The sequence below is a fragment of the Lytechinus variegatus genome, chromosome 2, assembly GCF_018143015.1.
Source record: "Lytechinus variegatus isolate NC3 chromosome 2, Lvar_3.0, whole genome shotgun sequence".
Lineage (NCBI taxonomy): Eukaryota > Metazoa > Echinodermata > Echinoidea > Temnopleuroida > Toxopneustidae > Lytechinus > Lytechinus variegatus.
Genome location: NC_054741.1, coordinates 49,475,422 through 49,547,510, shown reverse-complemented (window position 1 = coordinate 49,547,510; position 72,089 = coordinate 49,475,422). Strand labels below are relative to the sequence as shown.

General features: G+C 36.0%; 3 protein-coding genes across 7 annotated transcripts in view; all 3 read left to right on the top strand.

The window, feature by feature from the left end:
* The window catches only part of LOC121408255 (calcium-binding protein LPS1-beta-like), a 25,178-nt gene extending 15,153 nt beyond the window's left edge, over positions 1-10,025 (top strand). Inside the window, exons 10-11 of one of the 2 annotated variants that reach the window (XM_041599655.1) lie at positions 729-844; positions 8,986-10,025. In XM_041599655.1, coding sequence (XP_041455589.1) covers positions 729-844; positions 8,986-9,035 — 166 coding nt within the window. In that variant the 3' untranslated portion in view covers positions 9,036-10,025. Of the gene's footprint in view, positions 1-728; positions 880-8,985 lie in introns of those variants that run through there. The other variant, XM_041599656.1, reaches the window with a different exon arrangement.
* A 2,863-nt stretch (positions 10,026-12,888) lies between these two features.
* Positions 12,889-39,421, top strand: LOC121408254 (fibrillin-1-like). Of its 4 annotated transcripts, XM_041599651.1 has the most exons (22): positions 12,893-13,376; positions 15,688-15,967; positions 19,018-19,140; positions 20,198-20,323; positions 21,459-21,587; positions 22,307-22,441; positions 22,817-22,936; positions 23,504-23,623; positions 24,193-24,315; positions 26,303-26,428; positions 27,100-27,222; positions 28,345-28,470; positions 28,996-29,118; positions 29,719-29,844; positions 30,229-30,321; positions 30,910-31,005; positions 32,279-32,374; positions 33,313-33,408; positions 33,920-34,021; positions 34,889-34,994; positions 35,352-35,468; positions 36,436-39,421. In XM_041599651.1, the coding sequence occupies exons 1-22, from the start codon at positions 13,212-13,214 to the stop codon at positions 36,494-36,496; spliced, it is 2,712 nt and encodes a 903-aa protein (XP_041455585.1). In that variant the 5' UTR covers positions 12,893-13,211; the 3' UTR covers positions 36,497-39,421. The 4 variants fall into 4 exon arrangements, with proteins under 4 accessions (XP_041455587.1, XP_041455586.1, XP_041455585.1 ...); XM_041599653.1 differs by lacking the exon at positions 29,719-29,844 and having other exon boundaries at positions 12,889-13,376; XM_041599652.1 differs by lacking the exon at positions 30,229-30,321 and having other exon boundaries at positions 12,890-13,376.
* An 11,957-nt stretch (positions 39,422-51,378) lies between these two features.
* Positions 51,379-55,206, top strand: LOC121408253 (forkhead box protein Q1-like). Its single transcript, XM_041599649.1, has one exon. The coding sequence runs from the start codon at positions 51,961-51,963 to the stop codon at positions 53,401-53,403; it is 1,443 nt and encodes a 480-aa protein (XP_041455583.1). The 5' UTR covers positions 51,379-51,960; the 3' UTR covers positions 53,404-55,206.
* The last annotated feature ends 16,883 nt before the right edge of the window (positions 55,207-72,089 follow it).

Here is a 72,089-nt window from a genome sequence, read left to right as displayed (position 1 = left end):
TTTATTTTTGTCAGACTACGCCTCATGAATATTAACGGCACGAAACGTTGGGACATCAAGTGTAATTTCCGACTAATCGAACGGCTCGATTGATGCGGCTCAAATCCTGCAGTCGAGTTTACGGATACAGGTTCGAGTCTCGCCTAGAATGATTTTTCAAAGAAATAAAAAAGAAAAAAAATGAGGCAAGACACTGAAAAAATACATGTACACAAGATGTGTAGTCTGATTCAAATCCTCCAAAACAATCGGGTGCACAAGTACTGATGGAAAACATCCCAACCCCTATCTTTAGTGCTATCCTTAAGCGCATAAAGGCTCTCTGGATGTGAGTGATATGTGCTATTTCAGCTACGTTAACGTTAATTATTATTATCATTATTTCCATTGTCCACAACTTGATGTTCTGTTGGTATATCAAACAGCAACCGGACTTCTTCCAGAAATCTAGGGGTATTGTTCTATATTCTATCAAATAGGCCCTATTCTTATTGTTCACGTCTCTTCCCAATTCAAGACCTTCCGTAGGATATGAGCTGTTCCAATGTCTTGAATTGAGAAGAAAAGTTATTATTATTATCATCATTATTATTATCCTTATTATTATTATTATTATAATTATAACTAGTATTTAGTTATTACTATTATTATTACTTATTATTATTGTAGTTATTATCTTTGTATTTTTAAATCATTATGTTATCATTGTTTTATCACTTCCACTGTAGTCCTGAAGAGATGGTAAGCGGAATCAAAGAAATTTATGCTAGCATGGTCGACTCTGAGGTCGCTAAGTTAATCAAAGAAGCAGATTTTGATGGAGATGGCTGCGTCGATATTTGGGGTGAGTTTATTAAAAAGTAAAAGGTCAAAGAAATTGCGCTACTAAAATTCTCATTTTGATATCAAATTTGTATATGTATGTGTATATTTATGTTTTTTTAAAGTAATTTTCTTGTTTGCATGTCTATACCAAAATTAGCAACAATGACAATCTATTTTCAATTGTACGATACAAAAATTATGGGCGCCTCTTTTCATGTTCTGTTTTCGTGTCCACGATATTGATTTTGCTTATGCTTAATCTTGTTATTTTCCCACCTGTATGGAGTATCGTTATATTTCATCACTTGCATTTCTTATTATACTGATTTTTTTCTTTGGGCATCTCTCCAGTAATTATCAATGATGTATCTTCACTGTCTTTGCTCTCTGACGCGTTCGTCCGCTCTGCCTACGAAGATTTCTGCTAAATCATGTAAATGCTGCCCTCTCTCGAACCTTTATGAATTCGTTATTTGTTTTTACATGTATGTGTTTTTGTTTCTCTGTATGTCTGTTACTTATTTGTTCCCACACATGACCTTTTATCTAAAAGGGATGGTCCAGGCTGAAAGTATTTATAGCTAAATAAATAAAGTAGAATTCACTGAGCAAAATGCTGAAAATTTCGTCAAAATCGGACAACAAATAGCAAAGTTATTGAATTTCAAAGTTTAGTAATATTTTGTAAAAACAGTCGTCATGAATATTCATTAGGTGGGCTGATGATGTCACATCTCTACTTGTTCTTTTGTATTTTATTATATGAAATTAGGTTTATTCAAATTTTTTCCTCCAAGAACTAGAAAAATTGGATTGACAACTGATTATTGCATTAGACATGTTAGATATTTATTGCTGCAATTTATTTTATCATAAGGGAGACATATTATTCACATAAGTATGAAATAATGAAAAAAATATGATTTATGTAATAACATAAGAAAACGGAAAGTGGAGATGTGGTATCTTCAGCTCGCCTAATGAATATTCATGACGACTGTTTTCACAAAATATTGCTAAACTTTAAACTTCAATAACTTTATCATTTGTTATCCGATTTTGATGAATTTTCAGCGTTTTGCTCAGTGAATTCTACTCTATGTATTAAGATATGAATATTTTAAGCCTGGACCAAACCTTTAATTACTCTTCTTTCATTAACTCAATGCCGAAAGTAGTAGTGAATGTTGAGACGCTAACTATACTTCTGTGAATACCTACGCCGTTTTATTTGAGTAATGATGACCTCTCCATTAATTTAAATACGCCTAGTAATTCAAATGGCTACCCTCAGGTTAATTCGGCGTACAACCACTTTATAGCAAACAACATTAATGCATCATTAGAACTTCTTGATTTCCACACTGATCATGATTTAATTTAATCCTTCATCAGAATACATCACTGAACTTCAATTAAAAAAACACTACTAGACAATTCTCCAAAGATATTTTTAACTTAGTTAGAAATCCATTGTTGGTGTACAAATATGTTTTTACATTAGGGGATTTCAATATCGATATATTGAAGCATGACAGTAACAATACTGCCCATGAATTTCTTGAAACATTTTTGACTTCTTCATATTTGCCATTAATATTTGCCAAAAACTAAATACACCACATATAAGAATACTTTAACCAAAACAATACGTTTGGCAAAGAAAATATATTTTACTGATCAAATAATTCTGTATAATCACGACATTCAAAATACATGGAAAGTTCTTAAACAAGCCATGAATTTATTCAGTAACAAGCCCGATATAACTGAAATTAGGTCTAACGGTGATATTATAGGAGATCCTGAAAATATAGCTCATATTTTTAATGACTATTTTTCATTTACAGGAACTAAAGCAAGGTTTCCACTTTGGCGAGTTGGAGTTGCGAGTCATACGCGAGCTGCGTGAGCTCTAACTTGCCTTAACTCGCACAAGCTCGCGTGAAATTTACATTTTTTTCTGGAATTTGCTCGAGTGACAAAAGACTCAACATCGAGTTCACTACGCTCTCTGTACGAGTGAACCGAGCGCAAAACGAGTCAGACCGAGCTTAGTATGACGTTTATACGACTTAAAGCGAGCTATAAACGAGTTATCAAGATTTTGTTACGAGTGATAAGAGTTTCATACGACCAAGGGGCGGGACATGCACATTTTTGGCACTCAAAGATGGATGCCGGCGGCGGCGTCAACACCAAATCTTAACCGAAGGTTAAGTTTTTGAAATGACATCATAACTTAGAAAATATATAGACCTAGTTCACGAAATTTTGCCATAAGGTTAATCAAGCATTACTTAACATCCTGATTGAGTTTCAGGTCACAAGACTAAGGCCAGAAGTCATTTGGGGTCAATGAACTTTGACCATGTTGGGGGAATCGACATCAAAATCTTAACCTACGGTTAAGTTTTTGAAATGTCATCAGAACTTAGAAAATATATAAACCTAGTTCATGAAACTTGAATATAAGGTTATTAAAGTATTACTAAACACTTTGCTTGAGTTTCATGTCACATGACTAAGGTCAAAGGTCATATAGGGTCAATGGACTTTGGCCAATTTGGGGTATTTGTTAAATTACCATTATAACTTTGAAAGTTTATTAATCTGATTCATGAAACTTGAACATATAAGTCTCATTGAACATCCTGTGCGAATTTCAGGTCACATGTCCAAGGTCAAAGGTCAGTGAACTTTGGTGATCGATGTTTGGGTGATCTGTTGAATTACCATCATAACTTTGAATGTTTATAGATCTGATTCATGAAACTTGGACATAAGAGTAATCAAGTATCACTGACAAGTCTTAGGTCACATGATCAAGGTCAAATGTCATTTATTGTCAATGAACGTAGTATTGTATCATTACATGAATGATGTTTTGTGAATAATTTTATAGTAGTTTTCAAAGTCAGCACTGCTGCTATATTGAATCGCGTGATGTAGGTGAGATTGCTACAGGCGCTCCACTTGGTCCTGGTCTAGTTTGGTGTCTTGTTATTTTACCTGGCTCTGCTCGTCATTGGCCTCCTCTTCCGTTTCAATTGTCTCTTCCTCCACTTCTTCTACTTGTTTGAATTACACCTTGTTTGAATTACATCTTCTTTCGAAGTTTCCCGACCTGAATGGCCACAATTAACTCTTGGATCTTTTGGGTCGAGGCATATTTCTCTCCTTATTTGTTGGTAGTTGTAATAATGGAGTGACAACGGCCATTTTAAAAGTACGTGTACATGCGTGGGTCAGTTAAAATGTGCTCTCACTTTAAAATGAACTCCTCAAAAAAAGTTTGGAAATCTGACTTTGATCGAAAATCCCTCCTCGGTTTTAGTAAATATCAATAAGTAATCAATATCAATGAATAGATCATTAATCTCTTTTAAAATTGATACCCTACATGATATGATTATGGTTCACATGGAGGTGCAGTGCCTTTAAATGTGGGGAAAGGTCAAAATTCAAAAGTTGCAAAATGACACAATATTGAAAGTCACTGTTCTTTTCTTCCATGGTGATGAGTGAGTTTCCCAGCGGTTTCTTTTGTTTTCATGCACCTTAACCATGTTAACATCAACATTAAAATAGAATCAAACACACCGCTGCACAAGCAAACACAACAAACAAACCAACATAAACCATAACAAAACATAAGAAATGAAGAAGCAGGGGCTTGATTTGAATGGATTTTCATGACTATTCTGCTAGTTTTGCAGCTTTTTAATTCAGACTTTATCCAACACTTTTGAATTTTGCTCTTTTTTGATGGCATAATCTTAACAAGCATGTTATCATTTTAAAGAGAATCAACTGATCTTTTAAAAGATATCAAATATGCATTGTGTAAAATTTGGAATTGGGAGAAATTAATGGCAAAATTCAGATTTCCTAACTTTTTTGCTCGTTTTACAGCTTTTCAATTCAGACTTCATCTAGCACTTTTGAATACTACTCTTTTTGTAATGGCATGATCATAACAAGCATGGCATCATTGTAAAGAAAATTAAATGATCTTTCAAATGATGTCAAATATGCATTGTGTAAAATTGGGAGTTGGGAGAAATTAATGGTCAAACTCAGATTTTCAAAAAAAATTGAGGGGTTATTATATATAGCAAAATGGATATTTATCACTCAGCTGGCATGTAAATGAGCACTCGCAACGCACTCTGAATAAACTCATACGAAACTCGCTGTAACTCGGGGGTGCTCGAGCAAAAGTCGCGTTAATCTCGTGGGCACCTCCACTTGACTCGTAAAACGATCGCAATACTCGTATCTCGCTCTTGAGAACTCGGAACGCACTCGCGTATACTCAGATGTGGCGAGTCATTACGAGTAATTACGAGTTTATCTCGAGTTTTTTACGAGTAATTGCGAGTTCTGCGAGTATATAACGAGTTAAGGTGAGTTCAGCACGAGTTACAGCGAGTTAGCAAAATTTTTGAACATGTTCAAAAATTTTGAAACTGCTCACGACTTCAAGGAGAGTTGTCCCGAGCTTGAACGAGCTCCGCCGAGCCATGCCGAGTTGTCGCGAGTTATCCCGAGTTTCATGGAGAGCTTTATGCGAGTTATCGCGAGTGCCTCATTTTGGCAACTCGCTATAACTCGCCAAAGTGGAACATCCCCCTTCAACAAAACACTTTCATGATTACCTGGGTACACCTAATATAGTTCAATATTTTTCACTCCCGTAGTCAAAAAAGATATTACTGATATTGTATCTAATTTGAATAATAAAAAAGTCCTGGTTATGATGATGTCAATAACTTTATTTTAAAAGGTATAATATCTGAAATTGTCGATCCTTTGACATATATTTTTAACCTTTCTCTAACATGTCTAACCTCTGGTCAAGTCCCTGATCGCATGAAAATTGCTAAGGTCATTCCATTGTACAAAAAGGTGACAAGTTAAGTGTCAGTAATTATTGCCCAATATCTTTATTATCATCCTTGTCAAAAATTTTAGAAAAAGTGGTTTATAGCAAAACAATTTTTTTTAAATCTCACGATATTTTTTCTAACTTTCAGTTTGGATTTAGAGAAAAACACAACAAAGAACATGCATTATTGAATTTCGTTGATAAAGTGGCCCACGCTTTTGATAATTGCTCACATTTAGTCGGCATTTTTCTGGACTTCTCCATGGCCTTCGACACCATTAACCATGATATCTTATTACATAAACTTTCTCATTATGGTGTGCGCGGGAAGGCCTTGGAGTGGTTCAGAAGCTACTTGTCCGACAGACGTCAATTTGTATCTTTGAATGGTCATACATCCAACATGCAATACATTAATTGTGGAGTCCCGCAAGGCAGTCTGTTAGGCCCTTTATTATTTATTATTTATATTAATGACTTTTGTAAATCATCTGATATCCTTTCGTTCACTCTTTTTGCAGACGATTCTAATATATTTTATTCCCATAAAAATCCATATACCTTAGTAAATACTGTTAATAATGAACTTTTAAAAGTCACACAATGGATAAGATCCAACAAATGTGTCTCTTAATATACTTAAAACTAAATATATGCTATTTAGCGATTCCATTGATACACTTCCCATGGACATTGTTTTAGATGACTCTAATCTAGAAAGTGTCACATTCATTAAATTTCTCGGTGTTACAGTTGATAATAAGCTTTCCTGGAAATAGCACATAGATTGTATATGTAAGATTATTACGCGAAATATTGGCATTATCAGTAAACTGAAATATCATTTTTCGTCGTCATCACTTTTAATGCTATATTTTCCCTGATCTTGCCTTTCTTGAATAATGGGATACTTGCCTGGGACAGCACCCACCAAACCATTTTAGATAGACTGTTATTACTGCAAAAGAAGTCCCTTCGTGTTATTCATAATTCAGCTTTTCGTTCTCACACTGACCCACTATTTTTTGATAGCAAATTGCTGAAGATAAGCGACCTATACTTATTTCACTTAGGACAATTTATGTTTAAATTTGACAAAAACACACTTCCACGTGTATTTGATTCTATGTTTCCTCTTAATCGGTCTTTCCAAAATTACCCTACTAGGCAATCTAACGAATTTCATTTACCCCGTTTTAGAACTTTATTGGCAAAGAGTAGGGGAAGGCGGGGTAAGTTGAGCATAGGGGCAAGTTGAGCCACCAGCCCCAGGCCAATAATGAAGGAGTCAGACATTGTGGTGGTGTCATGTATTGATGACCCATAGCATAACCCCTAACCCCACCACATTGTTTCCAACTTTGAAACAAAAACTAGTTTTTTAGAGGGAAAAATATGAATATCAGCCAAAAAAGTAAAAAAGAGTGTGAAATAGATAAGTGCTTTATAAACACACACGTCTTTAAATATAATTAAGACATGATAACAACATTATTAGTCCAGGTATGGATCTTCATTCTTGTAATAGTCTTTTATATGATGGATGCATAATAAAATGTGTGGATACAAAATTATCGCACTAAGATCGGGGTGGGGTAAGTTGAGCCAAACAGCATGGGGCAAGTTGAGCCATGGTAATTCCTATGGTCATGTATCTTAAAAAACAAACAAACCATAAAAATCGATTGAAATGCAGGCTGAAAGGAGCAAATTTACATGACTGCTTTTTTCCTTTTACAGGATGTTAGTATTTATAGAGAATTAGCAAGTGAAAAGACTTTAAACAAAAAATTGACATGCTGGTTCTCCCCCCATACATTTTGTACATAGTTTTTGTGGCTCAACTTACCCCAGAAGGTGGCTCAAACTTACCCCATATATGGGGCAAGTTGAGCCATTTGACATCGTTTTTTTTCAAAGGTCACGATGACTTTCAGTGTGGGGATAGAAAGTTATTTATATGTGGAAAATATTTCAGAAGAATTAAATTTCAAGGCAAGGTACTTATTTCGACAAGATTATTAATCATATCAATTCTAACATGCAAAAAGCAAAAACTGTCACAACTTACCCCGCCTTCCCCTACATTTATGTTCGGTGGCCCTAGATTTTGAAACTCCCTCGACAATGACATAAAAAACGGCCCTTCCATACATTCTTTTAAAAGAAAACTGAAAAACTTCTTACATCCTACCAATTCAAATTCCCGCTCGTTATCATCTCCTCTCAGACTTCAAGTTATTCTTATTAGTCTTTATCATTTTGTTTTATCCTCTTTTCGGTCGTAATTTGTCCTGATTCTATTTTACGTTTATTTCTCCTTTTGTCGTCCTGTTTTGTTTTTTCCATTTTTATTATTTTTTTTTTTCGTTTTTTCTTCTGTGAGTTATCCTGTTCTTTTTAATGTATTCAGTAAATCTCCGTAGGCAAATAGCAACCATTGCGTCTCTCTTTCTCCCTCTCTCCTCTTTTCTCTTCCTTTAGGGGGTTCACATTATACAAGCTATGCCTTTGAGTGAATCCCCCATTTTCACAGATACTTTTCTTCTATCCAAACTATATATTATAATTTGTCTACAAAATATTTTGTATTATTTTTATATGTTATCATGATTATCATTAATGTATTGAAAATATTTGTTATATTTTCTGAAAATGGTTTGTATCTATATTTATGTTATTTCTGTTGGAAATAAATCTGAATCTGAATTTACTTGCACAATATGGTCTGGTATATAAGCGCTCATGAGCTGCGACACTGGTAGATGTTTGAGCTGTAAATATTGCCAATGCTTGCCAAATTGAAAGCTATGGTATGATTATGAAGAGAGGAGTAACGAGCCAATTTTGAAGGGGACCATGCTGATGACGGCGTATTGGGCAAAATTTCTAAAATGTAGCGAGAAAACGTAGCGAGCGAGCAAAAACTTTGACTCTCTTTGATACAAAAATCTAATTTTGTGATAGATTTTGACGCAATATTTAGTAAATAATATCACATTTCATCTTTTTCCTTTCTGTTTCCTTCTTTAGCTTCTCTTTTCCAATGGTCGTGAAAATATTTTGGGGTCCGTGGCAATAATGAAACGCTTTTATCTTTCAACTCGATCCACATGTTACAACTTTGTTTTGTTTTGTATAATTAGTTGGAGTCAAGCTGTCATTTTCATCTTGTCTTTTTTTTGACCGAATTATATTCATGTGAGGTTATGAAAATCAATCCACATTACGTTTCTATTTATTTATTATTTCATCTTTCTTCTATACAGAATTCCGCAGAAGGCTTCTTCTCCAATTGCCCTTTGAGAATTTTGAATAAAATCAACAGTCTTTACCGGCCCATTTACCTTGGATGTGCCGTCTTCTTATAGGAACAGCAAGACAAAATTAACTTCTTCTGGACAAGGGTGACAAGAATTAGAGATTCCTTACAACAACATGATAAGAAAACATCCAGAAATTATGTCTCAATGTCATCCTGAGTTGAATGATCGTGTTATCTTGTTGCTTTGTTGGAAAGAAACGGGGGGGGGGGGGGGAGGCTGTGAAATATCAGCTAAATTTGAATATTGTGACCGATTGATTTTTAAGAGACAAGTGTGAATAAGAGCATCTTCTTCACGCAATATTTTCGGATGATATTAGATTGTGTGGATACGATTATGCAAGGTGTTGCTATATAGCATCCGCCTCCGTTACCATGGTTGCGTTCAATTTATTCAAGTGGTATACATGCGACACAACAAATAGTTTGATTATACTAGTCATGTAATCAATTTTGTTTACACACGCACCGAACACATCGTTTGGACATCATGTACAAGACAAAAAGAACAAAGAGTGACTATTTTTAGCATTATATTATATACGCTATAGATTCTATTGATTATACGCAATTATATTAATTTGAATATTATATGTACCAGAGTTTATATCATAGAAGTATATGAGAGGTCCGTACGATTCTTTTAGACAAATGTTATGTACTATCGTGTTGCTGACTGAATTAAATAAAGAATGTTACAAGATAGAGATGATTATCGAAAATGCAACCCATTTTGCATTTAGGTTGATGCAAAAAAGGCATATATTATACATATTCAATGAACAGCACATTTTAACCCAAACATAACATTTTATATCTCACTTTCTTTAAAACTTCCCTTTTAATGACAGTACCAAGTTTAATAATCCCCAATGTTAGCTCTGCATTTAAGGAGTCGGGACATAGTATTGGGGCTGTTTAGGATGTGTATGTCATAAAAGTAATAGAGGGGGTGGTTGAATAAATTCATGGAGTATATTAAAACCTTTTGCTTGTAGCATTTTTTCTGTTAATAAAGAAAGTCTGTGTGGCATATTTTGGGCTGACATTGTGGTTTGGTGTTGCTGCTACTGCTGATGTTCATGATGCAAATGGTGGTGATGACGACGACGACGATGGAGATAATGATTGTGATGAGGGTGTTTTTTTATAATGTTGATGGTAATGTTTATGATGCAGGTACTGATTATGATTAAAGTGATGGTAGTGGTATTGGATGATGACGACGACAATGAAGATTATGATGATGATGATGAAGATGATGATTAGGATGAAGATGATGGAGATGATGAGGAACATGATTTTGATTAATATGAGGAAGAAGATGAAGATGATGATGATTATGAGGAAGATGACGAAGATGATGATGAAGAAGATGATGAAGATGATGATGATGAGGAAGAAAATGATGAAGATAATTCTAATTGTGATCATACTAATGACTACTATGATGGTGACGATAATGAAGACGTCGTGATCATTGTCATACCCTCTGTCGTGGAAATGGTGGTGATGATAATGTCATGAATATAAATATTCCGAAAAACGTATAATATTTGCTAAAGTTGCGAGAGAGCAACAATGATAATTTAAATATTTTGTCATGGATTTGAAATGTTAGTAATCATATCGACATGAGGTCATATCAATAAAACTTCAATTATGTTAGTAAGTACTAAAATAGACTGGATCCATGAGCTGGTAATGTAATCAGATTTCAAATCATTCGCAACAGCCTATTTTCCCATAATCAACCACCAATGACAGAAGCTCCCCAAAATTTATTGTATGTTTATTTATATGATTTTATATAATTTTATTTATACTCATTTATTCATTTATTTTTTCACTTTTAGACTATTTTCCATTTTTTAAATTGGTTTATCTAATTTCATTCATTTATTTAACATTTATTCGGCACTGAAAAAATCAATTCATAAACACAGAAAATCATATTGTATACATATGCAATATTTGGTAGCAGTCCATTCCAGGGGCCCGTTGCAGAAAGAGTTGCAATCAATCGCAACTCTAAAAATCATGCGCAAGTCCCGAATGCGCGTTGTTGATTGGTCGAAAATCAAATTGCGCGTGATTTTCAGAGTTGCGATTGATTGCAACTCTTTCTGCAATGGGCCCCAGTACATCATTTGGCAGTCAGGGTAGAGGGTAGGACCTGTGACCCGAAGGTCCTCCGCACAACTAACCGACGCACTATGAACACTAGTAAATTCATGTCAGCGCTTGGGCCCGTTGCAGAAAGAGTTGCGATCAAACGCAACTAAAGAAATCTTCGGCAACTTGATTTTCAGCCAATGAAGCACCCGTATTCGGGACTTGCGCTTGATATGGACTTGCGTTTAAACGCAACTCTTTCTGCAACAGGCCCCTGGACAAATAAAATGACATTCATTAAAAGGGAAAAGGGTAAAGATAAGGGACAAAATATATTTCACTTCATTTCATTGATTGGTTTTGCAACATTTTCTTAACAGAAATCTGGACGAGAAAATACATATATATCTAAAAATTTGACATCAAGATAATGAAGAAATATTTTTAAAATATAAATTATCATACAAAAATAAATATAGATAATCAATATAGAAAATCATAGATTCTAAGAAATCTATGTATTTAATTTATTTAATCTATATCAATCTGCTCACTCATCTGCATATCACAATAAAAATCAAGAAAAGTTGTTGATATAGGCCTGTTCATTCGATTTTTTTTTGCTGAATTTAAACTTTCACTGTTTTCCTCGTTCGAAATCTGTCATGAAATCAACTTGCCGTAATGGTGGAGTATAAGACCTTCACTACGGACATACCAACAAATCGGATCCAACCAGACTGATGGTATGCTATTGTCACCATTGTAAATAATGTCAAAACTTCAAATAAATACAAGTTCTTTGTTAATCTTATCTCAAGGAAGATGGCACGATTATTCCATCAATCAAAAGGGCCATGTCATTACCCCCTTTTTAAAATTTTGATTTATTGAAATACTCGACACTTTTTCTATCATTATTTTAATGTTTTTTTGGAAGTGATAGTTGGCCTGAGTAAACAAACAGAATTGTGGAAATAAGCATGATAAACGGTGAAATAAAATAGGAGCAACTCGATGGATGAACGTTTTCCAAACCCTACGTGAAGTTCATGTCAAAAGAAAGATTGTGAGGTCAGTCAAATTCTGATACCTTGCAGCTTCTGTACTGTGATCATTCCCAATTTAGTGATATATGATTTATTGACCTTCTGCTGGCAATTTTTTTTTCAGTTTCCAATAAAAAAATACAAAAATCATACATGTATAATAACTTTTAAGAATATAAATAAAAAGAGCAGGGACCATCTTGATAGGAGATGCACAAGGCTTCTTGTGAATTCTGTAATAGCAAAAGGATGACATACCTTTAAAATGCTTCGTATCTATAGTCATATTCACTTAACTGCTTCAGAATATGATATGAAAGTTGGTTATAAAAACACAAACACAACTGTCGGTTTATATATTAACATTTGATTAAAAAACTCTTTATACACAGCGTTGGTTTCGAAGAATTAACCGTGGTTTAGTAACATACCGACTGTAAATCATGTAAATGGTTCAAAATGACTCCTCCACACCCCCCCCCAAAAAAAAAAGAAAATAAAAAAGGGAAGGGGTAAGAAAAGGAGAGATTGTGGCTTTTCGCTAACATGTATTTTGACATAAGGTTTGTTTCTGTTTATGATTCTGTGTCATCCCCGACGTGCTAAAAAAGAAAAGGATGAGCTAGGACAGTGATAGCGGATATCAACATATCCGGCAATTTGACAGGCTTTATGGGCCATCAGATTACTTGAACACTCAGCCAACCGGCGGGGGTTTATCCGAATTGGAACGGTGGATTAAAGCATTAGGACCCGAGACATCAAATACTATGGACATGATGGACGTAGCCAATTAATCAACTCACATTTTGGAGCTTTGTCGAAGGTGGAATTGATTGCTATCGAGCTTGGATATCGTAGTAGCCTGTGTCGTCTGGTAGCAGAGTGTCGCAAACCTGAAAACTTTGCCAACAACCACCGGTGCCATTTACGTGGGTGGGATTATACAGTCAGACTATGATTAATAACATCTAGATTCTGCGACGTGAAAAGTGAACTTACAACGATGGATAAGTTATTCCGAATCTTGATATTTTCATTTTCGATGAACCATATCTTATGTCAGTCCGAGATGGCTGGGAATGGCACAATGAGTAACCAGCCAGTAGAAACATCAGCTACAACGCAGGATAGTCAACATATTAACCCGACAGATCCGTCTACAACCGCGGTAAGTTGTGTTATGATCGGTAATGCATTTTGTGAACAATTGCTTTAATTTTTGTTGCATTACATTAAAATGATAAGATGGTAATGGCTGTTGTTGGGATTTATTCAAATACATGTTATCATGGTCATGATTATTACGGTCACACTTCTTATGATATCGGCTCCAAACCCATGCACCGATGGTAAATTATGTCATTGAAAGTAGCGTATAGCTTGTATGGTTGGTCGGGCTGGACCCGCTTTCATTTGTATGTTTGCAGTGGCATATCTAAGAGGGGGAGGGGGGGGGGCAAGGGAGACCGTTTTCCCTTGCTACGTCACTTACTTACTTAATCGACTTATTCCCCTTCACACTTGACAGTGCTTGAGGGCTCTACAGCTGAACGCCAGTTTCCTCTTTACTGGGCAACTATCCCATTCCAGGGGCCCGTAACACAAAACTTAAAAATGATCGTATAACATTTTTCTACAATTGATTCCATGGACTACAATGTACAATCAATCGTAAAGATCAAGCGTATGATCAATGGCTAACCTTACGGGACCCTGGTTTGGTTAATTGGTTTCATTTTCCGTTCGATATTTCTCCTACACCAAATATGTCAAATTTTTGTTTACATTGCATGCTGCTCATTTTTACAGCGCTCTTTCCTAATTCTTTAATGGTGGAGACAACTATCTTATGCACCCTTCCAAGGCAATTCTAGGTGTTATTTGCGACTAAAATGAGCTGATACATTTAACCACTACTGTTAGAGAATTATGTCACAAAAATGACTTCCCATAATTAAACCACAACTTTAAACCTGACTTCAAAATACGGGCCTTTATGTCTGGACATAAATGTGTCTTCGATATTTTGAAATATTCTACACACTATAGGATGGAATTATGATGAATGACTTGAAATACATGAATATTAGGTAGCCTATTTGTCAGTTTGTGCCCGTCACCATATAGGGGTTCCATTTCCATATTAGATCATAGTGTCCATGAATCAGTCTGTAACATTTAGCTCTGAGTTTAGATGTAACACTTTTCGGCCATTGAAAGCAGAATGTGACCAATGTGACATTACAGTTCAGTGTTGCATTTTCATGCAGTTGTTTGTCATATACAAGCACATGCATTCATATTTTGCTGCCAAGATGACACGCTGCCACACAATACAACATCTTCCACAGATTCAGCTGAACTCCTTACACAACACGGCTCACGCCGTTTTGTCGGAAATGGCTTATTATCAAATAACTTCACAGTCGGCATTACATAAGGACCAATTATCAATCAATTATTTCGCAGTCAAAAATTACATAATATATTGTTTGTTAGCGGTTCTCATCACCTATCTCACGATGATGTCATTCACTTATTAGTATTTCCAGACATTAGCTAGTCTACCTATTCGTCTTGTCGTGACAATAAGCGACCAAGAAGTAAATCTTCCTATACATGTACTCAGAACGTCAGACTTTCTGACCATCTACATGTCTCAAGTAATATTTTCAGTCGAATCGAGGAGTATCTCCTTGTTCGAATGAAAATAGTAATGAAAATAGAGTAAGCATGTACAGGTTGAACTTGGAGCTCCAATCTCAAGGTCATGGGGATGGGATTATGTTTTACAGCGACAAACTAAATTGACTCTGACACGATGGTCGTGATGACAGGAGCATGTGCTTGTGATGAAAAGAGAGAGAGAGAGAAAGAGAGAGAGAGAGAGAGGGAGAGAGCAAGGGGAAGAGGCGAGGGAAATAGAGTGGAAGAGAGGGGATGAATGAGAAATGGAGAGAGAGAGGGAGATAGTGGGGTGATAGACAAGAAGAGAGAGAAAGAATGTAATTTATTATAAACCAGCTTGAATTATGGAATTATTCTTTACGGTTTTATGTTATGTATAAAAAAAATCTTCATTACATTTAATATTTTTTAAGGATTTGATTGCTTAATGAAAGTGAAAATTAAAAAAATCACATTCCTCTGAATTGCTTAGATTCGATCAAGAAATCCATTAAACGAATTCAAACTTAAAAATTGAAATATTTTATATTTTGTAATAATTTCATATTTTATAATACAAAATCAGTAAATATTGAGTGTATGATGTCAACGGCCCATTCGCACATCATTCTGTGTTGTGCATAAAACTGTTTTGTGACATTAAGCAAATATCTTTAACATGTTAAATGATTGTCAGAACTTTCTTACATCTGGTATTGGTGAATTTCCAGTTTTATGTACGCTGGTGCGACTGCATATTCTCTCCTCATGCGGAATTGTTCATGATATTTTGTTTGGTTACATTTTGACAGACGATTCCGAGTACGAGTACGAGCTTGATCAGTGGCATGAATACGACATCGAGACCGAGCTCGTCAAGGAACGTGCTCACGACGACAGGAAAAAGCCAAACGAAAGCAACTGGTACGACTATGAGTACCAGTACAAAGAATACGATTACGACATCAAGTAAAAGTACGACCAAAACTACGAGCACGGCTAAGATTACGACTCCTTCAGAAAGTGCTAGCTACTTAGGTCCATTATCATCATCGCATCCATTCAGTTCTAATTATCAAGCTGGAAGTTCAGGTAGGTGAAGCATGACCAAACTCCAATGTTGAGCGGTGTGTGTGTGTTGGGGGGGGGGGTTGGCTGTATACAACGATGACTCGAGAAGGGGGCCAGTAAATTTATACATGCTATAAAGAGTTTAGGCGATTTCTCATGGGCAAGAAATGACACCGACAAATATAGACAAGAACAACCCCCAACCCCCCCAAAAAAAATATGGTAGTTTTAAAATAAAATCACCCAGGAGCGGGGAATTGGTATGTCTAAAGGGGGGAAATTGCATGCTGGGAATTCTCTAAGACTATTTGATTTGATTTGATTTTATTGTTTACTTCTGCAATTACATCATTCGTATATAATACATTTTCCATAACATAACAAACATAGTATATTGAGAACTTTTTTTGGCATGAATCATAACTAAATGTACTAAAATTATCATTACAAACAAAACTGATCTCATACCAAATTAGTTAACATTTACAATTTACTATAACCCCAACACTTTAACACTACGATCATGAGTAGGTTATGTATTGAATACCGCTTGTGTGGTTTTGTTTTCAAGATGTCAGTCAATCTCGAAATGATCATTAAAGCCTACATCTGGGACTGACCTTTATCGTCACCATCCGACAGATCTGAGAGAGATCAACGTTAAAATACATTAATTCAATCAGTAATATTTAAGCTCATGAGTAGGCTGGCCCACTGGCGGATCCAGGGGGGGGGGGCAAAGCCGGCCCGTGCCGCCCCCTTTTGAGAGGCAAAATTAAAATTTGTAATGTAAAAATGCCGTTAAAACAGGGAAGTATGCCTCCCCTTTTGAAAGTGAAGACCTTTATGTCATTATTTTTGGTGAAAAACCTTTAAAAAAATTTGCTTGTCAATTCTTTCCTCGGGAAAATGTGCCCCCCCCCCTTTAGGAAAATCCTGGATCTGTCCCACGGCTGGCCACATGGGTTTGAATCCCGGACGTGTATATTCGAAAGCGATATTCATATTTTTCTTTGAAGCTATGGGATAAAATGAACAGTGGAGATTTAATCATAATTAGTTGAAATAAGAAAAAGAAATCAAAGCAAATAAATTTCCCCGTTCCTTCTTACAGTGCAACATGGTGCATGAAGGTGCTCTTTGACATCCCAGTTTGACATGATCAGGTGTTTGCAACAGATATTTGAAAAGTAAAGGCCGACAGTTTATGACGATTCAAGATGGCGGCTAATTCGACCAGTGATCTAGCCCTTGACCTTGTCCATATAGTTTGATACACACAGTAACTGTTATAAGCATGGGTTGTTTTTTTTATAAAGATGTTTGTTGCCTTACGCATGGCTTGATGAACAACTATCGTATAGAGTGACACGAACGAACTTGAGTCATTATTAAGTGTTAAAATGTGAGGTTTTCTTTTGATGTTTGAAGAAAATACCATTCTTGTTTCTTTTGATGTTTGAAGAAAAGACCATTCTTGTGATATCTTTTAATACACCAATATCTTAGACTTCAGTATATCTATGATAGCCGGATGATAGCAATCTGGGAGTGTTTCATCATTATTTGTCGGTTGCCAAATACCGGGGAGGCGTTTCATCAGCATTTTACGTTCAGCAAGTTGAAAGATGTAAGAACTATCCTTGATTTCGATTGGCTGAGAAGGAATACTACCATGATGGCGAATCCGGGGGGGGGGGGGCAAATCCGGCCCGTGCCCCCCCCCCTTTGAGAGGCACAATTATAATTTGTAATGTAGAAATGGCGTTATTTTTTTTCGTGGAAAATCCCGGATCCGCCCCTGACCGTGGAAATTATCGGAAAACACAGACTATTTCTGATAAAACGTCTGAGGAGTCATTTTACGAAACGTTCGCACGAATGACAGAAATTAGCATGTAATAGGTAATTATAATTGCGAGGGGACTACTAAAAATGGCATATCGCCATATCAAGATAAAATTGTTAACTTATGTTGTTAAAAATGTTAGCTTGTTAACTTTTTGACTCAAAAATGCCAGTCTATATCGTTTTGCATTTCACAGAATTAAGAGACATGAAGCATATTTCACTTACTTGGAGTCTTTTGGAGATGAGTAAGATTTATTTATTAGATCGATCATTGACTTAATTGTTACCAATACATCTAGAAAGGAAGAATGTACCAAACCCACACGGATGTTATGGTAACTTGTTTCCTATACGAGTTTGTCAAGTAACTATGATTTTGTTTTGTCTGTAAGTACGGAAGCTTTGATATCACACCATTCTACTTCCTCATCCATTTCCATTTCCTTTACCATGTGTATATGATATTCCTTACGATTCACAATTGTATGTTGTTCTTACAATTGCACGTCTCCGGGGGCTGATCCTGCATATTTTCCATTTAATGGGGGGGGGGGGCGGGCGGAAAAAATCTCCATTTGCCTTGATCGGCTCCTTGAGGAAAGACTGAAGTTGGAGCACTTTCAACTTGATTTTACAACCAAGGTATGAAGATATGGAACTTTCAAAATCAGAACAAACCTTGAGCAGTTTTGCAATTTTATGACCTCGGCATGATTGAGTGTCACCTTTCTTTATTCAACACATTATCATTAAGAATTGATAAATATATATTGATCTACTATTAACATCGATTTCAATCAAGTGAAATTCAGTGTGACAGTATGTTTACAATACTTTTTTGTCGATTCTATCAACAATTAACGTTGTTTTTTTTTAACGTTATTACTGATGTGCAGATGGGGATGGTGCTGCGGGAGGTCATGTGACACCCCAAAAAAAAACAAGAAAAGGAGGGAAAAGGGAAAGGAAAATTGCTAAGATGCAATTTCATAAAAAAGGATATTACAATTCATTTTTAATAGATAGGGTCATTTAATTTTTTTCACAGATGACATGTATATAGTACCCTCTCAAAAAATTTGGCTCATTACGTCACTGAACATATTAAGTGTGTATAATCTAATTATGAAATGCAGTCGAATTGATCTTGAAATATTACTCAATAATAATAATTATGTTTGATTGTCTTATTCTCATTGTGTATCGTTTCCCTCCTTCAGTTGAACCGTGTGTTATTGACAATGGCGGCTGTATGGATATATGCCTTCCCATTGGACTAGATAGTTACGAGTGTGCCTGTTTGGATGGATATATCTTAGATCCTGATGGTTACAATTGCACAGGTAATTTATCATATCTTAGCATGGGCGTCGCATAAAAATAAAGCTAGAATTACTTATATTATTTTCATCATAACCCAATCGCATCCAAAATTTACAAATGATTCCGTAAAGCTTAGATACCCTTTTCCATTCAGTGATGCATTTTATAAACAATGTCCAGTGAAAAATCAACACAATGACATCCGTCGTATTTGGATTTCGAAGAAAAAAAATCACATTGCCATCAACATGATTAATCATATTCTGACCTAAATTAAGAGAAATGGGTAGAAAATCTTTGTAGACCCTCAAAATTAAAAAAAGAACCCGGCATAATAAACCTATATCAGCTAATGTATAATCATGTTAATCTTAGCAAGCTAGGTAGAAATGAGAAACACTTACAATAATAATAAATCTTACAATAATCAAATTTGTATTTCAGGATATATGCTCCCCCCAAAAAAATGTTTGCTATACGATAGTTCCTAGTTGACCAAAAATTCCAGCTTCAACATGCAAGCCAAATAGGCTTGTGTCACTTTGGCTTCGGCAGTTGAAGTTTCGACAAAATGGGAAAAAATAGTAAAATTTGATCAAGTTGTTAAGACTCAAACTTATATGTTAGCCATTTAAAAACTAAATAATTATCGTGTTTCCACCACCTCCGTTATCATGGAAGGGCCGTGGTGTGGTGGTTCTGACTCTCGCCTTGTAAACAAAGGTCGTGTGTTCGAATCCCACCGCGGTCTAGCGTCCTTCGGCAATACGTTCATCCGCACTTTGCCACTCTCGACCCAGATGCTAAATGGGTACCCGGTAGGATACGAAAGGTATTGTATGTTTTAATTTGCCAGCGCCATTATGAGGCTGCGATGAATGCAAGGAATGCTCCCCAGTGAGTGGAAATTGTGCACTTTTCGTGCGGCATTGAAATGAATCAAATTAATCAAATGACCGGGGTAATAATATGCTGTAAAGCGCTTTTGGCCATTCTGGGAAAAGCGCTATATAAAAATTGGCTATTGGCTATCATTAGCATTATTATAATTATTATTGTAATCATGTCATCTTCCAGATATTGATGAATGTGAACAGGAGGGGATATGTCGAGAAAACGAGATTTGTTTAAACAGACCAGGCTTCCATGTTTGCATGTGTAACAGCGGATACTCGCCAGTCGGTCATGAAGGATATTGTGAAGGTATGTATTATTGTGAAATAGCGTGTACGAAATATAGATATTTCTGAAGATTGGAAGTGAGGCTGAACCCCCCTCCCTCCAGACAAAAATAATAATAAATGAGAAAAAATAAACATACCAAAACAAAACTAAGAGAAGAAATAGAATGAAATAAATCCAAATAAATGAACAGATTTGATTCAATGTGGTTGGAAGAAAGTGTTCTAAAAGCATTTAGATTTTTTTTAAAGTCGCACTGACATAAATATCACAATATTTAGGCATAATTCTCAGAATAGCAAAAAAAAAATCCTTATTCAAGATGATTTCAGGAAGATATCCACCTTATTTTAACAACATGATGTCAAATTCTATGGTTATTCCCGAATCATATAGGAAGATATGCCTGTTTGAATGAATCCTATATTCATTCCATGTAGAAAAAATAATTATTTTGGACGACAAATAAAGTACCTGTCCTTGATGATTGGTTCCATGACAGTTGCTCCGGCGACACTTGCTCCGACGGAAAATCTTCACGTTAAACCGAACCTTTAAAATCTACACTCTAAAAATGAAGTGCTAATTTAACATTTATTGTCCTTGTATAGTGACTGCACTTTGAGTGGTGCTTTATAGTCATTCAAATTTGAACTAGAAAATCAGCACTCAAAGTGCAGTCTCTATACAAGGACATTAAATGTTAAATTAGCACTTCAAATCAAACAATCCTGTTTGATTTATTGAAGATTAGATATTGAAAATTAAATTTTGTTGCTTAAGATTTAAACACTTGTTTAAAGTGTTTAAACAATTTCTGTAAGGTTCATATAGTAAACAGCGTTGTATAAAAATTTAAACAGCGTTTTTACTGTGTAACTCTAACGCTATACCCTCTGAAATAAGATCGGAGCAAACGTCGTGCATGTCACCAAACATGCATGCCAAATGGGTAATGCAAGCACGCAGCTGTCAGGACTGTATTTTGATGACAGTAGGATAACAAATTGCTCCCATTTCCTTCTCGCTCGCTGCATATTCTCGTTGATTAAATGTAGGGTGTTTGGCACGATTTCAAAGGAGGAGTTGCATCTAGGATGAATAATTCTTTCACCTTATCTTCCCTTCCTCTCCCCCTCTCTCTCTGATCCTGTAGATATTGATGAGTGTATGGAAAACCCTGATATCTGTGGTATTGGTGGTGACTGCGTCAATCTGATCGGTGATTACCAGTGTCACTGTCGAACAGGATTCCTCTCATTCTTAGGAGATGGAAATTGTGAAGGTATACTTAAATGATTAATGATTAATGTGGAGCGTTGTGGCCCAGTGGATTAGTCTTCGGACTTTGAAACAGAGGGTCGTGGGTTCGAATCCCAGCCATGGCGTAATTTCCTTCGGCAAGAAATTTGTCCAAATTGTGCTGCACTCGACCCAGGTGAGGTATATGGGTACCTGGCAGGAATTTATTCCTTGAATGCCACTGCGCTGTAAAAGGCTGCGGGGCTAAAGCCAGGGTAATAATATCCAATGAAGCGCATAGGGACGCATTTGGCAGTGACATGCGCTATATAAGCATGTTGGTATTGTTATTATAAATGTAATTATTAAATCAATTTATGAGGAAACAATTGATTATAAATACAGAAACCATCATAGCCAGGCTATGAAGCTTTTTAAAATATTCGTGTGACAACGTAACAAATAGGAATGCGGCTATAGAATAATATTTGATTTTAATGATATGTTTCACTTCTAATTTTAATTGTAATTTTATTTTCTCTAGAAACCAGTAACATTTCTTCGTATGTGGGATAAATTTTGAAGAAAAAAAATTAGTTAAAAAAGTTCAAAATACTTATATGTAGAAAAGTTTGGTTTGAAAAAAAATTGCGGTCTTTGATTATTTTTTCATAGTGAAGATGTTGAAATAGTCATTAATATGGCTGGAGTACTCCCAATAACACATGCATTTATTTTGATATTATATTTGTTTATTTTCAGACGTGGATGAATGTGAATTCACGGAACTTCTTCACATTCTGTGTGGACCTAATGCTGTATGTCTGAACACACCCGGGTCCTATGACTGCATGTGTTTAGACGGCTATGAGCTGGATGAAAATGGTTTCTGTGTAGGTAAGTGGAAACGGATTCATAAAACTTGAATCTCTTGTGAACCACTTGATGTTTGGATAAAAACAATAAAAGGACGAATTGAAGCCCTGCCTGATTTAATTTCACTGACTTGGGTTGTGGTTTATCGTTGTCCTCATTACTGCTCCGTATAGATCTGTCAGAATTGTTGTACTATTATTATTCAACATGTTTGTTAGTGTACTATTTCTGCAATCTTTAGAAAGGAAACTACAATTTGTTTTTGGAAATGAATTTAAAAATACGTTTTATAATTTGGTTACTTCTTCCCAAAACCGCAGCAGGTATTGGCAAGTCCATACAGATTGTAATGATGTTCTCTTAAGATATACATGTATACAATTCTTGTTCTTTTAGATTTCAATGAATGTGAGGTGGAAAACTTCTGCGGAGAGGGCGCCACCTGCGAGAATAGTGAGGGGTCGTATCTCTGCGTATGTCACGACGGATATGAGGAGACAGTAGAAGGATGTGGAGGTAAGAAGGGTTGCCTGAGGTATTTCCTCACATATCACCTTAGCATTTGGCTTTCTTGACCTAACATGTACATATTGCAACATCCTTGATTGCGAGTAATTTACCCAAATTTCCATTCCCTCTGTTTGTTTAGAAGACAACTTTATTTGTTCTAGATTATACAAAAATTTGCTTCTGACAAAATGAGAAGTATAACGTATCTCGTCCTAGTGTTTAATACACGTGGACCTACTAGAGATATCTGAACTTTTTAGACGATAGAGAAGACATTAATTATCTATTTGATGTTCAATACAAACAATACCTGAGAGAACCCTGCTGGCAGACCTCGTGGCTGGATGGCCCTTCGTGGCGTCTTGGAACCCCGGCAGCGGGAAGAGTTAACGGTATGGTATAGTGGTATATAATATGGCCATTCTGGTCTGACTTGTTAAGTGATTGTGACAAATCTAGCTCCTATATCAGTGATTTTGATTGCGAATCCTGGACAAGAATCACAAAATAACTATCCGCCTTTAAAACCAATTTCAATCTGTTATATATTGACGTTTTAATGTTTATTTTCAGATATTGATGAGTGTGTTATAGAGAACATATGCCCTGGGATCTCTTTATGTGTCAATCTACCTGGCAGTTTTATATGTGTCTGTCCATCGGGATACGAAGGCAACGTCACCAATTGCCAAGGTAATTGAACTCGGTATTATATATATATTTTTTTAGCAAAAACAAGTAATAAAGATAACTTTGATTGCTAACGGTTTACTCAATCGATTGACACATTCTTTATACATGTTATAAATACTCGTGTTTTCTGAAGAGTCTTATAAATTATATAGCTATGATTTCAGAGTAAATAACCCATTCAGTTTTTGCAAATGTCTATTTGTTCTATAATCGAAAATGGAATGGTATGAAATGATTAAAACCACTTTGAAGCAGAGAGGAAAAGTTTCTAATTTACTGTAAGACATAAAAAAATCTTTCCATACTTATGAATGATTTTGTTTATGACTGCATATTTTAGATTTGAAGACATTTTGTCGTACGATACGTGTATTGCTATCAAACAACAAACCCAAGTCATGATGACTTATTCATTCATTCCAAGTGATACTCTTTCTGAGACTTTATGTATAATCTTTATAACACACAAATATCTCTTTGTAGGATATCGTCTTCATTTTACGATTATCCTCACTTTTTTCTTAATTCTCATAAAATAATTTTTTTTACGATTTCGTATCCTCCCAAAGATATCGACGAATGTGGCACTGCTCAACACGATTGTCATATATTTGCTAGATGTGGAAACATCATTGGTTCATTCTTCTGTCAGTGTTATGCTGGTTTCCATGGTAATGGGAAACAGTGCGATGGTAAGTTACATATAACGTACCTGTCTGAATTATTACAAAGAAAAAAATCGACGAGTAGCCTCAAAAGTTAATTGGGTATGATCATGATGATGATCAGCTTCATCATCATCATCATCATCATCGTCATCATCATCATCGTCATCATCATCATCATTATCATCATCATCATCGTCATCATTATCATCATCATCATCATCACCGTCATCATCATTATCATCATTATTATCATTATCATCATCATCGTCATCATCATTATCATCATCGTCATCGTCATCATCATTATCATCATCATCATCATCGTCATCGTCATCATCACCAGCACCAGCACCAACCACCATTTTCATCATCATCATCATCATCATCATCAGCACCAGTACCAGCACCACCCACCACCCCCATCATCATCTTATCATCATTGTCTTCATCGTCATCATCGTCATCATCGTCATCAGCACTTTCATAATGCCCAGTTATCGAAAACCATGTTCCTCCTTCTGATATTCCATTCTATCAAACGAATAAATATCCCTTTTAATAAAGACATTGCAATTGAAGTTTTCCATTATTATTTGCGTATTTTGAATATATAGAACCCCCCCCCCGGAGGGATAGGACTTTAATTGGAGGACGTGTGAATAAAAGGAGTGTCACCACCTTTGCACATCAAGAATCCACTGCACTATTCGTATAAGATGGGGGGGGGGACCCTAGTGTAGTGGTCCACCTGTACTCCCCCAATCAGTGATATCGGAAGGAGAGACCTGAGTTGTGTTTCCACAGATCCAAAACTAATTTCCCGAAACTGAATCTTAAATTTCCTGAAATTCATAGACATTTCCTGGAATTTTCAAATTTTATTTTGACGAAACATCGGACCATAACAAAGCGAGCCTAAATTTGGTCCAAGTGACCAAAATCAAGGAATCCAACTTTTTTTTTGGTTAAATGCAACAATCGCAAAAATAGCAACAAACTTACAAAATGCGAGTACGAGAAAATTTTGGCCTACGTTTGACTGAGGCAAATTATTCTTGAAATATAGCATGAATATTGAAAGTTGCACCATAACATCGTTTATTTGTAATTTTTTGATTTTCCCGGAATTTCCTGGATTTGTTTTTCATTACCCGAAATTTACCTGAAAAATGATCCGGTTTTTCCGTTATTCGGACAGTGGATTTTCGCCTCCCAGACATAGGTGACGCCAAAGAAATAATAATGATAATTATGATAGTAATAATAATACTAATGAAAATAATGATAATGATGATGATGATAATAATAATAATAGAGGTAATAATAATAATAGTAATGATAATAATAATGATAATAACAATAACAGTAATGATAATAATAATAATGAAAATAAAAATAATAATGACAATAGTAATGATAATAATAATGATAACAATAATGATAATAATATTAATAATAATAATAATGATAATAATACTGATGGTGATGATGATGATAAAAATTATAAAAATAATAACAATGATAATAATGATGATGGTAATAATAATAATGATAATTGTGATGATAATAATTATCGAAAGATAATGATGATTGAAAGATTGAAAGTCCTTTCAATATTATGGTCCGTTCCTCTGGAATAAGCTTCCCTCTAATCTTAGAAATTCAACATCCCTTCAAGTATTCAAAACTAAATGTAAATTCTTTCAGCTGAAACCTTAGTTTTAAACCCCACTTTGATCCTTTATTTTGTTTCTTCTTTACTTGTATATGTTTTCGTAATGTTATTTTTTTCTTTATGTACGCGTTTCCTAATGTTTATTTTTATTGTATGATTGTATCTTATTGATACGTCCATTGTAATATATGTATATGTTCTTTTGGTCGTTGCGGGGCCTCTTTGTAAATCAGTTCTATAACTGAAAGGGCTACCCTGCGTAAATAAAAATGAAATAAATAAATTATAATAATAATAAAAACAATAATAACAATTGACTGTATGTTTCAATTTTAGATGCTGATGAATGTGCCATTGACAATGGAGGATGTGAGCATATCTGTACCAATGCACCTGGTACCTATAGCTGCGAGTGTCGGAGAGGATATGACGTAGATAGATACGAGCATTCACAATGTTTAGGTAAGATCACTTCTTTCAGTGATCAATCATTTCATTTTATTGCCGAATGTCTGTGTCTTTTACATGAAAGCTTCAAAATTAGACTCTATTCAATCATATTGTATTTTTGTTATGTGACCAGTAATTCAACATAAGAATACATATTTATTTATTTGAATCCCCCCTGCTAACTCAACATCAGTGCGCAACTTTACATTCCTATTTCCAAACATGTTTGTAGCCTTACAGAAGAACCTTAGTGCTCTTGGTATCACAATATTGCACATATCTTTCTATAATATTTTTAATGAACCTGTTAAAGTTTTTATGTTGTTTTTTCTTTCTTTCACGTAGGGAGTTAGCATACATTTTATTATTTTGCATTAACATGACTGAATGAATTAATATAGCACAGTTCGTTGAAGCAATGTGTGTACTACTTTGCTGATACGACAAGCAGATCCTATCCCCACGCAAGAGTGAAATTTTGTCTTAAAAATCTGAATACGAACAGCATCGTCACAGCCACGGAGCTTGTTTAATCAGAGAATTTGGTTGACGAACGCTGAGGGCGTCCTAACACTCGCCTAGTCAGAGAGTTGCATCAACACGACAACAGATTAATAACAACATTGCATTTTTTATTCTGATATATGTGACAGATGTGATTTGATACTTGTTTTTTTTTTCAGATAAGAATGAATGTGAGATCAACGACAACCTCTGCCAGCAACATTGTATCAATACCGATGGTTCGTACAGATGTTCCTGCGATGCCGGATACCAGCTTCATTCAGATCGCTCGTCATGCATTGGTAAGGAATTATCTCCTTCTCATTCTTGAAATGTGGATGGTGTGGGTAAGCGAATGGGGATTCACATTGTATAAACTAATTCTGTCTTTTGAATAAAATATTTAAAATAACTAAGCCCCCTTGACTGCATAAGTTCTGGTTTTCCCCCAAACAGACTTGTTCACTACTATAGTTCTTCAACATCATCATGATCCTATAACAGATGCGAATGGTGAAGAAAAACACTGATTTTTTGGCTGTACCTTGCGATTTCCTTTGACTAATAACTATAAAAATGTAATAAAGTAAATTTGAGGTGGGGGTAAAATTTTAAGATATAATTCACATTATTTGTAGCTATCTAATACGCTCTCATTTACTTTGTAAACTAAGTAAAAAAACATATTTCAGGTGTCTTTTTTCAGGAATGATGAACACATTAACAAAAGGAAGATACTAAATAAACACCACTGTAGTATTATTTTTTTTTAGGAAACAACAAAGTGACCAAAGATTAAATGGCTAATACATTTTTAGAAGATTGGAATTTTAGATGATACTACATTTAATTTACTTAAATCGAACCTTCACGACAACTCTGCAGACTTTGATTTCAACATAGTAACAGTTTCCCTGCCCTGTTTCTTTATCCTCCACGACGGCTTCTTTTTTTCTCACCTCCCTTCATCTAATCGATACTTTCACATACGCCTCTTCTCTAATATTCATTTGTATATCTACCATTCTTTGATTTTTTCCATCTTCCCTTTCTCTTCTCAGTCAACATATTTTATAAGCTCCAAACATTTTCAGTCTCCCACGTTCATTGATTACATAAAATTTCTCTAAACAATATCTATACTTTTACATCCTTCATTTTTATTCTTTATGTAAATTCAGTTGTCTTATGAATAAAATTTAAATCTATATGTACAGATATAAGATATATTATATACAAATAGCATGAATAATTTTGAAATAATAGATCAAATGTATAAAATATGTTTCATAGTGCATATGAAAACATATTTCTATATATGTATTTTTTTCTATTTGATTTCCAGAAAAAAGCAAGAAACAAACACTTCCAGTTTGAAAAGAGTAGAGAAATTTTTGTTGTTTTGCTTTTTCTTTTTTTTGCAGACATCAACGAATGTAACATTAACAATGGAGGATGTGAGGAAGTTTGCATCAATTCACCCGGAACTTACCGTTGCGACTGTGGTCCCACCAGTGTCATATCACCATCTAGTTCATCAAGCTGTGTAGGTAAGATAATGGATGTGGTAGCGGGGATGGTGCATGGGCGACTGGTGCTTTTTATCTCCCCCTCTCTCTCTCTCTCTATATATGCATGCGTATGTGGGGGTGTGTGTGAGGATGGGTGTGTGTTTGTTATGAACGAAATGTGGTAAGAGAATAATGGTAGGGGTAGCTTAAATCAAAGTTCCCCATAGTTATCCTCCATTTTGAAAACATTATTAAAGCCCCAAAATTAATCGAACCCTGGCCCCAGCTTAGAATACTTGAGCCTTAACCACTAAACCACATTATTTCGGCCTCACCATTTTTTCAAAAAATTTACCAAAGTTGTCGCACATCTATAATTTCTAACAATTATATATATCTTGGGTGTGTCGTGGGTTCGTATTCCCAGTATACTTTGATTGGCATATGAGGTACTTATCAAACGAGAAATTCTTACAATTCTTTTTTATTCCAAAAATTTGTTTGCATTTGATTAATAACCATACAAATCAAATGTTGGTCCCTTACCTTTTTGTTTTAACCTAGCAATAACAACATGTGAACAAAAGCGGGGTGGTTGCGATCAGGTCTGTCGCTTTGACCAACTAGGAATCCAGTGCTCATGCGGACCAGGTTACGTACTTAATGAAGACAGACGAACATGTGATGGTAAGATAATTGATGATGATGATGGTGATGATGATGATAGTGAGGATTGATTTTATGAATTACCTTTGTATATAATATTTTGTTACTTTTTTCATATCCATGTTCATTGCATATCTTTATGTGACCGTAATGGAAAAAAGCGAAGATAAAACAACGCAAGTAAAACAAAGAGACAAACAGAATACAAAAATATATATTAGATGATTCCACTAGATTTACAACACAATGCTTCCACTAAGGATATGCTCATGAGATTGGTGGTGACGATGATTGAGGCGATGATGATGACGGCAATGACTTTTGCGAGGATGGTGACGACGATGACGATAAGTGGTACCGATGATAATGGCAATAATAGTGACCATGGTAGTACAGTGGCGATGGTTGTGATGAAGATGATGGTGACGCTGGAGATAACGATGAGTGTGATTATGACGACGATGAGGTTGATAGTGATGGCGCCAATGCAAGCAGTAGTTTGAAAGGAAACAGTCGTTGTAGTATGAATACCTATAAAAAAAAAATGGTGATACGATGCTTCATATCACATAAGCAATGCTGCCATTAACATCACTTCAATAAATGTATGTATTCCTACAGATCTTAACGAGTGTGCCGATGCAAACGGAGGCTGTGAACACAATTGTGTGAATACAGTAGGAAGTTACCATTGTACATGTAGGAATGGATATATGGTCAGACCAAGAAACCGATACAGGTGTGACGGTGGGTACCTTAAAATATACACCATTAACCAAATTAGAACTTACTTTACTATTACCTCCAAGAACAGCTTGACAGTTCCTTTGTAATTATCATGGTTATGAGGGGCAGAAAACCCGAAATCCGTGGGCACAGCCACTTTCAACATGTTCAAAGGGATTTATTAACTCATGTATTTTCTGGCTCAAAAACGTGGCACTGTTCCTGGTGCGAATATGTGTGAGTATGACGTTCTTCAGTGAAATACATCTTAAGGATTTATTAAATCGAAATATATATCAAAATGTGGAAATAAGGAATTTATGGAAAGAAAAAAAATGTACCCGATAACAATTTCGTTTTCATGAATCTTATATTTTTGTCAACCCCATTCTATCATTTTTATAGCCATATGTGACCCTCCCTGTTTGAACTATGGGAAATGTACGGGACCAAACAATTGTGTCTGCCCTCTAGGGTATGGAGGATCAACGTGTACTCGTAAGTTTTAGTATATTTTTTTCACGAATATTTAAATGGATAATTGACAATAATTTCGGATTTCGGGCAATAAAAAGATTGCATATTTAATTATCAAACAAAATTCAAACTCAATGTATGACATTTAATAGTGACCTTTAAAAAAAATCTTCCATGAGCTTTTAGTATTATCAAACAGTACATGATTCTAAGTACAATATTATTAACTTTGCTCTGTTGTTTGATACTACCATTAACTATCTATATGTAAGTTGACCAGTGAGAATATTTACTCTTATGAAAATGAATTAATATAAATTGATTAGTAAGCTGAAATTTGAGACACAGTTGTTGGAAAAGTGCAATCGAAATCACAGAAATATCAAACCACAATAAATATAAAATGCGTATTAAAATTACATGGAATCATTCATATTTACAGTATGTATCATTTGAATTGCATGCAAGGGAAGGGGGGGGGGCGGCGGCTTGGATTGAAAGAAAATGATGTGAATGAGTAGAGCAATATCAGAACGATTACGAGAGATAATTGTACAGTGACATCTTTGTTGTTGATTCATTTTATTCACAATATTTCTTCTAAAACAGCTACATGTAACCCACCGTGTATGCATGGAGGGACCTGTCAGAGATACAACCAGTGTTCATGTACAAGTCTCTATACTGGATCGTACTGCCATCTTCGTAAGTTTCACAAAACATTGTCCACATGTGCATGATTTTGTCATCAGTTGTTCAGAAATCAAAGTGGTTGTATCGACAACTGATCATTCTTCATTATGCCACTGCCATGACTGATGCACGTATACAACTCTTTAATAGACTCTTTCTGTGGATCAATGTGTCAAAGCGGTGGGGGGAAATATGTTTTAAATTTGGGTTAAACAGTATTTGCGATGATTCAGTGGAGAATAAAGATTACAAAGGCCAACATCACATGATCCCATTTCTTTAGAAATGCTTTTATAAGCGTGTAAAAGAGAGACGTTTTCAAATGCATGAGACTCTTTATATTCTCGTGTACAAGAAATGACATTCACAGGTTCAAACGAACCCGCGTACAGTCAGCGCAAATCGTAAATTTTGTCTACAAAAAATACCGAGGTCCTTGATTTGTTATGCTGATAGCTGCCTGTCATGCAGCCATATTATACATATAAATCACAAGAATGACAGATGCTAGTTTTTGATTAGATAACAATAACAGCATCATTAGAAAGATTACATCATAAATGTTCATAATAGATTAAGGCAAATGAAATCCTGCATAAGAAAAATAAACATTTGTGTGTATTGATGAAACATTATGCATAGAATCGGTGTCTTGACTGAATTATAACTTAAAGGGGGATGAAACCTTTGGAACAAATAAGCTTGTGTAGAAATAGAAAAATCAAAGAATAAGAATAAAGAAAGTTTGAGAAAAATCGGACAAATAATGAGAAAGTTATGAGCATTTAAATATTGCAATCACTAATGCTATGGAGATCCTCCTATTGGCAATGCGACAAGGATGTGTGATGTCACTGATGAACAACTTTCCCTTTGGTGGACTATAAAATACCCTCCAAATGTCTCTTTTTGCTTTTTCTTATGATGATACAAACTCTTTATCCATTATGTATTCTTAAAAAATATGTATTACATGCCCTCATGTAGAAAGAACACATGATCTATGGATAGATGTGATAAAAGAGGCAATTCAAGTGAAATATATACTAAAATAATGGGGAGAGTTGTTCACAAGTGACATCACACATCTCTGTCGCATTGCCAATTTGCTATTTCCATAGCATTAGTGATCGCAATATTCAAATGCTCATAACTTTCTCATTATGTGTCCGATTTTTCTCAAACTTTTGTTGATCTGTTTCTTTGATTTTTCTGTTTTCACACAAGCTATCTTGTTTCAATGGTTTCATTCTCCTTTAATCATCATTCATTTTGTTGCCTCTAGCTACTTGTGAACTACCATGTATGAACGGCGGTAATTGCATTGGACCAAACGAATGTCAATGTTCAGCAGGATTTGAAGGAGATCAGTGTCAAACACGTAAGCTATCATTATCCAGAGCAAGAAGGGAGATACTTCATTAGTTAACCCCATGAATCGAAGTTTTGCGAAAGTGTACAAAGTGAGCGGGCCAGCGCTCCATAACACAAAGATTAGCGATCAATCGCTAAATGGATTTACCAATCAAGATCAATGTTACACGCACATTTGATTCAAAGTACTGACCAGGAAGAAATCAGAAGAGGTCTTACATATTTTATATCCATTGCTAAGCTTTGTGTTACGGATCCTGGGTCTATCAACACATCGGTGAAATCGCAAACGGCAAACTCAAACACTTGCTATAATACCATTGATGTTTTAATTTTCAAGGAGTCTTTCTGCAACAATACAGAAGTTCTAACTGAACGTGCACCATGTCTGATATAGAGTCAGTGTAACCTTGGTCATGTTGGTGACAGTGGTTGTACAATGTGATTGCTTTATATAAAGATGCGAACGTTTGAATAATAGTAAAAACTAAAACTGAACAAATGGGCATTCTTTGCTGAGATAACAGACAGTTACTCAGGAGAATGACAACCCATCATTGCTGCAATAAAATGTATCTTATGTGACGGTGTTCTTCCAAATTGACGCAATAGATTCTTTTTTTATAGCTGGAATATAAATATGAAGTATGAACTATGACTGACGAATGGTCATTTCAATACTCAACGAATATGACAATGATATATCTTTGGACCCGTTCTGCAAATAGATGCAATAGATTCTAATCAATCTATAACTGAGATTCGCATCTGTTCATAAAAAAGTTGCAGCCAAATACGACTTCTATACTTAGTCATTTTAACGGTGACTTTTTCTGCAACAGTCTCCATTATATAACACATATGGGACATTCTGGGTTTTTTTAAGATAAATATTTTATGATTACGAGTAAGCCTCACTTGAGGTATTTCTCTCTTTATCATTAGCTAAATGTCAACCAGCTTGTGAAAATAGAGGTGTATGTTATGCTTCCGATACCTGTATCTGCCGACCTGGATTCTACGGGCCTAGATGTCAGTTTGGTAAGGACATATGAAAAGAACCCATTTGATTTTATCAACATTATTTTATTAACTGCTGTGCAACAGTAATTCAAATATCTATTTCTTAAAAAACCTGTGTATGGATGGTATATGTAAAGTTTTCGCGTAGATTCAGACAATAAACGATACGTTGAATCTTGAAGAAGTACCCTTCAAAAAAAAGCGTTCACGCTATCCTGTAGAGGGTTTTGTCTTGTCAGGTGCTGCCAGTGCTACAGGTGATGTGGTGATCCTGTGGTGGCATTCTTGGTGCTTTATACACAGCGTGCTAGGTGCAGTGTGCGGGTGGTGCGTGTGTGTCCCTCTTACAGTATTTATTCTGGATAGATGATACTCGACATGGAGATATATTCTATTTCCCTTTTAAAGCATGACCAGAGCAAAAAATCATCATTGCTCAAAATTCTAGACGAAATACATTAAGCTTTTCTGAAATGAATAGCCCTTTCTAAAAATCGATTATTCAAAAATAATGTTTTTGTACATACAGAGCGTGCTCGATGTACTAGACCCTGTCGAAATGGAGGAACGTGTGTCGGGATCAACAAGTGTAGCTGTACCCCAGGATATCACGGATCAGTATGTCAATTAGGTAAGATAAATGGAAAGGGAGAGAAAAGGAGGAGGATAAACCGATAGAGAGAAAGAGAGAGAGAGGGTGCATGCGCATGTATTCGACTTACTGGACCCTGTCGAAATGGAGGAACATATGTGGGATCAACAAGTGTAGATGTACACCTGAATATCATGGATCAGTATGCCAATGAGGTATGATAGATGGAGAGGGAGAGAAGAGGAGGAGGAGGAAAGAGCGAGCAAGAAAGAGGGAGAGGGGGGGGGGGGGCATGTACATGGGTTCGATTTACTGGACCCTGTCGAAATGGAGGAACGTGTGTGGAGACCAACAAGTGTAGCTGTACACATGCCGACGAGGTAAGATTGACGGAGAGCGAGATGGGGAGGAGTGAGCTAGAGAAAGAGAGTGGAGGAATGGAGAGGGGTTGGGAGAGAACGAGGGTGGGGGACCCTGTCCAAATGGAGGTACATATGTGTGGGGATCAACATGTACGGCTGTACTCCTTGGTATCATGGATCAAAGTGTCAAATAGGCAAGATACTAAGGGTTGAGTAGGAGAGGGAGGGGGAAATAGAGAAAGGGAGAGGGAGGAAGGGGAGAGAGGAGAGAAAAGGAGCGTACTCGATGTACTAGACCTTGTCGAAATGGAAGAACTTGCGTGGGGATCAACAAGTGTAGATATACACCTCGGTACCATGGATCTATGTGCCAAATAGGCAAGATAGGAGCAATGGAAGAGAGGTAAAGAGTGAGGGGGATAGAGAAAGAGGGGGAGGAGAGAGGAGGACTCTTTTCACACTGATATGAACAGAAAACATTAAAAATTAATGTAACAGACTAATCAGAGCGGTGAATCTTTTATCTGATCTATCATTTCTTTAGTTGGTGATGTCCAATGCCGCCCTGCGTGTCAACATGGAGGTACTTGCTTACCAAACAATAGATGTCGCTGTCCATCTGGAACCACGGGTTTGAGATGTGAGAAACGGTAAGAACATGTACAACTCACAACAGATATACCAAGCTACACCTTCGAATCAGACTCCATACCGATCGACGAATATGTAATGAAGAAAATGCTGTGATCAGATTAGGGTCTGTTTCGTTGAGGTTGAGGCAGCATTCCATTGTATCCGCGGTTATAAAGAAATTGTTTTTGAATTGATGCGAGCTTTTTGGTTCGATCCAAAATCGGAACTTATGTCACTGAATCACTTATGTCCATGAAAAATAAATTACATCAACATTTGCTAGTTCTTCACCCAATTACACTTTGAAAAATAAAACTAATTTTAAAATTCATGTTGATTTTTACCTGCTCTTGTTTCTGAATCTTTTTTTGCAGCAACTGCCCACTCCAAACTTTTTCTCAGACTTTACGACGTGGATCAAGACGATTCGTGAAGGAAAGCAAGCTTGAACCGTGTGGAACCTTTGGCTGGAGGACATGCACAGTATATAGGTTGGTCACTTCAGAACTGTTACACTCTCATACTGTGATTTAAAGAGGAATTGTACATTCAGACAAAAATAGATGAGAAACAATTAGAGAAGGGGAGAAGAGTTCTCAAATATGCAGAGGAAATGAAACATACTGTGATCAAGCCTACCATGTTGAAATGTAGTACATCCATGATCTCAGTGAGTGCTTCACAACCTCTACCAGATGGTCCTGGGAAGCGGGGGATGGGGGGGAGAAGGGGTGCTGGGGGCTGAAGCACCCCCGAGGTTACTCCAGGGGTGCTGCGTATGTTATTCACTATAGCCGGCACCCCCTGGAAATCAGGTAGGTAATGTTGGTATGGTAATATCTAGAAAACTCACCAAATTCACCTTGATTTTGGAACGAAAACCGTTTTTTATATTTTATTTTCAAACCAGCATCCCCTTATAAAAAATCAGAAATGATAGAAGATAACTCGTAAAAGAAATAGATGTATTTGGGGATTTTTATCGGAAAAAACAACAAAAGGCAAAGAGGGTGGAAGATGTACACAAAGGTGCTTAAAAACTTAAGGCTCGGCATACAAGGCATGCTCAGCAATGCACATTGATCTTACAAGGTATTTTTGGATGGAGATGCTAAAGATGTTAAGATTAGTCCCAGACGCCAACATTATATTCGCATACACGCTCATTCAAATGCTTGTAGAATTTTTTTTCTTTTCCTTTCTCAGCTTTGTCAAAAGGTCCCTAGCGAGATGGATTAGATGTGTCATCAACCCTTCAAATTTAAAAGTTCAAAGCAGTGATTATGATTTAATCACAGAAAGTGATTAGCTTGTAAATATTCTTCTTCCCTCTTCTTGTTCATTTTAAGACTTTTCCCGTTTACACAGGTTCACTACATATTGCATTCCTTCTTTATTTCATGAATGTTCAATTCGTTAATCATAGTAATGTCACATTTTCATGTTGATTTGTTCCAGGACTGTACAAAAGTACGTTTATGATACCATGACCAGGGTCGGATACAGAATAGCATGTTAACAACTTTAACGAGGAGCTAAAAGGTGAAGATTGATGACGCTCAACGCATTATTTAAAGAGAACGGGTCTTAAGTGATGTAGCTGGAGATTTGTGACATCTGAAAAGAGAATATTCCAATGTTGTGTATCTCTTGTTTGAAAAAAACTGACGTGTATTCTGCTTTTGTGCTGCCAATGGAGGACAATAATCATCAAAAAACTGCTGGAAGGATACAGTGTCAGACGGTGTAATCGCAGTGTGATTACAATATTAACCATGTGAATTTGTAGGTTACATTTTTTAACATGTTCACATATAAACTGTGGTTACCTCTAAGGTGTGAGTTTTCACAGTGTGTGTCCACGGAATGGATCTTTTTTTGGAAGTTTGATTCACACTGTTAACGTGCTCAAATACAACAATGTGAAGATGCTTTCACCTTGTGTTTCGCACTGTGAACACTCTGGGACACACTAATACACTATATGTATAATAATAAGTCGACTATACTTTGTTCATTTCCAAGGGGGATCCACACTTTACAAGCTTTGTTTTTTGTGGGTCCCCTCATTTCTATTTAAGCTCTATATCATACTTTTTTTGTTTGCTTTACGAAGTAAGAATGCCCTTCTGTAAAATTGTGCTTGATTTGTATTACTTTATATTACTTTGTAATATGTTTTGAATGGAAATGAAATAAAAGAATTGAATTTAATTGAATATGTGTTTTCCAATAGGGATTAAAATCTAAACTTAAATTAGTCTTATCTTCGATCGATCTAAATTTACAACGAGACTCATAATTATTGTAATCTTCGTCGAAGTTTTAAGATTTCATTCACTATGGTGAAGGTGCGATGACTTTAAAATGGATCGTTATACAGAATTAAATCATGCAAGACAGACAAATTATGAAACAGTATATTCAGTATGTTAATTTTTTACGTCTTTCCTGAGTATACATCGTTCACGAACATTTAGTGTGACATTTCTCATTTTTTTACATCATGTGTAACCAAGCTATTTTATATGTGCCATTTTTATGTTTTTATATTGTATTCTTTGACACATTAGAAATAAAAACATTTGAACTAAATTAATTCATTGATCACTTACTAATTTTAATATGTAGTTTCAGTATCCTGATTGCTTGCATATGAATAGTAAATCACAGGCAATAACGAATGAAAAGTTCTGTGAAATTCTGGTAAATCTATTTTTACAGTAGTTTTTATGATTGTGTAATCTAATAAAAATCATGCTTCATATAATTTCAAATCCATACTACATCTAAATGAGAAGATAATATTAGATAACTTAAGGACATTAGCAATGATAGTTGTTTCTGTGCATGCCCTTAAAATTCTTGTCCTGAAATGGATTTTATGCCTAAATTCTAACTGAGCATTATTTGGGTTTGAGCGTCCGTTGGGAGGTATTAAAGATTTTCAACAATATTCTTACTGTTTTAATTTTGTATGGTGATGTGGAAATTTTTTTATGTCGTCAATACTCGAAGTCAACTTCATTTAGGACAATGAATTATTTGCAGCCTTTGTTGATTAAATTTCATTCCTTTAATTTGCAGCATAAATATATATCTTTGATAGTTAAATTTTCCCATTCAAACATTATGTATCATATTTTTTTCAGATCATCAAAATATCATTTTATGAAAATATTACACAATTTTCCCTTGGTGATTAACCTGCCATACACCGGACTTGTCACTTAAAATTGATATGAAATGGTATACTATATATGCATGTTATTTATCCGCTTTTGTCCAAATTAATTCATCTTATTCGTGGATAATCAACTAGGGTAAATTTCGGGGAGGGGGAAATATCCTCCCACTTTTTGGAAATAGCGTGCATAGCCCGTACAAATTATTCCATGTTATCAAATCTTCATATTATTTAGAGTCGTATAAATTCACCTTTTATTGTAGCTTAATTTAGTATAATTAGCCATTAAAAAAACTCCGTGAATTTATGGCTCGGTCGGTCTGCTTCCTCGTTTGATTTACCTAATTGATTATGATAACTTGTTTACACAGCCACGGTATTATGTGTGAAATTGTTGTCAAGGTTGTGTCTATTGCATCACATTAGAGTGACTATATTTCATCGTTTTATCAATCATGCTTTTTGTAATTCAAACGACTTTTAAATATGGTTACCTACACATTTGTGGATGCTTAAGATGCACTTGCATAACCATGCATTAATTATTTTATTTTATCCTGGCACCTTTGGGGAGAGTAGAGGTTGGTGCAGAAATATGCATAATCTGAACCCCCGCATAATCATGATTTAAAAGTTACCTCAGATATGTATGAAATCGATATGCCGTCGGAATTCTTTAATGTTTTAGTGTTCAATCGCATACTTACTCTAACAGTTGAATGTGTTTCATAACTTTGTAAAGGACGAATACAACTACGTACAAAGAGTTATTTTGGCAGAGTCTCTTAGTGCACGAATTGGACATTGGTCATGTTGACCCTAAAAATTACATGATTTATTTTCATAGATAGCTGCTCAAATATTATTGTAATCGGGAAGGTATATTATATATTTCTTGCTTCCCTTGACCCAAACTGTATGCTTTATGAGGTTGTAGTACGATCCATGCTTGAAAATATCTCACCTTAAACATTCAGCTATACAGAATGTCGCCACCATCAGTCGATGGTCTGCATTATACTCTCGCTGCTCGCCGGGCAGGAGGAAGGGAGGGAGGGAAAGCTGTTTCATCCAACTTTCGACCAATAAGACAACGGATTCGCTCGTTCCTTGGTCATGTTCGATGGTAACTTTTAAACTACCGGGATACTCGCAGCAGTGAAAAACAAAATGGCACTTTAAGACGTGATAAGACCAATATATTTTTTTTTCTCTGTCTCTTTGCCTTAGAATATTAAACAAACTTCCTTTCCTACCTTAATACGGGTCAACCAAGAATTTGTATTCTCTTTATCACCCATCTAGTGCAAAAATCAAATCTTCAAACAAAGAAACAATAAACAGATAGTAGAGAGAGAGAGGGGAAAAAGATAGAAAGATGGAGAGCGATTGAGGATGGCAAGAGTTTTACAATTGGAATAGTCCACGTTTGATCTGGCTTTACTACACCATTAAAGATCAAAAATAAAGAAAGAAGATCTGGAGGAAAAGAAACCCTGTTGATTTAGGGTGTTACGACGGTCGTGTCATCGACATACCACGAGGCCTGGAGACGGGGCCAAGCTACCGGTGGCCGTTGGCACGTAAGGTAAACTTGACTCTTTACTTGCTGGCGACAACTTTACTTCTCAGCTGTCACTGGTATAACACTGATCAAATAATCATTGCTGAATTGGTCTTCTTTATTCGACCTTGATGGCCGTGTCTTCCACACCGGGCAATGGGCGTCTCCCATCACCTGTTAACATACGAAAACTAATATCACCTTCAAACAAAAACAAACTTAAAAAATAACCTAATTTTTCGGTATTTGGCTGAAGTTACATTGAATACAATCACGGTGATAATGCGGATTCTTGTATAGCTTGCATGTTAGATATGTCACTCTACTCCAGGATTGGTATTCCCTGACTTTAACATATTATCTGTGAGCATGGACCTAAGCTCTTGGTAAACCATGCAGCGTTTCTAGAAACCTGGGTCGAATGTTTGCAAATAAAATCGATATATTACCAAAAGAGATGAATGCTACATCAGTGGGATTCGATCCCCGGATCCTGTAAAGCCTTTATAGAGATAATCCACTCAATCAACACCACAATAAATATCTGGGAAAGACTTTTTCCCTTTTCGTGAAAGTTGTTCTCTCCAGAATAATGAGAAAGATTATTGAGCAAAAAAAAAGAGAAAGATTTCCACAGAATAGAGTAACCATTAAACAAAATTATTCTGGAAACAACCCCTCCCCTAGAATGATGCATAAGAAAACATCTTATTAAGATATTCCAAAACTCTGACCACGGAATATTTCCATTCACACATTAGATGGCGCCATTTTGGTCCCCTACACCATCATTCATTGCCATTCGGTTGATCGTTCAGATGTGAAATGAGTCGAGAAAGTAGCTGGTATGATATGACGTGCTTAAGTAGCGATACTACAACCAGACTCAGTCAGAAGGGTGTGTAAACTTTGTAAAGTTCTTGTCTAAAACCAATCGTTGTTTAAACCCCTTCATGAAAGACAAACAATAATGCATAAAGCAAACGATTAAAGAACACCAAACATGTGGCCTTTTATTCTTTATTTTTTTTCAATTGTGATTGTTCTCTATTGTTCCATTCGTGGTTGGCTCGAAGCTAATTCTGAATGTATAAACATGAAATCGTATACCAGCGGTTGTTGAGTTTTGTCCTCTTTTTCTGAAAGACGAGGAAATGGAAGAAAACAAACGTGTAGTATGTTGATTTACATGTATTTCGTATATTGCGTGCTAGGCAAACTTCGATAAGTGGCTTCTGCTCAATTATGATCGACAATGAGTTTGCATTTAAGATCAAATCCTATATTCACCTGTAAAAGAACACATCAATCCTGTAATTAATCTATTCCAAATTTCAATGCAGATTTTTTTTAGTAGAAGTATAACTCGAATAAGTTAAAAAACAGACACTTTTACTAAAGAAGGAATACGTGGTCACACAGATTAAAGCAAATTTGGACAATGTAAAGTCATAGTGAAAGTTAAACTATAGTGCAAGGAGATGCTCATTGAACTTCAAATATTAAAATGAATATATACATGTAAATAAAGACAACTCAAGAAGTATAACTTTGTACCATAATACTTCCAAAATGCTTTAAATGTCATTTTTATAAAAGTATCGAATAAATACAATTAAGAAAACACGTTAACTTATAAATCACAATAAAATAAGAAAAAGGGAGAAAATTGCAGAATGACATGCCATTTTATTTACTCTTACAGCGTGAACTCAATGATATGTTTTTGAAAGGTAAAAAGGTTTACGATGCGGTACAGCAGAATATGTTTGAAATGACAATGCCAAAACGCTAATAATTACTTGTGTAAATCTTACGACGGCTGGTAGCATGCGATATATCATATTACATTGATCATTCATCTCACACATTTCAGCTTTAATTTGACAAGTGCACTGAAAAAGAGTTATGAGAGGCTAAGTTGATGTGTACCCAAAATGAATGTGTGATTGGGAGTGGCCGAACGGTAAGGGAGAAGAATAGTTGAATCATCCCGTTCAAGTACCATCTCAAGTGGGTTGTGAAACGTAAACAAAAGACAAACACCATCTTAGCAAAGATGAGGAGAGGCATGGGATATGATAATCATAAGATTAAGAGAGGGCGAGAGAAAGAAACAGAGAGGGGTGGAGACAGAGAGGGGGGCGTGAGAGAGGGTTGAAGTTGAAGAAGCGGTGAGAGGATGGGAGAAGCGGCGAGAGGGAGGGAGTAGGGGCAAGAGGCTGGTTGGTTGGTTTTATTCACGATTAAACATACATGAAATATAAACAAAATATACATTGCATAATGAAATAATTATATACAACTATATAAAAACATAACCATGATAACAATGAATGTAATACAGAAATAAAGAAATCACATCGCAGGGATAAACCTGTTTCAGATTGGTTATGAATAGCGGGAGACAGTGGAGGGAGGGGGTGTCGAGATAATAATGGAATACATCCTCGACTGTTGGTGGAAAATGATATGGTTCAATTTTTCCTTTGACATGAAAAAAAGAGTGTACTGAAAAAGCGTACTGATTGACATTATTGCAGGTGTAACTCTTGATGGATGAAAAGCTGAAAGAAACTGAAACAAAATCTGATATTTCGAAAAAAAATTCATTCAAAATTTTTGTTAAAAGCAATGAATAATATTTTTTTATAAAGATATTGGTTCAGTTAATGGCAGGAATTGGTTTCTTGTATAAGAAAAGCTAAATGCCATCATGATTACAATCATACTTCTGATCATACAGTAGATACAGTACTAATATGTGGGTTTGCCCGACGTATCAATCAGAGTATTGTAGCTAGATTGAGTGAAAGGTTCCATAACCAGTGGATAGGAGTATGGGACTTAACCTGCAATGGCGTATTAGATCGTCTCTTGTCGAAATAAGCATCTGAACTAGGATAACAGTTGACATGGTCATGATCACACTATGGATGAAGTGTGTCGAATATACTAAAAAGTATCTCGGTAGTTGGATTAATATCATTGTATTCCATTATCTTAGATACATCAGCAGATCTATACCCTCATCCATCAACCTCATACGGTCAGTAACACCAAATAAGCCGGCTCCAGATCGATTAAAGCTATCGTGGTATTTTTAATGACACAGTGATCGGTTGGTTGACTTCGGTTTCGTTGGTCTGACAGACCCGCGGGTGGTAAGGGTTTACAAGAAGGGTCACTCGAAACCATGGAAAAAGCAGCAAGTGCATCCTTTCCCAAGCATCATATGAATGACTTGCGGTCAACGTTGCTGCGAGGACCAGAGGGAATCCTTGCCACTACTGTCCTCTTTTGTTAGCATGTCTGAATGGACGGATGTCAACGGTGGTGGGTCGGTCACCAGAGGAATAGGATTGACAAGAGGATTGAGATGATTGCGGGAAGGTGAGAAAAGTAGAGAAGAGAATGAAAGGTGGAATAAAAGAAGGAGATAAACTGATAAATTGTAAAAAAAAATACAGAGTGTGGGAGAGGGAGGGGGGAGGGGAAGAGGGAGAGAGAGTGAGAGGGAGATAGGGGGGGGGGGGGAGAAAGAAATGTTTAGAGGATGGATGTGGTTTCTTGTTTCAATGATCTATCGGAAGCGGGGGAGAATCATGGATCCTTGGGAGGATGGGTGTGGTTTTATATTTTATTGATTATGTAGAAAGAGGGGGAGGGGCAAGGATACTTGGGAGGACGGGTGTGGTTTTATAGTTCATTGATTATGTAGAATGAGGGGGAGTGGCATGGATCCTTGGGAGGATGGGTTTGGTTTCACATTTTAAAGGACAAGTCCACCCCAACAAAAAGTTGGTTTGAAAAAAGGAGAAAAATCTAACAAGCAAGACACTGAAACTTTCATCAAATTCGGATGTAAAATAAGAAAGTTATGACATTTTAAAGTTTCGCTTTATTTCACAAAACAGTTATATGCACATCTTTGCTGGTATGCAAATTGGCAGACGGATAAAGTCACCCACTCACTATTTCTTTTGTATTTTATTATATGAAATATGAAATATTCAAATTTTCTCCTCCTTTTCAAGTGAAACAAAATTTTATTTCTCCCTGAAAATGTGGAATTACCGTTATTTTAACAGTTTATGGCTAAAGGTCAAGTCCACCCCAGAAATATTCATTTTCATTTTTTTTTAAAACAAGTGCACACCTAGTTACCAATAATGCATATAGCATTTCCATTTATTTAAAAGCAGGATAAAAGAGCATTGGAGATTAAATGCCTTGCTCACGGGCATAGGTATACCGTGGCCGGGGATCGAACCCCGGACTTTCCCATGTATAGTAAGGCGCCTTAGACCACTCGGCCACGACACTTCCATTGTTGAATAATACAATATTTCAATTTTTACAAATTTGACAATAAGGACCAACTTAACTTTACCATAAACTGTTACAATAATGGTAATTCCACATGTTCAAGGAGAATTAAAACTTTGTTTCACTTGACAAGGAGGAGAAAATTAGAATATTTCATATTTCATATAATAAAATACAAAAGAAATAGTGAGTGGGTGACGTCATCAGTCTGTCAATTTGCATACCGACCAGGATGTGCATATAAATGTTTTGTGAATTTAAGCGAAACTTTAAAATGTCATAACTTTGTTATTTTACATCCGATTTTGATGAAATTTTTAGTGTTTTCCTTGTTGGATTTTTCTCCTTTTTTTCAAATCAACTTTTTGTTGGGGTGGACTTGTCCTTTAAGTTAAGTTGATCCTTATTGTCAAAGGTGTAAAAATTGAAATATTGTATTATTCAAACAATAAAAAAACAAGAGAAACAGTGAGTGATGGACTTCATCGACTCTCTCATTTGCATATCGTTGAGTTGTGCATTTAACTGTTTTGTGAAAAATAAGCGAAAATTAAAAATGTCTTGACTTTCTAATTTTACATCAAATTTCAATGAAATTTGCAGCGTTATGTATCTTTGTTTTTTTTTCTATCGTTTCAACGCAACAATTTTCTGGGGTGGACTTGACCTTTAATGATATGTAGACAGAAGGGGGAGGAACACGGATTCTTGGGAGGATGGGTGTGGTTTCATATTTTAATGATATGTAAAAAGAGGGGGAGGAGCATGGATCCTTGGGAGGGTGGGTGTGGTTGTTTTTATATCAATGATAATGATGAACGATTTTGTATTTTCATCATGAAAAATACTTGTTTCAGTCATATTGTAAGTGCATTTGGAGTCTCAGTATCAAGAGAAAGGATACACTAACTGCTGATGCGGGATAAAGAGCGACCAAACTTTACACCAATGGGAAAATAACGTTTATTTCTTACTCTAGAAAGAGGGAAAAAAGCGTAAACCTATAAAACCTAACCAATCATTAATTACATAAAAAATAATGTTAGAGCAAGTGCACTACACTCATGAAGGCGGTAAACTAACGATTCGGGAGTACAAGACACCTGCAAAATTTACTCTAGGATTACCCCAAGTTCCCTTCAATAACTCCTTATTAGTATTCGATAACAATTAAAAATCTTTAGAAGCAATTCATTTTAATAAAAACGTCTCTTAAAATCTCAAATTCATTCTTAATTTCTTTTCGTGTGAAGTCAAGCGATGCACCGGCGACGCGCGCTCGCTCACATCGCGGCCAACAATAATTGTACGTTCGCTAGTTGCCGAGAAAGCAACGCAACCCATGGATATTTCATAGTCTTTTCATCGGAGGAAAAATGAGAAAGAAATGAACTTGTAACATCGAAGCGCTATATTACATGGAGATTAAATCAGGCATCACTACATTATTATGAAGTCATGAATACCCTGGGAGGCACTGGGGACCATTCAATAGAAGCCTAGTGTGCTTATCTTGTTTGAACAACAAGTTGTAATTTTCATATTTAGCTCCTAATCACTGATAACAACTATCAATCATTTTCGTGCCATGCGCGCGTCCGTCGTGGCGGGTTGATGCCGTAGTTCGCTAGCCTTCAACTGCAGGTGCATGGGGGTGTCGTTGGGGGGTAGTGAGCCCCTACCATTGGTTTTATAGCTAGCCCACTCTGACTTGTGTAGGGACATCGCGATTTATCCTCTAAATTTGATTTCTGACTTTTCGTTTAAGTATTCATGAGACACCCGTTCAGTGTGTTGGTCTTGGGTGTTAGTCTGCTGGTTAGGGTAGACATGGCAAAGTGAGGGCGATCCATCGAGATCCCGCCATTATATCTTTTCTATCTTATACCTTTGCACTCATGAATCTTTAAATCCTCATCATAGGGGGAATCGATCTCAAGCATGCTTGTTTTTCAGCCCGCGGCTTAGGGGACATCATCGCGCAGCTCCGGGCTAGCATGAAACTAAGCTTTGCATCCATTATATTCACTCATTTTTTAATTTTTTTTCTTGAAAATCGTCACAACTTCCCTGCAATTTCCTTGTGTATCTCGTCGTGGAGTTGGTCTGGTCGCCTGCCAGTTCATCTCATCGTCAATGGCGGGGTGCTGACGAGCGTTCGCCGACAAGTCCGCCACACGAGTATCGTCTGACCCCCCATATCAGCTATCCAACCTCACCGGTATTAGCCCTATTGTTGCTCATTTGCTGGTATTTTCATCGCCTAAAATGCTGCTGATTTTGCCTCCAAATTGATTACGATTTAGTCTGCCGACTCTATAGGCAATGCTAAAGACCTTTGAATATGACGGTAATCGCCCGTTCATAAACCGAGGATTTTGACGGCAGTGAAAGGCGCGTGCGAAACGACGGTGCATCGCTAGCCCGGAGATCCCCCGTGGTGATGGATGAGTATAGTAGAGTGCATGAGGCTTTGATTCAGCTTCTTTTATGATCAGTTATAAAGAGCTGCTAACAGCGGAGCGGCCGTTCAAACATCTCGACTCATTCACAGAATTTCCTTACATCGGCGATCATCGTAACGCCATGAAATTCTTGTTACAATTACGCTCATGTGATTCAAACTCCTCCCTGTTCAACATCATCAATCTACACGACGCGAGAAATATCAGCGGATGAAAACTCTTTAGTGAGGACAAATAAAAAAGATTATGAATGATATGTAGACATCGCTATTTACTTCCATGATTATCGCCAGAATAGCCGCCAACGAGAATTGAAAAAGATCTACACAGAATAAAATAGTAAACACCAATTATTTATTAATGCAGGAAAATGCAGGCATTTTAATTTATACTCGATCGCTTTCCCTCGCAATCTATACTTTTCCCCTCTCCACGTTAAATTTTCTTCTTCTTGCATTAGATGAGAATAGACTTCTTTCATTGAAAAACCACCATCTTCATCCAAACACACTCAGGAACATACGTATTTGCAGTTAGTAGACAATAAAGATATGCAAAACTGCCATCTTGTAATTTCATTGGAAAGCATGATTTAAGTACTTTCCGAGTCACAAATTAATCCAGTTTTGATTTTAAAAGATGACTGGAATTTTAACAGGCATATTAAACTTAATGAACAAATGAAATCACAAACATGACAGACATATCAGAGGAAAGAGAATATATGTAGAGACTGAAGAGAGGGAGAGAGAAAGAGAGAGAGGGGGAGAGGGGTCCACATTCTACAAGCTTTGTTTTTCAGTGGACCTCTCCATTCTTCTCATGAAACATAATTATATTGATTTTATTATATTCAATTATATTGATTTTATTGACATGCATGTTAATTTATATTTGAATCACTTATTGAATATGTATATCATTTATTCAATGTTGAATTTTGTTCATGCTTTTATTTAAATTGAATCAATTTATCTTGTACTTATTTGTATTATGTTGAAGAATGAGAAATAAAATAAATTGAATTGAGTTGAATTGAATTGAGAGAGAGGGGAAGAGAGAGAGAGGGGGGGGGGAACAAACAGAAAAATGAAATCACGAAAGAAAAGGAGAAGATACCATCATAAACAAAGGATGGGAAAGGAAATTGAATTCAGTTGAATTGGTATATGGTTTATTGAAAAAAATATCTAACAGGCAGCTCGCAGGCTGAAAATGTTCAATTTACAAGCAAAATGTCAGCAGAGATAGCATAATTATACAATGGTGAGAGATTAAACATAAATTGAATTAACACTGATCAAATGTCAAATGCAATTGGTAGAAATTACAATAAATTGATTTTATACTATTGTGTTTGAAATCAAAATACAGAAACAAACAAATAGGGCTAAATTGACAACAATGAACAAAAGCAGAAAATGAGTGGTGTAGTTGAAGGAAAGGTCAAGTGATTGGAATTTAAATAAAGTAAATTTGTCGTGTAGATAGAGACAAAATTAATGTTACTTCGAGTTGAAATAACATCAAAAGAAACAGTAAATTTCAGTGTGCAGCAAAGTGTCCATGGGAACGTGCTCGCGCGCCAGTGTATGTGTGTTATCTTATTTCAAAAAGTGTGTATGAGAAAGAACTTTATTATTGAATAATTGAAATTGAAATTGAAAAAGGAAAGGGAAAAGATATTCTTTTTAAAGAAAAAAAAAGAGATGGAAGAGAGAGAGAGGGAGGGTAGAGAGAGCGTGAGACATCTATAAACATATGCTGAATATTTGAAAGCACAGAGAAGATAGTGTCTAAACAAGAGAAAGGAAGGGAGAGAGAAAGTGTGTGCGTGATAAAAAGAAATATATTGATATAAGCTCTCCTTTAAAGCGACCGCACACCTTACGATTGGTCTGCGACCCCATTTTGAAATAAAACCTAGTAGAATTTGATGCTAATATTGAGACATGGAATATCTTACTGTGTCACGTTTGAAATCATCGTACGAATACCTAAGTTCAAATCTGTGACTTTGCTATCATCCTTCTTAGAATAAAAGCAAATTTAATATCTAGTCGTAATGACGTCATAGCAGTCGTACGATCGACTACGATTTGAAACTAATTTGGCCTTCCCTCCAAAATAAAGGCTTACTATCTTACAAACCGTTTATATTAGTATTCTTTCAATCAATTTTAACCTCAAATAAAGTGATATGGTCCATTCACATTTTCAAAAAAAATGAGTAAAGTGCGATTTGTTCCCAAATCGGATCGCGAACAGTCGTAAGGTGTGCGGTGGCCTTAAGACATAATCATTAATCCATCGTAGAGGATAATTTCCTGAAAGTCTGGCTCGTACATAATGCATACCATTTTCTTTACTTAAAATTTATTGTAAACTATAAGCTGATTAGTGCAAATAGATATAAGCCAAACCAACAGCGGAAATGAAATAAAACATGAAGAAAAACGAAATAGAATTCTCCATCATTTTGTGCAACATACTTTTAATGGTGTATTGAAGACTAGTACGCACTTTGGGCGCGACAGAAAAAGGAATAAAAAACAAAAGCCTCCTTGATATACTCTAATAAGCAGACGTGGTAAAAAACACAACACTTCCACATTCTTTTTGTAAATACTTTATTTGAGATTTCATTCAAATTATAACATTACATCAAATCAATTTAATTTTCTGTAGATTGTGTTTGTATTTTTGTTATTGTCCATTTGGTGTTAAGTCATCTTTTTACATTCATCCATACAAAAATGATACAAAACCATGAACAAATGTATACAAATACAAAACTAGTACAAATCTTCATTTCGTTTTAATAACGTAAAATTAAATCGTCTACAAACTAATAAGCAAGAAAGTGTATTGCAAGGAACATCAAAGTTTATCATGGTAATGATATGGTATTAACAATTCCAACATAGCCATGCTTACGATATCTGATAATGTATGATACTCGATGTGACAGATCTTTGATTAAAACATATATTTCATTCAAATGGATAAAGGGGAAAATAAGTTATACAAAAGAAAGAAGAAAAAAAGCGACCATTCATGTTAAGTAACATTTTAAAACTGGCGCTAAAGACAGAAATGCAGAGGGTCTTTTTCTCCTCTCTTTTTGATTTCCTAATCTTTTCAATCGTGTATTTTCCTTGATAAGGGCAAGTACAATAATTGAACCATCATACGTATATGTCATTTTTATATTTATATAATTATAAATTACAAAAACTCTTCATAATTAATATGATGACGACTCTTCATTGGTAGACTACCTCTTCCACGACTTTCACCGACCCTCCCCACTTACATACGCAGACACACCCTCCCTCGCGTACTCGCAAACACACCCTCCTCTATTCACACACACAAAACAGCATATGCGCATTACATATGCTAATTCAACACACACATCCACGCGCACGCATCCCACATACAATCACACACCCCAATACACTTTTTTTTGTTTTGAATAATACACACATCCACATACACAGCCATGCACACACAAAAACAAAAGTTTGGGAAGAGATATGCTGCAATCACTTTAAGAATATAGTCGCCGTCTGTTTAAAGCCATTCAACTGCATTGATAAAAGTAATATCTAATGTTTCATGCCATATTGGTTTATTTTCTCTCGTATTGTTCGTATTTCATTTCAGATATTCAAAGTAAACACTCCAGGAAGAATCTAACATATATATGAAGTAGCATACGGAAAAGATTAAAATGCAAAATATAAATGAGTTTTTTTTATCCAAATCTTCAGACTCAAAGCATTGGAATTTATGATGAGATTGATAATCGCAGAAAGATCAGGGAAATATCAACGGTTATTTTAGGAGAGAATCTCTTTTCAGATAACAATTTATGAAACGCTTTGACAGCGGAAGGACGCCAATATAACCTTGAATTGAATGATATCTCGCTTAGCTTGACTAATTGTTGGAATTCAGTCCTACAATTAATATTAACCGACAATAAAGCGGGAAGGATATTGTGACATTCTCAGAGCGAACGGAGTAGAGAAGTGATATGGCAAATTGTAGAAGGTGCAGAATGGCGCGTCTAAAAAAGAGAAACGAAAAGAGTCAGAGAGGGAGAGAGAGGGAGGGAGAGAGGCAGAATGCATGAGTACATGTGTGTGAGTGAGAGTGCGTGTGTGCGTGTGTGTGTGAGGGTAGATGCGTGTTTGAAGGTGTGTGTGTGTGAGAGAGAATGGCAGAGAGAGAGAGAGAATGAGAGGGAAAGAGAAAAGGGACTATATGAACTGCCTGTCATTTTTATGAATGAACTAATATTAAAAACAAAATCTTTATGAGATGACTGTGAGGACAAGATGTGGGATAAGCAGATTGAATGATACAATATTGGACCTTTGTATTATAGGAGGGGATAACTGCTATGATAAAAAACATAAACAAAATACTTGTTACTTCTACTTCAAGAAGCAAATGAGACAGTCAACAAATTTAAAGAAATGACTAAAACATAAAAGTTTAACGAATTCACTTTAAACCCCTTGTACATGCAAGACAGCAAAATGGGGAAAAGGAAGGAGAGGATATAACAATAGATAGGGTAAGACATAAGGAGAGAGAGTTTGCGAAAGAGATAGGTATATACATACATATATATAGATAGATAGATCAAGAGAGAGGAGAGAGAAAGAGAGAGGAGAGTGAGGGGGGGTGCACACATCTCGCGATGGTGTCTTATTGGTTTCTTGAGTTGTCTTAGAACAAACATAGGTTGTGTGTGCGTCTGCGTGCTACTGAATGCGTGCATTGCCTTGGATCATAGAATGTGTGAGCATCCAAGAAAAAAAGTGCGTCTTCCTCTCATCTTGAGACTGGCATCAAGCATTGTTGGTCTATCCACCACAGCGCTAATCTAAAGACAAGAAGCTCTCCTTGTATATTAAGTGCCTATTTAGGACTCACAAAGACAGTTCCCTCTTTTTTCCAAACTTGTTCTTCTTGCTCGACCGAGAAGTGTGCCGTAGGAGTGTGAGTGATTTATTCTTGGGCAGGGACAAGGAAAGTGTGACCGAAGAACACATTTCTTCTTCAGTTTTTTTTCTGACGTGCCTAAATAGTTTAACGATCACCTGTAAGACTTTTACCGGCACTTATTTAAAGACTTGGTTTTACCGGCTGGTCGATTTTTTTCCGTGACCGATGACATGTCTCCGAAATCTTAAACCTCCTAAGTTGGGAGAGCGCCTCTTATTTAAGTCAACCTCATCAAAATATTCCACGGGTTACAAACAATGCTTATTTAAAGCATTCATCTGGATAGTTTAAATTCAAATGAAGAGACGATTTTCTATATCCAAGTATATAAACTGGAAACTAGAACAATCAGAGTGACTTCGGAGTTTTGACACATTTTAAAACTTTGAATCTCTTTTCCGTACGCAACATCCGAGATGGCATGTATGACCACTACCCACGATTCGTGTTCAATATTAAGTTCGCATGTTGGAGAGCGGTGTTATATGAACAATATGGAAGATTCGAATATTCCTGAAGACTTGAGTATGCGACCTCGTGAAACAGTGATTTGGTGTCCAGCTGACGACGTGATCGAGACGGGCGTTGATGACGAATCATTGGCGAGTTCTTCGACATCTCCGTCGGCAAGGAAACGTGCCGACATCAATGAACATGAGATAACCCTTCGCAAGTCTACTGTATCGTTTTCGAACCATGGAGAACGATTTCGGGAAGCGATTTCGACGATGTCTGAACGAGATGAGAGGTATCTCCCTACGATACCATTTCCCGAACCAGGGGAGACGTACCGTGATTCGATTACGGCAATGTCGAGCAATGCCGGCAAGTTACCAGACGCAGACGTCAGTATTCCACTGACGACATCAACAGCCACTTTACCAAAGGCAAAGGGGAAACCAACATATCATCGCCATCCTAAACCACCATTTTCTTACATTGCTTTGATTGCCATGGCAATTCGGGATTCTCCATCTGGGAAACTCACCTTAGCTGAGATTAATGAATATTTGATGAAGAAGTTTCCTTTCTTCCGCGGTAGTTACACTGGTTGGCGAAACTCGGTTCGTCATAATCTCTCTTTAAATGAATGCTTCCGTAAGATACTCCGTGATCCATCTCGACCATGGGGTAAAGATAATTATTGGACAATCAATGAAAGTAGCGAATACACCTTCGCTGATGGAGTTTTTAGACGTCGAAGAAAGCGTATTTCAAAAAGAGCGGCACAGAATAAAAAAAATCAAGAGCGACGGGAGAAGGAGTTCGCAATGAGGGAGCAACAAAAGATTTCAAAGTTTTCTGGACCTTTTAGCATTGATAGCATTCTCGGGGAAGACGATGATAGTCGAGATAATGATCACGAAGAAGATGTCGAAATGGCATTAAGTGAACAAGACTGTAAAGAAATAAATGAATCTGTGAGTATGGCAAAGTCCTCATCATTGCGTGCCGTGGTTGATCAGCGTATCAGGGATGCAGCAAATGCGGCGGCGGCTGCGGCAGGAGCCCCTCCACTCATGAGTCGCATGATACCTGCAGGGTTCGCCAGGAGCATGATACCGATGTGGAATTCTATTTACCCGGGATCTCGCATCCCTTCTCGATCACCCTTCCAGGGCATCGGCTGCTGCCCGATACCGCTGGCCCGTTACCCAGCGTTGGAAGCCCTACAGCACCACGCTAGACATCAGTTTCAGCACGGTTCGGCACTTCCGTTCCCCGTGGCTATGCCTGCTGGAGTCGTGCGGCCGGTCCTCCCCCGTCCAGGCCATCTCATTTACCCGCTCTGCCAACCCGCGTTCCGCACGGACAATGCAAAAGGGTCCAAGTTTTGTATTGACCACGTTGCATCATGATAACAAAATCACTTAACGATCTTGATTTATGACTCTTAAAACTTCATTTATGATTCATACAAGCTTTGTTATCTTACATCATATTCATGTCAACCGTTGTTGACTGTCAGAATTTGTAAACATTTTTGTTTGCGATGTTTTGACATTGATTTTCCAGCCACCATTTATCCTTATTCTATCATTCGTTTTCGCGTTGGATACTGAAACATGTCCCCTTTCAAAGAGTCCACCCACTTACATACACCCACGTCTGCATGGCATTCAATTTATATATAATGCATGTAATAATGACATGTCTTCAATTGATGCTATGTCAATTGAACATCATACTACAGTGTACTAATACAATTATAGTTTATTGAACTGAACGGTTTGAACCCCGCAGTCAATTAAATCGTATGAATGAACGAAACTATTGAACGATTTCTGTTATGAATCCTGTCATTTCCCAAGCTTTTACGTCTACGTCGACATGGTCGAAGAGCAGTCGAATAGCAATTTATAGAAGTGATTGTTCTATCGTGATATCAAAATTATACCAATGATAAAAGTATCGCAGGATCAGGAGTAAGGATGTGATATTTTTAGTACTGAAAAAGATACAAAATTGTTGAAATTTGTGAAAATCAGTATTCTGTCATGCCATCGACGTTGTATGATACTGACTGCTAAACTGAGACAATAATGAGGTTGCCAGTGCTTAGAAACATTGACTAAACGATACACCAAATGTTTTACAGAATTAATCAAATACCCTATATGTTTTCATTATCGAGCGGAACATCTAGCTTTAGGAATCGAACGATATAGATTTACCAAACTTTATTTAATTTACCTTTGTTCATTAAATTTATGTATCTGTAGATATTTCAATTCCTCAACGACTTAAACTACAAATAATAAGGGCTTATTTGTATTTTCATAATCATTAATGCTAATTTTGCTCACAATGAACGAAATAACAAAGTTTGAACAAAACTATATCAATAAGGCATCTCATTTATACATTATCGTCAATTTAGAGGTGTCTCGGCCGTGTATAATGATTAACAATTTTGTAATTCACCCTCACTATAATATGAAAAGTTTAAAATTATTTATGCACTGATTATATCCTTGTTATAAAACGTTGTTTTAAATTATTTAAGAACACATTACAAAGGTTTCTCCCTCAATTTTCTTTTCACTGATAAAAGTGTGAAGTCTATGACACACAATGTTTTAATATTTGTAGGGATTTAATTACAAAAAACGTTTTAATATTGCAATTCAATGAGAAATATGCTACGTTTCGGAGGTTAATAATCAATGGGGATAATTATGCTATTCATTTTGTACTGACAGAGAAGATGGTTTCTTCGTAAATACTTCATGTTAATTAAATACAAAGTTTAGAATCTTCATAATCATGATAATGATAAAATTCTTAATATCTCATGTATCTTCAAACAACAAACACGCAACTTTACAAACATACATTTTATGCATAGACATCATTTTAATTATTTGTGTATGTCTAGTTCCGGTTATGTCATGATGATTCCGCCCCCTTTTCTATATGAATGTGTTCCTCATGAAATGAAATATGCAATGTAAAATGTAACTTTACAAAGTCAATAAAAATGAAAGATATCAATGCATGGTATATTATTTGGAAGACATAACAGAGTTCGAACGAAGGTATTTTACACTAGAGGAAAGATTCCCCCTTTTGTCACTGATAAAAATTGTGATTTAATAAAGATGGAACGCATTCAATAATATTCTAATCGATCGTTGCAGAAAATAAAGATATAGGCTACAGATCAAATCAGGCGTATTTATTCATTTATCTATTTTTTTTTTATTATTTATGTAGTCATTTATAATTGCTTTTAATAAAGAATTTATTTTTTTGAGAAGACATTCTCATCATGAGCAGGTTTTAAGATCGATAATATAATATGTATATATAATTTGTATGCTGTTAATGATATTTATATATATTTGGCAAAAACGGTATTGTACATACATTGTTGAATAGTCATATGCACAGAAAAATGAAAATTGATGTTGAGTTTCTTTTAAGAACAATTTATACATGTGCGTTGTGTGAAGTATGATGTTTTACATTTGTATCCATCGTTTCAAAGACCAATTGATGTGTCACATTCCTTGTAAAATAAATCAATACCCTCTCCTCTATATCTGAAACCTAGTATTACCACTTTTTTATAATTACTTTAAGCATTGTGTGAGGTGTATGGTCTGATGCGAGTGATTCGAATACTTATCGTTATTAACTTGAATTACATAGCTTCATGTACTGATGATATATTTATACACATGTTTCTCTGAATGAGAATAGAAAATGAAATGCGCATACTTGATTAGGGAAAAAGAAAGAGGGCGAGGAGCATGATAGACATAGAGAGGGAGAGAGAGAGAGAGAGGGGGGGGGGAAATAAAACAAGAAAATGCGATAGAGTGAGAGATAGATAGAGGGGGGAGGGGTGAGAGAGGGGGAGATAGGGGAAGCGGTATAGAGGATAAGGCTATCAGTGGTTAATTGATATTTAAGTAAAATCTCGATTCAACGTTTGCGGTACATTATCAAATACACCGATAGGCATTGCAAAATTGCAGAAGCCACTGACGATATTTTCACCACATCAGAAAATCATTTTTTTTAGGAAGAGAGAATTGGAAACTTGTAGGATATGAAGAATCAGAAAATAATTATCAAAGTACCAAATATGAAAACTGCCGATAGAAGTGAGAGGGGACAGGATTATATCGATTGGCCCTTTCTTGATCATTAGTTCTTTATCCATGGCTTAGCGTATTGAGCACTGTTGTAATGTTCAAAGCGCTCTTTCCTGGCAGATTTCTTTTTTTTTTTTAAACATTCTCATAATCATATTTCTACTCATTGATTTTTACCAACTTAATTCCGCTTTGCCAATTAAATGAAAATCAAATTCAAGTGAAATAGAGGCATCGGTGATAAACCGTTGCCATGCCAACCAAGATTAAGAGCGGCCCAATGCAACTACACTTTAAACCCTTATCGACTGATGAACATGCCGGAAACATCATCTTTGATATTTGAGTTTTAAATGAGATATCAATCATATTAATAATAGTCTTTTAAGACAAGAAATAACCATTAAACTTTTTGTAATTTCTGAGTGATGTACATTCTCCTCTTTTTCTTTTTTTAAATCGTTTTTTTTTCGTTGAATCATGATCAAGGTTTGCCTAGGCTCAGACAGACGTATATCTATACATTTGGTATCAATAACATTTTATCGATCAAATAGACTACGCACACATTCAAATCTAAACATTGATTATCCTGAGGGAACGCATTGTATACATAACTGTCTGTATCTCGCCCCCACCCCAATGTACAACATCTTTTTTTAGCCGAAGACAAAATAGATAAATGAATGTAAAAATAAAGAACAATCGCGAAAAGAAACCATCTTCAATCTTTGACTTTCGGCTTAGTTAACATCTAACAGCCCCTATTCTTTCTCTCTTTGTTTCTCGAGACCTGACTCCATTGACGAATTTAAGGATTGGTTAATTCATTCTTTCTCATGACATGTCGGATTTGAGCCTAGACTGGGTCTGTCCAAACTAGAGCTATTGTTTGGGACTGGTCCTGAGCTAACATTGGAACTACCTCTCGGTTGGACCTCGCCAGAAAGTAAACCGTCTTTTGTATTCTTGTAATTCTGGCTTACTTAGTCTCTATGACTGTATATTTTGACTTATGACATCAACAGGGCATGCCCAGGGTATAGTAGTCAAGAGGGACCCTTACCTTGTCACGGCGCATGACATGTTCTTCATGTCAATATTTCAAATCCGATTTTTGCTCACATGAACATTTTCATAAACATGGAAATGGAAAAGAAAACTACAGAATAGTTTAAACTGATTCTATTTTCAATACGAACTGCAGCAACCCTTATTCGTTTGCCTGGAATATAATATATATATAAAAAACTACCTACAATTCCTGATACTTCAGATAAGAGGAGAGAAAGGGAAAGATATACACGCTGAAACAAATCCAAATCTGAATGGGTGTGACTCGAGTTTTTATCTTCCAGCCATCCAATTTGACAAAGAAGTGGTTAAATGGGGGGTGGAGTACCCCCTATCCACGCCCCCCACAACCTCACATCAGGTCACACGCTCCTCATCTCATTCTCTTCCTCTCTTTCTCCACCTCCCTCCTCTTGACTTGTATGCTTAGAAGTTAGTCGAGTATCGTATACAAGGCACAAGTTGGTCTCTAAGCAGTAGAGTCAATATTGTCAGTAGAATAGAGAAGAAGGTTTTGTGGTTATGTTGAGATTGAAGCTTAGAAAACATGTAAGTGGGGGCTCAATCACAGCTACCATAATATCCCGTTGAAGGACGGAGTGTGTTCCCACAAGACTGCATCAAAGATTCCTAGAAATAAAGTCAACGATTAAGATAAAACGCAACAGGAGCATAGATGTTGCTTTACTTACAGAGGGGAATTTGATAATATCCTTACTCCCTATATATATATATATATATATATATATATATATATACACCTGTGTGTGTGTGTGTGTGTGTGTGTGTGAAGCTATACATGTACAACAGCTTTGGCAACTCTTTTATTTTATATATATTATATATATATGCTGAAGATAATGCTTTCATTGTCAATAAAGAATAATAAATAAAAATAAGGTACGATTTGACCCTTCTATCATGTCCATGCACTGCAAAATTTCAAAACTGTGTAAGTTTGTTTTTCTTATGTATACCATTCTATATATTCATATCACCCGACCCCTCGATATTAGTTTCCATCGTAACGGTGTGTACCGCTTTTAATCTTATCCTGAAAATCATGAAGTGTTTCCGCTCCCCTACAAACTTCTTTCATCTTAATACGTGAATGGTGATAACAGGCTGTTATCTTCACGTATCTAGAGATGTAAATTAAAATTTAGTAACTCGAATATCACATTCAATTAAGAGTGTATAGATGTAGCTGAACAGTCAGATGTTTTTAGAGATGAATAAAGGAGGTAAGTAAGTCTTAAGTTAAGGAGATTAAGTAGGTTTTACATATTCGTGAGAACACTGCCAGGGAGATTTTGTCTGAATTAACGCTTGAATCTTGATCAGACCTGGTAGATGGTATATAATTATGATGTCGGTAAATTAATCCTCCAAAGGAACTGGTGATGGGGTTATTCATGATTTCAGGCGCTCACATTAGGCATTGAATAAACTAATACAGACCATTATTGATTTCTAACACCATTATTAGGTGGATTTAAGTAAACATAATGATATGAATGAGCGTCCGCAAAGCCCAATGCAAATTGAAGCAGACATCTATTTATATCAATGTTTAATCGTGAGATGTCAATTAAGGATTCCTTACAAACGTAATTTATTAATTTGGGTTAAGCTAGTATACCTCATGCAGTAGAAGTCTGCAGATTATTATCATTACTACTACTTCTACTACTACTACTACTACTACTACTACTACTACTACTACTACTACTACTACTACTACTACTACTACTACTACTACTACTACTACTACTACTACTACTACTACTACTACTACTACTTTTGCTACTACTACTACTACTACTACTACTACTACTACTACTACTACTACTACTACTACTACTACTACTACTACTACTTTTACTACTACTACTACTACTACTACTACTACTACTACTACTACTACTACTACTACTACTATTTCTACTACTACTACTACTACTACTACTACTACTACTACTACTACTACTACTACAACTACTCCGAATTATTCTACTTTTAATAATAATGTCAGGGCCCACTGGGAGAACAGTTTTCGGAATTAGAGTTGCTACCCTGGGTTAATAAGCCGTTTATATCATTATTATTATTATTAGCGTTATTATCATCATCATTAATATTATCAGTAAATACGACTACAAGACTACCACTACACACTTCTACTCTCCCATTTTAGATTCTCCACAACTGCTTTTATCCTGCCATTTTGAAATGGAAGAAAATAAAGAAATGAGTCCGTTATCCAGGGTAATAGCGCTGGATATTACCTTATATGGACGAAATTTCATCTCCATCCCGGAACATAAACACCGGTGTATGTCCATTCACAAATCAAAGACTTTGAAATTTCTCTCTGTTTATCTTGTTAAGTGGAATAATTCATATCTTCTTCTTACAATCGATAAATATTTGCCAATCACATTTCTGGCTCACTTCCGTTTAACCTTCTGTAACAATGGAATTGGGAATGGCTGCTCATCTATTTCTATTTTTTTCTCTTCTGAAACCTTTAAGAGGAAAACCACGAAAATAGAATCTTTCTCAGATCTTGAAATTGGTTGCTATAGTTTCGCGTCATCGGGAGTCGAAGGAACAGTGATATTGTCCTTTATATACGATGACAGAATAAATTGAACTATCAAATCATTTCACTGTATTACTCACAATCTTAATCTGAATTTCATTGACAAGTTATAGTGGAACAGCAATACAACAAAACTAAGATATCAGAACAAATGTAATATCGTGGCGATGATGAAGATGATGCTGCTGCTGATGATGATAGTGGTGATGGTGATGATGATGATGATGATAATGATGATGATGATGATAATGATTTTGATGATGGAGATAGTGATAATGACAGCAACAACACAAATGTTATTGATGATATAGATTATAATGACTGTAATCAAACTGATACAAAAATAGTCAAGTAATAGAGTGGTAGTTATTGACATATTAGATGTAGTTGTCACAGCAACGGTATTCGTGTCATTTCGACAGGAAAATAGCCTCTACATTCTCTTCTCACGCCTAATTGTCAGAAAAAATACATTCGCATATCGGCCTTTTGTTAACATTAAACATTTCATGCCAGAAGTAGTTCATCGTGAATGTGTATGATGCATTATTCTGTTAAAATATCATGACCTTTCTTGAATACTTAGTAGAGTACCTGGGAGAGAGAGCTCGTTTTTTCAGCAATTAATATAAATCATGAAGACGTCTCTATGTGGTACGTTAATGGGGAGAAGCCTTGATATACTTTTGTCATTTAAAGATCACTTCCTGAGGAGGAAGTAAATTGAAGCACCCGAACCGTCAACTAATCATCGTGGTCATATAAAAAGAAATAGGAAACAAAAAACTAGAAACGATAAGCAACGAGCCACTGAATCATTGAATGTCGAATATTTCAAACGTTTTTTTTTCTGGAGAGGTTGCGTCCATGGATGGCAAAGAACGGAACTTCAATTTTTGTATCTTTTTTTTAATCGAACGAATATTCTTTTTAAAAAATATTGATTGCAGGATGAATTAAAAATGTTGACAGAATAGTTAGAAAGAAAGAGAATGAAAGGCAGTGAGATGAGGAGAGAAATAAACAGAGAGGGAGGGGGGGAGATGAGAGAGAGATACATGTAAGGGGAGAAATAACGCTACATATGTCATTACAAGACAGCATGTACTAGCATTTTCACAAAATAAAAAAAATCTTAAAATTTCATTTGAATCTCACCAATAATCAATGTGGATACAATAGGTAATGAAATATGGCAATACGTGAACGATGTATTAACGAAAGTAAAAGAATATTTTAAAAAAATATGAAAAGAAACATATATTTATGTGTTAACTTCTTCTTCTTATGAGTTAAAGCCGATGAGAAGAGATAATGAGGAGAAGAAAAAAAGAAAACAAAAGAGTTAATGAAAAATAGGAACAGGAAGAAGGGTGAACATGAGACAGGGGGTGAGATGGGGGGGGGGGGGGGGTTGGAGACGGAAGGGGGATATAGAAAGAATGAAAATAAGATTTTTTTTGTTCATTATCATACATGCTAAGAGGACAAAAGTGCAAACAATCATGAAATTCTATTTGTAAGACAAGTCTAATAAAATGTGCATATATCGATCCAAATACAGCCTACATATAAAATATCAGATCGTAATCATTAAATGAAAATATCAACAACATCCAACAAAGAATAACGATCTTGTACAACTTCTTGTATATCCCCAAGTGATCGGGTACATGGCTCTTAACCAGATCGGTCGATCCACTGCAGCTTCTCCCTGGCGCCTTCTGAGGAGTCACGTGATTGTAGATAGATTTATGTTGGTGGCGCCATCACATATTCGCTTACAGTGCGAGTGTGATGTGTGCTTGCTAACCCATGGTTGTTTCAGATGACGTCAGCATCGGCTACAAAATCTGTTATTTGCAAAGTTAAAACGTTTATACTTTTTCTTTTCCTTTTTTTTGGCTTAAAATATAACTTTACCTGCATGGTGTTAGCTCAAGTTGGCATCCTGTTGGCTTTTTTTTGCAGGTTTTACATTGTTACCAAGAGGCTGCACTCTACAAACTCCGCTTTTTAGCAGCCTCCTCCATTTCCAACCTGTTTATATGATTATCTTGATTTAATATACATATAAATCCTGATTGTATATAACATAAAAGAATAGGTGTATCAGTAAGGATATATGTACTGTTTATATTAAAAGCATTCACATAGCACATATGAATACGCACACTTTTGTAAGCACGTAGGTACTCACGGGTCGCACTCACACACACACCCTTCGCGCATCTTTTCACATTCCTATTCATGCACACACACGCACACACCCTCACACATTCCCTCACACACACACACACTTTTTTTTTTTTTTTTTTTTTTTTTAAACAAGTGCACACCTAGTTACCAATAATGCATATAGCATTTCCATTTATTTGAAAGCAGGATAAAAGAGCATTGTAGATTAAGTGCCTTGCTCACGGGCATATAGGTGCCGCGGCCGGGGATCGAACCCAGGACTTTCCATGTATAGCCAGGCGCCTTAGACCACTCGGCCACGGCACACACACACACCCACACACACACACCCTCACACGAATATCCTAGAAATACTTCATAGAGCTAAAAATTATACAATGCATGCCCAAAAGGTTCTACAATAATGTAAATATGCGTCGTCTTGTTATGGTTTCATGTAAATATACATAATAATCTTATTTCTACATTATAGCCATTTAATTGTAATGTGTGCAGAATATAAGAATATAAGACTTATAATTGAAGGAAATTTAGGTTCCAATCTATACTCAACCCTTGCAAGACACGTAGAACACTCTCCAACGTCCAAGTAGTGGATATTTGCTCGCACAGTTCGCTCGCTCGTACATAGATATGCATGGTCAGCCACATCGTTGTTCTGTGTAAACAAAACATTATAAGCCATACAAATCGTAATAAACATTATCTGTTATCACAAAAAGAAATAGATGGTAGTTATGTTTATGTATCTACCGTCTACATAGCTAATGATAATGGACGGGGGGGGGGGATGCTCACAATAAGTTTGAAATTTCAGCTCAATATCATCCCCCACTGTTCGGGCCGGATTTTCGCCACTGGCAATCCGTCTTTTGGTTCGAAGTTGGTGTTTATGGTAAAGCTTTTAAAGTAGTATCAATTGACATCAGGATGATGACGATTTGGGATCGTATTACTCTGTAATAAAAAATGCAAAGCTATGGAAAACTAAACTTTGATTCAACACAAAGTTGCTGATTTTCTATGGATAATGGTAAAGAAGTAAAAAGTGTATTTACTGTTTAAGAGAATTTAGCATCAGCAAAAAATAACAAATGAATATAAAATAAAGCAAAATAAGAATCCTGATTCTCCTTCAACAACCCTTGGTATTGGTGACATTTCTTTCCAAAGTACGACCAAGCCCATTTTTACTTTAGCTTTTACTTTGTTTTGTTAGCATCATATTGAGTTCGAAGTGCGTATCAGCAGAATAACTCTATTTCCGATAATACTCGCGACCTTCTCAAAGTATTCAATAAAACTATGTACCGCAAACAATGGAAGAGAAATCGATTTGAATCCCTATGCCACAGCATCTTTCTTTAAGGTATCTCTTCATTTTGGTCACTTCCCCCCCTTTTTCTTTTTCGTGAGGTGGTAAGACATATGTAAAGCTATAGATCATTTCGAGTACAGGCTACTTTTTTATTGATCTCACTTGTGAATGAGAAGGACCAAAGCATATGCCATATACCGGATTGTTTGTTGTTATCTTAGCCCATATTTCAATAAATCTTTCGAATATTTCTTATCAGAGAAAAACATGTGGGTCGACATATACTGCGCAAGACTTATCACGAGAAGCACGACAAAACTAAAGTGTTGAGAAAAAGAGTCAAGGATGAGGAAAGATGTTGGAGAGGGATAGGGGAGGGAGGGAGAAAGAGAGGGAGAGGGAGAAAGAAGATAGAAATAATAAAGGAGGAGGGGGAAGGAGGGTGTGTGTTGGGAGAGAGAGGGAGAGAAAGAGAGAGAGACAGAAGATAGAAACTAAAAGGAGGGAGAGTAAGAGCAGAAAATATGTACATTCAGAAGAATAGAAAAATACAGGCAAAGAAAGATAAAGGCATTACAGGAGAAAATGAAGCAAAACATGTAAAGATACACATAAAGAGAAATATTGAATACATGTAATATGTAGAAAAGAAGGGAGAAAGGGGCAAGGGCGAAGAGGAAGAGAGGAACAAAGATGATGTATAGTGAATAAAGGAATTTGATTCTGTAAAAAAGAAGTGTGGACGCGGGAAGCGTCCATAATAGAGCCAGAATGTTATGGTTTAGATGCAGCGGAAACTGGGTTAAGAGAAGAATAGACAGCGTACGGCAATCTTTGCTGATGCATTACGGATACAAGCGAAAAACGGGAGATCTCCTATAATCAATATTATTCTGATATTTTTTTTGTTTGATCAAAAGATTCCTTTTCAAACGATATTTCTTCACTAAAACAGAGTGTTTTCTTTACATACGTTTAAAGCCGGCGTTCTTTGTGCATTTTTTTTTCATTTTACTTTGTTAATGCTAAAATCCACTAATTTGAATAGCGTCAATAAAATCAATTAAATCTAGCGCACGAAAGCTTGACCTGCTCTGACATTTCAAGATATCGTATTAATTCTTAAACTTCTAGATGTTTGAAATTTCTAAAGATATAGTTTCGCTTAGAATCGCATAATATTGTTCGTTTTTTCCTTTTGGCTACGATAACTGACACCGTCCATTTTTGTAAATGCTTTAATATCCTGGTTTTTCGATGTTTCAGCACTGGAATAAATCTTCCGAATTATTCCATCATGATTTTTTTCTAACTTTATATGTGTGGGCACGTCGTGGTCTAGTGGTTCTGACTCTCGCCTTTCAAACAGAGGGTTATAAGTTCGAATCCTAGCCATGGCCTGTTTTCCTTCAGCAAGAAATCATCTACACTGTGCTGCACTCGACCCAGGTGAGGTAAATGGGTACCGACAGGAAGTAATTCATCAAAGAGCTGCGCGCACCAGAATCGGTAGAATAGCTTAGCCGGAGTAATATAGGAGCGCCTTGAGCACCTAGCAAGGTGGATACGTGTGCTTTACAAATCCTATATTGTTATTTATCATTTAAACATGATTATTATTTTCTTTTCTTTTAAGTTCAGCATGTTTAGTGTATATTCAAAATGCTCTATCTATCTATCTATCTATCTATCTATCTATTCACCTCTCTATTAATTAATTAATTCATTCATTCATTTTAATTGTTTTACTGATCAATCAATCAATCAATCAATCAATCTATATATATATAGTAGATAGATAGATAAAAAAATGTCACCAACACAATCATGTTTCAAAAATGTATTTGAAAACAATGTAACAATTTATTCGTCGACAAGCTTCATGTTAGATCTATATGACAATCTCAGAACATTCAGCGACAATTAATCTACTCCCACTGCTTCCATTATCTTGTCCGCCTTTTGTGTTTGAAATTCTATTTTCTTTCCTATATCTTTCATAAAAATGATATGGTTTTTTCACTTCAATCTATCACTTTGCTGAGATCCGTAATTGAAATCAATTCCGCAGTGCGGATTCCAGATTATTAGTGCGGTTTGCCGTTAGTTATTATGTTATCTGATATGATTTTGACTTACAATAATTCCTCATGATCATGCCTGCTCATGATATCATTGAATATCACTTGCGGTCAATGCATAATTATTGTTGATTATAGACATAGATTGGTATATAACAAGATTCATATTGATAATAAAATTTTGAAGTGATGCTGCTGACGATGATGACGAAGAAAGAGAAGGAGATGGTGGCGATGATGACGATGACGATGACGACGACGATGATGATAATTGCAAGAATAATAATAATCGAAACTGCTGCTGCTGCTACTACCATTTCGTAACAATTACGTATTCTGCTTATTCTACTAAGATAAAACCTGTAGGAACTTGGCAGGACAGCTGCTTTTATTTTTGGCTAGTATATAAGCAATTACACAGGAAACATTTTACGCCTAAGGGGGCTTTGCAAAACAAAAATCAATCAATTGAAAATGTTTGCAATCAATTGCGAATGTTTTGCCATCAATCACTATCAATATCTATCAATTTTACAATTCATTCATTCATTCATTCATTCATTCATTCATGCATGCATTCATTCACTCATTCATTCATTCACTCATTCATTCATTTCCATTTAAAATACATATATATACAAGTAAAAATGGAAATATCAAAATGATTAAAACGATACAGATATGAAATGTAATGTACATAGCATACAAATAATAAATAAGAAATATAATTCAAATTAGTGGAAAGGGTGCATCCGTAAAAGCTAATAAAGCTTGATGAATTGGATGCACAAAGAACGCACAACAATCATGATTATATGTATACAGGCTTTGGAATGAACAACAACTTGATATGTCAATTTTAACTCCAGCAAATCGGATTACTCTGGTGGTTTCAGGAAGCAGATTAGCAATCAATCACGAATTTGCAATTAATTGCAAGATTAATGATTAATATTAGGGACAAATAATAGACTTGCAATTGATTGCAAGTTTCTTGCAACATCCTATAAGTTAGTCAGGCATAGTGGCTGACCTTAAAGACAACAGAAATTGCTCTCGGGCCTATTTATCAAAGTAGAGACAATGGCAGAGCTGGGAATCGAACTCACAACCTAAGGATTATTGCGAACATTTATTTTCCCATCTACCATGTCTACGGTAGATGTAAAGTAATAATTTCCTGTAATGAACATCCATGCCCCTCCTATATTAAAATACTTCTGAGTCCCGTCTTACAGAGAGTTACGATTCATCCAGGCACGGATCCAGGGGGGGGGGGGCACAGGGGGCACACAATGAATAATTTGTAATGTAAAAATGCCCCGAAAACAGACTTTATGTGCTTGTCAATATTTTTCTGTTACGAAAAACCATAGTTCGCATAATTTTTGGGTGAATACCTTTTTTTCGGGTAATGAAATATCCCTCATTTTTTTTCGAAGACCCTTTTTTGGGCTTGTCATTTTTTTTCGGACGAAATATCCTCCGAAAAATATATCCCCCCCTTTTGGAAACCCTGGATCCGCCCATGGATTCATCCAATCAATCTCAAATGTATGGAATTCCATCCATACCATATTTTTTTTAAACAGAAATTTGCACAATCTCCTTCGTAAACAAAGAGAATCAAACTGAATCTTCAAGAGAATGACGAATGTTTGTATATACGTCACATCTATAAAATATTTTGAATAAATTAGCATTTCAGATGTTGACGTTGCTGGCTGTCCACAGTTGTGATTAATCGGATCAATCGCAACTCTTAGTGAAACGAGGTTCTGATGTTGGTCACCTATGCAACCAGATTGGCTGTTGTATGTACGAAGACTATTGACTTGTCTTTAAATCCTCTTTCTATCCTTTTTTTCCTTTCTCAGTGCATACTTCAATACGATGTAGCATATACAAAATCGTATCTGAAAAGAAAGAGCGACTGTGTAAATTCTGAGGTAATAAATAACAACTTGTCGTTTTTTAGTCATGACTCTAAATGCAGTGCTTCTCAACCTTTTTTTACTCGAGGACCACTTTGACTCTCAGAGTTTTTTCGAGGCCCACCTACTTAACTTAAAAAAAAGGATATGACTACTTGTCTCGACTCAAAGATTGTCTCGACAATTATAAAAAGAATATTAGTGCGTAACTTTATGGTCTTCTGCTGCAGTTGCTTTATGAGCCAAAGGAGTGAGGGGGCATGATATGGCGTATCGCGTATAATTGATAAAAATGTTGTGAGAGAGCATTATTATTATTATTTATTCGGCCATTAAAAAACATGCAAAAATTGTACAATGTCATTACAAAAATACAATCTGAAATTGGATAAATGAATATGGGTAAAGAGAAATGAAAGAAAAGAGTAAGAAAACGGTTTTTACATGGGCCAGGGCTCGCAAAAGTAAAATTCAGTACTATTGCCCAGAGGCATGCGAGCCCTCATGGAAAAACCGTTGAGAAAGTATTGCACTTTCCAATATACATTAATTTACACATCAAAATTCAAATAAAATACATTCAACAAACATTATTTTAAAAAGTATGATTGTGATACCAGGCAAGATGAAAAAAATAAATAAAATAAAGAGGGGTATTCGGAGGAATTAGAATACCCATACCGGACTGATTATGTGTGTAATAAATAAGATAACATAGTACGAAAATAACCTTTCGACACTAAAGACACTACGGTCAAACTTTTTGACATGGCGAGAAATAAAAAAAAAATCGAAATTTTTATTACAAAAATCCAAGTCTGTGATAGATTTTGACACAATATCATAAAAATAAATATATATATATAAATATATATCATATTTCACCCTTATCCCTTCTTTTTCTTTTCTTTTCTTTCCTTTTTTTTCTTGGTCGTGAAATGTTTGTGGCCAAGAGCCCCCCCCTGCAAGTGTTCTGCTGTAAATTAAATCCAGCCTTTTTCCTCTCAAACACTCTTTTGGTTTTCTGGCAATCTTCGGATGTTTTATGTTTAGGTGTCTCTAAAGCTCTGACGGTCTAAGTGCCTTATTTAACAATAACTTCTGCATGTTCTGCACATTAGACACACATTGCTTTTGGTTTTTGCATCACTGCGCAGTTATGATAAATCCAAATTAAATGTATTCAGGGTCACATTTTTTTTAGTTAGATTAGTTTCCTCGTTCACACTTTCGCTTTAAAACACGGTCCATTTTGATGAAAGTATGTTTCGTGAAATTTGAACATAAAGCCCTTAAGCACATTCGAAGCAATCAGTTTAAGAAATAAATGCATTTGCAAAGGTTTGGTGAATGGGCAATAATTAACTACATACACAATATGCATAAAATGAGGTCCGAGGTTCACATCAACGTTAGATCGAAACCATCATATAATGTATATATGTATGTCACAACATGCTACCTATATGCGTCCCTTTAGCTTTGATTGACCCACGGAGACCGACCAAACATACCATTTTCGGACATTAAATAGAACATGTTAAATATACCATAATTTCCCCCTTCTTTTTTTCTTCTAAGGAGCTTCTCGCGGCCCACCTGAGAGAGCTTCGCGGCCCATCGGTTGAGAAGCGCTGCTTTAATGTATACCCATTGCCATTTTGATAAAATTTCAATCGCATTCTTTGATAGAAGTACGATGGAGCTCACCATGCAAAGACGAGGTTATTTTTGTCTTTTCTAAATATTCATTAATTGAGTCCATATTCAGGATTGTAAAATCATAAAGTCATTTAGACAAACCGTAATTCCGAAACAGCAGTAAGAATATATATAATCTTAGACCTAAGTAAATCCCCCACACCTACCTTCAAACTGACAAAATACCACACAATATGAATAACTTTTGCATGAACTACGTTAGTGTTCAAGTAAAATGTTTGACTTTGTTATCATGATTATGTTTGATGCGAGTTTCTCCCTTTCTTCATTCAACTCTATATCTTCCCTTCTACCTACCATACCCCTCTTCCCACCTCTTTCCTTCTCCCACCCTCTCTCTCTCTCTACACCTCTCTCCCTCATTCATTCCTTTTCTACATTATAAGCAAACCTCAAGAGCAGCCGCTCACGAGTGGCGTAATAATCTTTGATAAAAAAAATCCGCCATCTTTATGACAACAAGCTTCTTTCAACATGAACAATTGAGTACATCGTTGAGAATCCTAAAGATATTAGTAGCGGTTAAAAGTGCTTTGGTTCTCTCACTTTCAAGTGGTATACCTTACAATGGTGTTAGTTTTACACCTATAGGTGTTGGTTATAACAACACCTTTGGTTGTTACATTTACACTCCTTGGTGTTATGTTCAATCTCTAGGGTTTAATTTTAACACCTCAGGGTGTGGTCCTCTATTAACACCAATTGGTGTCAGTTTTAACACCACAGTTTTTACAGTGTAAAAGTAAATGGAACTTTCTACCGTTAAAATAAACCACTGTCAAATGTCTTGGGAGGGGCTCTAAGCGACCCTTTTCTCTCTCTCCTACTCTATACCTGCTCTTATTCTTTTTGTCATGGCGATATTCCTAGAAGGTTCCTTGTGCGTGTCATTACTACAATTTAGAAACATTCTATTTCTATTTATTCTTTATCTGTTTTCTGTATTATTATTTTACCTTTACCATGTCTATTGACATGCATAATTACCTTAAAATGTTCAACTTTATTCTGAAGCATTTACCAAGGATAATGGCCCTGGGAAGATGAAGCACCCCCAAGATTTATAGGGGGATGATGCGTGTATTATTCATCATAGAGAATATTATCATTACCCCTGGATATGTGTGGTAGGTATGCTAAATAGCAGAAATTTCAAAATTACATTCATTATTTATCAAAACTTTTTTTAATGCTTGTCAAATTTTCATGTAACAAAGCACTTTCATTTTGTAGCGAAGCCTTTTTTTTGCATGTCAAATTGAAACCAGCTCCCGCTGTTAAAGATCGTTCGCTGGGCGCTGATAGTTGATTAAAATAAAATAAAATAAAGCCATTAATCGGTAATCATTTGGCGTTGAGAGAAGAGCATGGTGAAACTGTGTAAGATAAAGCGAAAGAGAGGTGTGATATATGTTTCTTTTTAAGAAAGTGAGAAGTAAAACAGAGAAGACTCAAAATAGGTAGGAATTGAACCTGCATATTGCAGAAAAGATGAAGCGATTGCTATACCCCTTTCCCTTCTCTCCCATGCATGCAACGGAAGGCAATATCTACTTATATTTCACTACAATTTCTTTTAAATTTTGTTTTGGGTTCAGATCATTCCTGTCACATACCATCAAACCCTGACTGCTTCTTATCAATCTATAAAAAGGTAACTTAATAACTCCTTTCACGCCAACATGAAGAAGACACTTTCATCTACGACTGACACCCAACACCCCTCCCTCTTCCTCCTCTATGTCCTCCTCCTCCTCTTTTATGAGATGTAATTCTTCACACTGTTTGTCGAAATCGATTCTCTTAAGATAGTATTCTCGGCTCCTCAACAAGTCAAACAATAATGATGGAGAGAGATTGAGAATACCAAGCCACAGCCGAAAAGTAGTTTCCGGACTAAGGCCGAGTACCATCGATTTATATATTAGCCTCTCTTTAGAATTTCGGCTTTGGCGCTGATATCTTTTTTCCCCTCCTCGGTTTTTCATCCCTTATTCGATACATGGCAAACAACATCAAAAGTGCTTTTCTTGTGTTTTCCTTGCTTTGATTTTGCTTTTTGAGCAGCTTACAAGCTCAGGCTGCCGAATGTTGGATAAAGTATATTGATCAAACAAGAATTGCAATCTGCATTGAACATGTTGAAAAGTGTAAGTTTTGAGGACCTGACATGTATTGAAAGATCAACATGATCAATGTGATGTCTGCCCATAAATCCAAGTAAACGCGTTATGATTATTAAGATTGTATAACGGTGAATTGAATAAGTTTAAGCTTTGATATTATACCTGCAGATGGCCTGGTATGATACACCCCTCCCCGAAATCATTTTATATTTTGGTTCATTATAACATTTAACTATTCACTAGATTACGTTGAAGTCATGGAGGCGAAAATATGGAGGGGAAAAATATGGAAGCAAGAGATCTATTTGATCTTGTAAGCCACCGGATTTTTAATCCATCACGAAGTATAGCATCTACATGTTTGGCAACTGAGGTTCAAGTACTTTTCGAAAAAAACTCTAGTCCAATAAAACAAGGCATAATACAGATCAATTTAACCCTTTGAATGCCGCGAGTGTCAAATGCGGGAATCAGAGTGGTATTCCCGGGATTCCATCGGCCTGGATAACACGGTCTTACTCGGTAAACATCAGTGATCAAGATGAAGTCAACATCATGAATGGTCAATGAGTTAGCATCCTCGCTCCTTCATTTTAATTTCATACTTTTTTTTCTTTATATTGAGACGACGAAAGTGATACGCAGTTTGCTTTTGGCTCGAAACAATTAGATCTCTATTTGCCGAACGATTAGACTCTTCAGATCTCGGCTGGGCGAGGCGAAGGCACGGATTCGTCACAAAATGCCGATGAAAATCGATTAGCTCCTTCGTCATCATCCCCGGAAAGTTGGCGGGGCGCGGCCCGCTCGCGAGCCCATGAAAGAACTCGTAAACGAGCTTCCTGATAAAGTGTGCGTGGCCTCCTTTTTACTTTGTATGCA

What these genes read in the sequence shown, in the direction of transcription:
- LOC121408254 (XM_041599651.1), top strand. Translation starts at nt 13,212, where the DNA reads ATGGATAAGTTATTCCGAATCTTGATATTTTCATTTTCGATGAACCAT. An exon ending in AGATCGCTCGTCATGCATTG is followed by an intron (nt 27,223 to 28,344) that starts GTAAGGAATTAT and finishes TTTTTTTTGCAG; the next exon opens with ACATCAACGAATGTAACATT. An exon ending in TGGATCGTACTGCCATCTTC is followed by an intron (nt 31,006 to 32,278) that starts GTAAGTTTCACA and finishes TGTTGCCTCTAG; the next exon opens with CTACTTGTGAACTACCATGT.
- LOC121408253 (XM_041599649.1), top strand. Translation starts at nt 51,961, where the DNA reads ATGGCATGTATGACCACTACCCACGATTCGTGTTCAATATTAAGTTCG.